This window comes from Sebastes fasciatus, chromosome 3, assembly GCF_043250625.1.
Source record: "Sebastes fasciatus isolate fSebFas1 chromosome 3, fSebFas1.pri, whole genome shotgun sequence".
Classification (NCBI taxonomy): domain Eukaryota; kingdom Metazoa; phylum Chordata; class Actinopteri; order Perciformes; family Sebastidae; genus Sebastes; species Sebastes fasciatus.
Genome location: NC_133797.1, coordinates 15856522 through 15928610, shown reverse-complemented (window position 1 = coordinate 15928610; position 72089 = coordinate 15856522). Strand labels below are relative to the sequence as shown.

Sequence of the window (72089 nt, the reverse complement as noted above, 5' to 3'; positions counted from 1 at the left end):
AGTTTTCTTCACATAAATGAATGAAATGCTGAGATATAGGCCAAATGTATAAAGGTTGCCTTAAAATCAAGAAGGCCTTGCGACCCCCGACAAGGTTTTGCAAACCCTTGTTTGGAGTGGGGACCCCCAGGTTGGGAACCAGTGGCATACTCTATAGCTTGTTTTGTACGTCCAACAGCCCAAAACCAAAAGATATTCAGTTAAAGGTTCCATATTGTAAAAAAATAGATTTTCTTTTATATTATAAAGCAGGTTTAAGTGCTATATAAATACTGTTAAACTATCAATATACGGAGAAATACACACAGCCCGTATTCAGAAATTGCGCGTTTGAAACAAGCCGTTAGGATTTCTGTCCATTTGTGATATCACAAATATACAATATTTAGACCATTACACGGTTTTAAACGTAAACATTCTAAATATGTCCCAGTTTATTTCCTGCTGCAGTGTATGTGAATGACATCAGCTGACAGGAAGTAAACATGGACCCAAGCTGTTGCCTAGCAACATAATTCCGTTGCAATTCCATTGAAATGCACTAAAACGGAGCATTTCGGACAGAGGGTAAATACAGGTTATTCAGGCCGACAGTATGAGGAAAATCAAGTGTATTTCGAACATTAAAGCATGTAAACATGTTCTAGTAGAAACACAAAATACAAGTATGAAACTGAAAATGAGCACGATATGGGACCTTTAACATAAGACCAGTGTTTGAATGTAACTACTGATAAGTACATTTACTCAAGTCCTGTACTTAAGTACAAATTTGTCAGTACTTTACTTGAGTATTTCCATTTCATGCTGCTTTATACTTCCACTTCACTACATCTCAGGGACAAATATTGTAGTTTTTACTCCACTGCATTTATCTGACAGCTTTAGTTACTTTTCAGATTACAGTTTTTCATCCTCTTCCTGTCCAGTGTAAACCACGTACCTCCAGATGTTTTGATGTTGAATGTTTGTAATAAACTGAAGGATGACGTGTTCTTTTATGTGTTGAGAAAATCCTCCTACTTCTTAAGCTAAATAAACTCTTTAAAAAGCCTCTTGGTTCAGCTGGAAAATGCATCGACACAAAGCTGAAAACAGGGCTGTTTTTCTGACACCATGAAAAGTTGACTTTTTAGAGATAAATGGTTCTCACAGGAGAGCGACGCTACAAACATATGATGATCTTATAGACCATGATGCATTGCTGTAGATCAAAGTAGCCAACTGTATATAAAGGAGTTAAAAAGCATCTACAGAAGTAAAATACAACATACACATGAATGCAGCAGTTATATTAATCCAGAAACATCAGATATAATAGTAAAACACTGACAGGGAACATTTTACTGCACAATGACTACTTTTACTTTTCGTACTTTAAATACATTTTGCTGATACATGTTTACATCATTTTACTTAAGTCATGTTTTGAATGCAGGACTTGAAGTGGAGTATTTTCACAGTGTTGAAGTAGTACTTTTACTTTAGTAAAGGATCTGAATTCTTCTTGCATAACTGCATAAGACAAAGAAAAGCAGCACATCCTTACAACTGAGAAGCTGAAAATAAAGGATTAATTTGTTATTTTTTTCTTAAAAAATGACTAATCAAAGTCTAATCAAATAATTGATTAATCGTTAAGTTCTTCTGTGTGTCAAATACGAGTCCCTGCGGTCATTTCTACATCACTGAGATTGAGTTTGAGTCACTCAGGGCTGGGGCTAGGTGATGTGGCAAAACATTATATCATATGAACATATCACAATAAAAATCAATTTAATATTTCTGTTTAGCTTAAATATTCTCAGGTACAGTGTGTAGGATTAGGAGTACCCCTCCGCTCACTCCTACATTTCCAAGACTGTGGCAATGTGAGCTGCTGAGTGCAAAACTGTGGTAACGCCGTTCGCCTCGCTCAGAGGCCATCCTTACCATACTAACACTACTTTAGGAGCAACGGAAGTGAGACGGCAGCTGGCGGTGCAACGGTTTTGCACTCTGCTCACGTTACAGGCTCAATTTGATTTATTTTTATATAGCATCAAATCATAACAGAAGTTATCTCGAGATGCTTTTCATATAGAGCAGGTCTAGACCGAACTCTATAATTTAGAGACCCAACAAGAGATCCCCCATGAGCTTGCATTATTATGCAACAGTGGCAAGAAAAAACTCCCCTTTTAACGGATAGAAACCTTGGGCAGGACCCTGCTCTGGATGTGCGGCCACAGTTTTACAACCATGTTGGAGAACTACGGTGGCCTTCAGATAACGTAAAAGACGTGAAAGGCTCTCTCTAGAGCCAGTGTTTGGTTTGTATGGTCTGAGCTACTTTAGAAACATGGCGGAGCAACATGGCAGACTCCGTGAAGAGGACCCGCTGTAGATATGAAGGGCTCATTCTAAACTAATGAAAACATAACGATTCTTAGTTTCAGGTGATTATACACTAATGAAAACATAGTTATGAATATTATATTACATTTCTGCTAATAGATCCCTCGAAATGTTACACACTGTTCCTTTAAGCCAAGTAGTGGATTCTGAGTATAGAGTGCTGCAGGGATGACCTATTTTGTAGGCCAACCAGGAAGTTAGCATCGCCCTGGTTCCTTCGACAAAAAGCCAATGGGATTTTTCCATTGCGTTTTGGATTATTGCAGAAAATAAGCTCTGTGGCAAACAAACGTTTATGATACTTACACGTTTTATCCAACAAGATAATCTTCACAAATGAACACAACTTTTATGATTTTTGAAGTGTGAATGCAATCGCCAGAATTAAAATGCTAACGTTAGGCTATAAACAAACTACACCACGGTCGCATAAGTGTGAGTATACACAACGAGGCTGTAAAGGTGAATGAGTCAGTGTGATGACGTTTAGTAGTCTCATTTAGCCACTTGTTAGCAACCGCCTTTTTTAAGACACATAAAGGCTATAAAATTCATAAGTGGGATATTTACTGACATATTTTATGTCGTAGAACAAAACATTAAAATCTCTTCAGCTTGTGTTAACCACAGACCTTATTTCAGGCATCTAACTAAAAACCTATTAAAAAAACCTATTGAATTCCAGACGAGGGAACGGGAAGTGCTAAAATGCTAACTCATTTCTGGGTTTTAGGACTCATTCCTGTAGCACTCTATTAGAAAGGACTATATGTTTTGGGCTGTAAACAGAAAATAAATCATATCTTTTGTAATAAAAAAGTAACAAAGCACCTAGAAATGTAAAAGTACCAGATGAATGTAGCAGTAAGTCATCTGTAAAAGTACCTCTGCTTTCTATCAAAGTACCTTTACATCAACACTAATGCATAATTAAATGTGCTCACATCAGCAGTAGCTGTGCCTATTAACTGTGTTTACACAGTGCTGTGTGTTGATCCGTGGTCGTGTGTTTATTTTGTTATTACTGGCCAGCAGAATCATGAACAGAGTCCTGGAGGACATGAAAATACAGGCAGGATGCTGGATGAGGGGACCCGCTGCTATCAGGAGCGTTCTGTGAAATCTACATGGATGAATGAGTCACGGCGCCAAACGGCTGATACAGTCAGAGGTGACGGGTCCATGCAGGCTTCAGAGTCAGTCATGGATGAGGTGAACAAACAAAACATCCACCTGTTTATTTAATATCTCACCGAGATGGTACATACATTTTATTTATTTTTGTGATCAGACATTTTTATTCATGTTTTTTTTTGTCGAGAAACAGGTTTATTTACAAGTTACTGAAAATATTGTATATTTTCTCAAACGAAAAGAAAACTAGATTCTGCAGCCTGAAGAGGTAAAAGAGAAACACAAAAAGAAAGTCGTCAGTTATTCATGTGTGCATTTGACCTTTGCCCCCTTTTTAAAAATGAAGATTATTTCTGCACTAAAATAAAACCAAAGAAATATATATGAGCTTGTAAAAAATCTTATATGCAGTCGTATAATTCCAGTGATGGAGGAAGTACTGAGATCTTTTACTCAAGTAAAAGTACCAATACTTCACTGCAAAAGTACTAGATTACAAGCAAAAGTCTGCATTTAAAATCCTTCTTAAGTAAACTTACAAAACTATTATCATAAACTGTACTTAAAGTATTAAAAGTAAAAATACTCATTTTGCAATAAATCGGCCCCTGTGACTGACGTTGTTAATACTGAAGAATCAATGTTAGAGCAGCAAGTTGCAGCTGCTCCAGGTGGAGCTGGTTTTAACTACTGTATATACAGTTAGCTAGTTTCATCCAGTGGTTCCCAACCCAGGGGTTGGGGCCCTCCAAAGGGTCACCAGATAAAGGGGGGTGAGATAAATGAAGACGAAAGAAGAAGAAACTAAGTTATGATACACAAATCTGTTTTCAATTTTTAAATGTTTTCTAATTCATGTTTTTTGTGAAATATAGGAGACTTTCACCTCTTTGGGCCTCAAATGAATTGTTTAAAGGCCCTGACTCACCAACAAGCTCCGGTTCCAATTCAACATGGAACTCGTTGGTGAGAGAAATCACTCTGATGGCTGTTCTTAAGTGAATCAGTGTATGAGAAGAGAAACAGACGTGAGGAAAGCAAGCAAACAAGTAAAATCAAAAGGGCACAGAAGGCTCTTCTCAGTTTTCATCTTCATCTCATCTGATCATTCCAATACACGGCTATTTTCACAACGACATGGCCATCTGGAATGAAGCGAAGTGGTGGGTGAGAGTGGTGTGAAGAGTGCAACTTGATGTTTTTTTATCTGAGAAGTTTAGAGGGTAAATTTCTCTTTAGTGGAACTGACAACAACTCAGACATCTGAAACATGACGAGAAGCCTCAACAAGACAGTTTTTTTGTAAGAGGTCACAGGCCAAAAAGATTTGAAACCAGTGGCTTAATCTTTAATAATGTGTTGTATAAATAAATAAATATAGAAATTAATAAATAAATAAATAAATAGCAGAGAGGCATTTTACCGGGGTTCATCTGCAGGCCACTTTAAAGTACCTCGTAAACTGATGTGACTATGTGCACTTCAAGGATAATGTTGCTCCAGCCCAATTTGTTTTATTATTTTAATTATATATAAATATATTCTTGTCTTTGCCTCTGTTATATATACTTTTGATGTAAGGTTGTGTAAGGTATGTCTTGTCTTATAACTATGTTGCTTAAAGAGAATAAACACACTGTTTAAGAAAATAAAAATGTGTTGTATTTTATATAATATGTATATTTTCTACTTGTAAAGTTCCAATCTCAAAAACTAACAAATAATTAAAGCTGTCAGATAAATGTAGTGAAGTAAAAAGTAAAGTACAAATAAAGTAAAGTACAAATACCTCAAAATTGTACTTTCCATGACTGTATAATTGTCTGAGTAAACCGCTTTGGTTGTTTTTGACTGCTGACACACCTGGACATGTTGGTCCTACCTGCTGCCAGCAGAGGACGCTGCATGCACGAGGAATTGGTTTCATAAATGAGGCTGCTCTCTGGATGTTCAGGGTTTGTGTCGGCCAAAAGTTTACAAAAGGGCAATGTAGTCAGTTCTCAGGTTGATTCCCACAGCTTAATGACATTCTTCCTGATGTAGAACTGGTTTTAGCTTTAGACACAATCACCCTTTAATTAACAACAGAAAGGCTGAGCAGTTTTGAATAAGAGAAGATAGGACGTTATTAATCCAGAGGGAAATTGTTGTGCAGCAGTTGCAGTACAAAGAAGGAGAAGTAGAGTGCAAATATGTAAAATGAAAATAAAAACAATTGTCTCGGTAAAGATGAACATTACTTATTTAGAATACTCAGAATCACAGCACTGAAGCAAATAACAAAAGGGTGGAAAAAAACTAAAACCCCAGATTTTATAAAATGAAAAAGTGTAATTCAAGAAGTAAAAGTTACGGAAAAGGGAACTCACAAAATAAAGAATATGGAGGATGTTTTTGAGAAGAGATGGAGTCTAACAGAAGGAAAAATATAGCTACATGGGTTAACACGCATGCACATATACGTATGCTTGGATGTGACCTGACGTGAAGGAGGATGCATATGTGTGCCCATGTAAATGATATTACTATATGTTTGTGCTCCCCCCCTTTTTATTTTCTATTAACTTCTTTGTTTATTTAATTTATTATTACTCTCTTATTTTTGTATTATTATTAGTTTTTTTTGTTTTGTGTGTTTTTTGTTTTGTTTTTTTAATTCTATTTTTCTTTTTATCATTATTATTATTATTATTATTATTATTATTATTATTATTATTATTATTATTATTATTATTTCTTTTCTTAATTGTATTTCAATTTTGAATGTTGAAGTTGTTTTCTCTAGTATACTTAATGAGTTCGTCTATAAGCTTTGTCTTTTGTAACAATTTATTCCATCATTGAAACTGTATGTGTTGTTTTATAAGTCCATGTGTGATGTAGTAAGTGCCACTGGGCATAATGTTTTAGGTGTCATAAAATAAAATTAATTATCAATACACAACATGAAATGTACAGCAAAGTTACTGACAAAATACTGCTTATGTCCGCTACAGTATGTTATATTTATCTTTATAACATCTTGCTTGTTAGGTCAGAGGTCACCGTAAAGCCACTAGTGCGCTCGGCATGCACAGATTAGCAATGGAAGCTAGTGCTAGTTAGTTGCCTTATTTTTTCACATAACTAACCTCTTTTTTTATATTATTTTTTGGGCATTTTTGTCTTTATTTGACAGAGACAGAGACTGGAAATGTGGGGAAGAGAGAGGAGTATGACATACAACAACGGCCCCAAGTCTGGAATCGAACCCGGGATGTTGCGGTAATGTGTCATGTGCTGTAGTCACCGGCTACGAAGATGCTCTGATAACCTTGTAAATTAACATAAATATATATGGTGGTTGTGCACTTTTCCTCACCTGCAAATACAGTCTTACATGAGTTTGCAACCTGTTCTCATCCCAACTCGTCACATACTGACTCTTTGTTAAGACCCCTTAGCGTCACTTTCTAACCACTGGGTGCCCACCACGTCAAACTATGACGCTCCACTACGGTCGCAGTAAACACGTGAATATTGTTGTGACTTCAAACAAACACTTTAGACAACAAAACCACTTAGTTAGGTCTAGGAAAAAACATTATGGTTTGGGTTAAAATTACTACGTTTGTAAAGTGAAAGTGAAACTTAAAGGTGTGACTCTTTGTTGGTTTCACACGGGACACAAACACTGGTTTCCTGGGTGAAAGTCCTGTGTTTGTTGGACCCATCCATAATATTGAAGTAGATAGGTTTACATTGTAGTTACTTGAAAGCCTGTTGCGTCTGATAGTCATCGGTATCAGATGCCGAGGGGCTTGACACAGCATCAGTATTTGACGACCTGGGAATGAGAATGGGCTGGAGTTTTCCACTGTTGTCCACAAGTGACACAAAGCGCTTTAAATAATAATAACCAGAAAAATAATGGTGGGGGGACCAATACAAACTAACTAATACAATAATAATTCTGGACTGGACTACAATCATAATGTCGCTTTATAGAGCAAAGTAGAGCGACACAGGAAGAGCCATGACTTTAAATCAAATCTGGTGGCTGGACAGAAATGCAGGACGTCATGGTTAGATGGAACCTGCAGGATTTCTCCAACATGGGTGGTCTCAGCGGGGAATCAAACCAGTAACCCTGCCATGTGACAGTGCCTGGCTCCACCACTTTAACTCCTCAGCACATTGATGATTTAGTCAAGCATCATGTAAACAGACGTGAGTTAAAAAAGCAACAACAATGTTAGTGATGACAGAGACGAGGTGCAGGGGAAGTGCGACTCATGTAGTCCTGACCCTGACCGGGGCGGCCTGTCCCTGCTTGAATCCACGAGGCCCGACGGTGACTCCCCTGACCGCGAGGTGAAGTTTGGCATTCCTTCACGCAGCCATCACTGGCACAGACAATGCATGATTAGGCAGCCTTGAGTGATTTGCACAGCAGGTCCTAACCCGCCAAATAACAGCCAGTCAGTCAGTCGGTCAATTAGAGTACGCATCCTGCACTGTGGAAATCAAACACACACACACACAAACACACGTTGATTTAGCAGACTGTAGATGTAGTAGTAGCTGGGGGCAGAAATCAAAGAACCAGTTTTTCATGTTGTTGCTGTAGTTAAAGTGACTCCACCCAAAATATATCCCATCTGTATCAAAAAAATCTCCACCTGTAGACTTGACTGTCTTTATGTTGGTTGGTAAAAGTTTGTAATGTGTAGTCATGTCAGTTACAGTGGATGGAGGGGGCATCCCTATGTTCCCAGGGTCCTCATTGTAAGAGATGTGTAAGGGCTAGCTTCACAGTTCAAATGGCAAAAGAATGAAGGGAGATAGGCGTTTCAAATGCAGTTTGAATGGTTAAAAAATCATTCAGGCACTGTGGAGATATCAATGTCTAAAGTCAAGAAAACAGTCTCGCCCGCAAATCTGAGGGCAAAGGTACATTGAACATTTGACCTAGAGGGAAAATCATTGCTGAGAACATACGATCTTTAAAAGGTCTCCTTAAAGGAACAGTCTGTAACATTTAGGGGGATCTATTGGCAGAAATGGAATATAATATTTATAAGTATGTTTTCTTTAGTGTATAATCACCTGAAACTAAGAATTGTTGTGTTTTCGTTAGCTTAGAATGAGCCGTTTATATCCGACACACGGGGCACCCCTCTTGCGTTACTTTTACGGACCAGGGACGGCATGTCAATATACCCTCTGGTGGACAGGTGGGTCTATTACATGCTTTGGCGTGATATCGGGTTGCCCACTGTGGTTCATTTTTTCTGCTTCCGGAGCAACTTTGCTGCAAGAAAACGTTCGTAGAAACAAACACTTGTCACCTTTCACACCTTGTCTCATGAATCACTCAGCTGCATGTTGGAAATATTAATTATCAGTTGGCATAATGAGAGCCTCTTTCCACTTCAGCTCTCTCTCCAGGTTTGACAGGTGACGCGTAAACAAAGCGCTGCAGCGTGGAGCTGACATGTCAAGTTAGTTGCACGGCGGCGCTGACGGAGGCATGGCCGAGCCTGTTTACCACATCTCTCCTTACTCTGTATTGTCTGTCCTCCCTGCCCTCCGCTTTAGCTGTCACTCACTGACAAATGCCTGAGGAAGGGAATGACTGCTGCACTCACCTGCCCACGCTGGCAAATCTCACACACACACACACACACGCACGCACAACTGACACATACAGTACATGTACAGCACACACACCCATGTAGAGGAGTTTATGATTACTTCCTCCTCTGACAGGAGGCTCTCTCTAATGAAGAGGATTAGAAACACTTTTCATAGGAAAATATCAGCATGACCGAACTCAACCTGTGTGCCAAATTATGAGGGAATTCAGAATTATTTTTGCAATTGTTATTTGTGGTTACAGAATAAAAAATAATAAAAAAAAAACTAACAAACGCCAGCTGCAGTATTTGGAAATCACAAAATTCTTTCAGTGTGTATCTCTCCCTGTCAGACGATTTAATACATATCGACATACCAACACGTTCTTGTATACTAACGCCTTGTCTGACCCCTCGGCGTCACTTTACAGTCACAGTAAACACATGCTTAATGTTGTGAATTAAACAAAAACACTTGCTTAGGTTTAGGCAACAAAACCACTTAGTTAGGTTTCGGAAAAAACAACATGGTTGAGCTTAAAATTACTATGTTTTTACACTGAAAATGTGACTCGATGTTGTGAACACAGGACACGAACGAGCAGTTGATTGTAAAGTGAAAGTGAAACTTAACGCACGAGATACAAACAGTGGTCCCCTGGATTAAAGCCTCGTGTTCTCACCTCCCTTCCCGTCCACCCTGTGTGTCTCTTTCGCTCTTTAAACTACGTAACCACAGCACTTTCTCTGTGCGTTTACTGTTGACATGGAGGGGTTTACATTGTAGTTAATGGAAAGTCTGGTGCATCGTATATTGAATGCCGACGGCCGTGACAAAGCGGCACAAAAACGTTTTTCCTCATCCGATGAGAAGCTCATACTGTAAACGTGATTGGTTGATGCCTTTATTCGCAGTGTGAAAGCTCAGAAAAATTTACCTCATTCCAAAAAAAAGAAAAAGATTTTTTTTTTTCCCGCTTAATATCTCTGCTCTGTGTGAAAGAACTCATGACAAAAATAACATTTTGAAAAAATATATTGACATGCAAATTAATTGCACGAAAACAAACGCCGCTGGTGGGCAACAGCCTTTACATTAATAACTTTCTAGTCAGTCAATAAAGATTATACACTTTTCACCTACATGCTTCTGACTTTTTATTGTTTCCCACAATTCCTGGGTCTTTGTCATCCTTTTGAATTTGGTATTTTCAATAACGCTGTATAACGCTGTATGGACAGTAACCTGGTTAATATTATTGAAAATACTAGGGGCCAGTCTGAAGTAGTGTTTGCTGCTAATGTAAGCATTAACTTGCGAGAATTATTTTGCGATTGTAGACAGAAATCAGAAAAAAAAATCCCTTAAAATCAGTCAACATGCTGCGGTTAGGAAATCACAAAACTCAGTAGCTGTATTTATGAGTCCACAAGACTTTTAGTGTGAAAGATAACTTCCAAATCATGTTTAGTTAACCAGCATTTAGATCAATGCTAAAAGCAGGATATGCATGAAATAATTTAGACAATTGTCATCTAGCTTTTACGGAAAAAATAAACAAATTTAAATGCAAAAATAACCCTATAGTAGCAGTCAAAAGAAATGCATATGAAAACTATGAAATTCAGTAGCCATTCTTACAATCCAGCGAGAAGAGCACATAAAGTACAAAAAAAGACAGAAATATCTTGTGAAATAAAGAAAACATTTTTGCAGATGTTTTGCAGAAAATGTGTTTATGTTGGACCTCACCGCTCAGAGTAAGAGGGTTAGGTTAAATAGGTTTAAATATTATATATATGGGGTTTGAATCCCTTTGCTACATGTCATCCACTCTCTCTCCCTTTTTCATAACTATCACTGTCACTATAAAGTACAAAAATCTTGAAAACATTATATATATATATATAATATTTAAATAAATAGGTTTTACAACAAGCTGTAAAAGAAAGAAACACTGTTGGGTAATCCCAAACGTTGGTGGCCAGCTTTACTTTTCTAACAGCTCACATCAAAATGGAGCAAGGACATGGGATATATGATATGTCAAACAGATCATATATCCCAAATCACACTCATACATGCATTCAGATATGCGTCACACACACACTTGACAGAGAAAAGTTTGATGCTAATATTTCCCATGAGTGTGCATCGGCAGTAATTACAGCCGTCAGTGAAGCCGTCTTTCAGCAGCTCAGGTTGTTGACGGAGGAGGAATGTGGGGAATGCAGTTTTCTGACCTCTGAGCTGGATATGAGCTGCAGCTTTCATCGCTCCTCCGCTCAACTTATAGGGACAAACAGTTCCATTCGCTCGTCTGAGCCAACTGTGACCGTTTTCGGGCTCGGCTGGCGTCGGCGCCGCAGCTCGTCGCTTGTATGTTATGACTGGCGAACCAACAATGTGGGGATTATGAATATTTCCGTTGCCTTGTCGCGCCACAACAACAACACAGACAGCACAGAGGGAATGCGATTACATCGAAACGTCGGTTTTCTCGGTGGCGTGGTCAATAGTGGTGTGTTCTGTGGAAACAAGGGGCATTGTGGGAGCTTCTCCTGACCTCCAGTTGAACCCGGTGTTGGTGATCTCACCTGTGATGACCGGTTATCTCCTCCTCCTTGCGTGACTCAGATAGCAGAGGGGAGGGACGGGCGCCCTGGTGGCACCGTGCCGCCGCTCTCTTCCTCTTCGCCCCTATGAACCTAACACCCATCCGCCATTTTGGTGCCTCTCCAGGTAGTTATGCTGCACCTGGGTATCTTGACCTGGAGGCGGGTTGGGGGCTTTGTTCATGTGCTCCGCGAGGCCGCTCTGCAGGCCGCATTAGTCGATCCGTATCTCAGTGAAGGCGACATGCGCACGGCCGCATTCCAGCGGGGATTTGCAGAGTGGATCGGGGAAACTCATCTAAACCAAGGATTAAAACTCAGAGCCTGTTCAGATGCTCTGATAGCAACCGCTGGCTACTTCCCTTTGCTGTTGTTTTGTGTTTCGTGGGAACAACTGTCAGAACTGCTGATAGCAACAAACACAAGCTAGCTGTTTGCAGAAACACATTAGTCACTTACATTCTGAATTCAGAACCAAAACAAAACTAACGTACAGGCTCCTCAGTAGAGTTGGAAACCCGTCACTCGGCCCTGAAACCTTGTCAGAGCGCCAACATTTGGCAACCCTTTGGGATAATTAAGACTGGTCACGCCCCACAACCCCCACCGCACCCTCTTATCCCACCCCCCCCCAACACTCCCTGGCAACAGTATCCACTCCGTCGCTGCTTCTTCCACTTCTCCTGCCAATCACACTTACTCCACCATCTGCCTGGAATGGCACCGATAGAAAACGCCCTAAAGTGCTGGTGCGGGGCCAGAGCCGGCTGTCTATACGCTGATTAATGGTTAATGGTGAAAACGGAGGAGTGAAAGTGTCGAGTCCTCCTCTGTCTGGAGGCCGGAGAGGTGCTTCCTCTCCTCAGAGACATGAAAGCTGTTTGATGAACACAACAATGTGAGGAATTCTCAGACTGTCACCCCAGATCACATCGCTGCGTCAGTCTGGGTCACAGCGCTGCAGCTCAACGCCTGTACTCCAATCTGATTGATTAGAATAAAAATGGTTTCTTGGATAATAAAAACAGAATTTGACTTTTTGCTTGCTCCTGTACTTTATGGGCTCTCTAAGGTAATCCTAATAACCCTGCTTTTAGACTCATCGTTTCTGGTAATGGCAATTTAACAGAGCAACTATCCAAATGTGTGGACTATCATTTCCTGGGGACCATCCATAGACTGTATATATGTGGACGTAGTCACCGTGACGTCACCCATTGGTTTGTGGACTGCCGTTTTGAAACCTCAAGTTCGCCATCTTGGTTATTTGCAACCAGAATTGACAAAAGAGGAGGGAGGTAAGTACAACCAAACGCTGAATAAGACATTTTCAGGTGACTAAAAAGGTTATAATTAACTTTCATGAATTGAAAACACACTGTGAAAGGCTTAAAGTTTTAAGACGAAAACATGGACAACGCTGTCGTAGCGACCTGTCAATCACAAGGTAGCCACAGCCTGAAGCATCCCCTGCTTTATGGTCTATTAGACTCTTAATGGGACCATAATTTACTAAATGAACATCATGCTGTATTGAAGAAGACTTGAAACTAGTGATTGAGACCATAAACTCATGTTTACAATGTTTACTGAGGTAATAAATCAAGTGAGAAGTAGGCTCATTTTCTCATAGACTTCTATACAATCAGACTTCTTTTTGCAACCAGAGGAGTCGCCCCCTGCTGGCTATTAGAAAGAATGCAAGTTTAAGGTATTTCAGCATTGGCTTCACTTTTCATTGGCTTCGCCTGGGACCATCGTGTTCAAAACATCTCTTTGGTAAAGATATTTCACCTCCTCTAATGAGACTTACCTTTCCAAGGCGAATAAACTGATGAGAGGATGGTGGGCCATATTTTGCCTCTGTTAGTCTAGCTTTCCTCGTCTGATGGCTGTTTTGTGCTCAGAAATACTGACTTTGACGTGTTGGCAGGCTAGAGGCTCGAGGTTACATTAGCTTTCCAGCAAAAGCATAACACGCCTAAATCTTTGCCCAAACTGTGAGCGATCGTGTTGCATTGTGGGTAATGTAGGCGTTAGGTTTTGTGGGGAAAAAAAGATATCATCAATTTTTAAAGTTGTTTTAATTGTTTATGATTGTCCATCGTGAGTTTGACAAAGAAGTGCTATAATAAACATGTGGAGTACTCTTTTAAGGACATGCAGACATATGAAATTATTATTTTTCAGATTTTATTTGTCATATTTTCTGATATTTTGCAGCAGACAAGTGCACCTTAAAGCTTTGTAACTTGTCTACATGTTTAACAGCATTTTGGTGAAGAACTCCACCGACCACGACTGACATAATGAGAAGATTTTGGTGCACAATATTTCTAAAGTCACCAAACTCCTCAAAAGTTGTTGTAGTGCTTTAAGAACGTAGAAAACTCAGCAGCTGGAAACGATTACTCAAGGAAACATAAACCGTCTCAATTTACGCTGTAAAACACTCACTGCTGTTCCACCTATTATTTGTACTCTGTCACCTTAGCCCGGGCTAATCCTGCCCCCGCCTCCCGTCCTGTCCTCATGTCAGATTTTTGCATGACTGCCTCGCCCACCTTTCTTCTCCCCTGCAGATGAACTTTTCAACCCTTCAACTCTGCCCTCGTCCTCGGGGACCGGAGGCTGAGTCCCAAAGGGCTTCACGTCTTTTTTGTCTGCGTGTGACCTTTTAAAGTCTGTCGTCTCACATACGTACCGACACGCCCACGCCGTCGTGTCACCTCTTGCCCGGCTGCGAGTCCTGCGGCCATGTTGGATGTACCTAGACGCGAGGAGAGGCGGCCTGACGAGGACACGACAGATGTGCTCTCTTCCTCCGTCATCGACGAGTCTGCACTCACAGAAGAAGCAGAGAGAGTTCAACCATCTGTCGATTGAGGATACACATTCCAGGCACGTGCACTGACACGACATCTGTCATCCAAAACACCAGTATGGATTATTATCACCAGTATGGACTGTACTGGTGTATTTGAATATGGGGAATCTGGGAAAACTAGTTGTGTTTACCTGAAGCCAATCAGGAGAGAGGATCTCTGACTGTCTCCATCACAGATGATGAACAAAGGCATTAAAACGTGGGTCTTACAGGTGAAACATGAGACTTGACATGAAGAGTCAGCTGTTTTAGGAGTTCAGTGGGGCGACTGGACTGCTGGACTGTAACTGGGTGGAGGCCATAAATAGTAAATGTCTCACAGAACCAATGGCACGTGACAAATTAAAATAGTGAAGTTGATTTGAAACATTCTGATTCAGTTACAGCCCGACGTCTTCAGGATGAAGTACAATGTTCCTGGTTTGCGTCCAGTCAGGGATGTTTGAAGCAAGTTATTCTTCATCTTTTATTTCCTAGCCTTGCTACTGTTGCTGTCTAATAAAAGCATAAAATGTTCAAAAAACTGTTCAAGGAAACTTGTTCTCCATTCACGTTTCCACCAGCTTCACCTCCAAATTCTGGTTTGGTTTGACTGCCAGTTTGTTCAAGGACAAACACTTTCAACATGTGTTGTTGACATAGACTGTATATAAAGATGGACGATATGATAGCTCCCCAAAAGTGAAGCCAAAACATCTGAATCGCCCCCTGGTGGCTGGCTGCAGTATAGGTCATAAATCCAGCCCCTTCATGTAAGCGGATGGGACATGGGCCAAAAAGTCAAAGTACACGTCAAATAAATATTTCCCCAAAGATGGTTTCTGTTATTTTAGGTAGTTCTTATCATGCTAATGTATGTTCAAGAGTTCATTTTCTAATAAGTTTGGTTTTAATTAGTCATTTGGTGCTATAAAAAGGGGGTGAGACATCATGATTGACAGCTGTGAGTCTCTGCGGCTGTGCTCGACTCGTGATTGGCTCGGGCAGGTGTGTGGGTGAGACTTGGAAACCCCCCGATTCCCGATCACTCCTGTGTAGACTTTGGCTCCAAATGATGTCAAATTCTCAATATATTTTCAGATATTTTCGCTTCACTTTTGTACAGTGGGAGGAAGTTGAGACGCGTCATCCATTTATATATACAGTCTATGGTTGCTGATGTTCCAAAACAAAACAAAACAGACAAAAGTTGCACCTTTTCCTGTTTATATATTATTAATAATAATAATAATAATAATAATAATAATAATAATAATCATAATCATAATCATAATAATAATATCAATAAGAGATCCACAAATGTAAGTCGCTTTCTTCGCCTTGTATTGGGGTCACCTCTGGTTTGAAGTTACTCTCTAGAAAGACGGATCATAATACAGTAAGTGTCGTGTGTAAACATTGGCAACAAGAGAGGTTTTTTTTTAAAAGGCTAAGTTCACCCAAATTAGAAAAATAGATGAACATATTGTCCTACTAACACCTCCTGGTATAAAGCCATGCAGATAGTTTTATGTAGTTTGAAACAGACATAGATCCGCTCACCTTCGAAATCTCAGAGCGTCACCTATCAAAACCTCGGCACAAAAAATCTAAATGGTCCACATGGCTGGAAACTGCCGGGACTATTCCAGTGGAAAAATTAAAAAAATTAAAACAGAAGAAAGAAAGAATGAAAGAATTAACCACACGATACGAAGAATAGTGCAAAAACAAAGTTAAACACAAGTACTAAAGTTAAAAAGTTGCATTGCACTGTGCCAGAAGTTACAGAACATGTAATTAAAAGTCTAGTTAGCGAGTCCCTGTAAATAGTTCAATAATACATTTGTTATTATTTTTCTCCAAGTATTCTTAAACACTGACAAGACGGACATTAAGGAGAAAATAATGAATGATTGCAACATTTCAATCGAGTGTCGGCCATGACACTTGACGTGGGTCAAACCGCGGTTACTTTCACCCGACATGTCACATGTCTCACTCTGCTCTCGGGGAATCTGAGGAAGTCTTCTGGATTGTGGCGGTGTGTGTCGGCGGTTGAGGCCTGGCGCCGCTCTGTCCGCCAAACGAAACGTCGCCTCCTCAGGCTCCTCGCTCCTTTATGTCGCTTTTATTTTCCACCAAGAATTGAGCCAAAGCCCCGAGGGGCTAAAACACAGTGAGAAAAAGGACTGACAAGGAGAAATAGGAGATAATAAGCGAGAGGGAGAGAGAGAGAAAGAGAGAAAGAGAGAGCAAGAGAAAGAGAGAGAGAGAGACAGAGAGAGAAAGAGATGTAATTCAAAACTTGGAATTAATGTGACGCAAATTGGGGTTAGATGTCAGGAGGGCAACAACATGGCCGCCAGCGAGAGCATTTATAGTCCTACTGTTTACAGAGATTTCCTGTCAGCTCTCTTTGTACAAACTGTGTAAGACATGCAATGGTAGAAAGGTGCGCTTGTGCACACACACACACACACACACACAGTATGTTGGCTCTGATGGCACGTTTCCACCAAGCAGTTCAGTTCAGTTTGTTACACATTAGAACGGTTAGTTTTGCGTTTTCATTAGCAAAAGTTGTGCATGGTACCAACAGAACCACTCCATCCTTGGTACCACCTCGGTCGAGGTTCCAAGTGAGCCGATACAAGAAGGTGGAGTTAAAACACTGCAGAGCACTGATAAGTCAGAGAGAATCATTACTAGGACGACACGGGACATCCTGCACAAACCCGCCGTTTTTAAATAGCCAAGCTGCCATCAATATCGATCGCAATTTTTAATTCATTAAAAAAAAATGGCAACTACACAGTACACCACTGTACGCTGTACAATTGACGAAGTGCAGATGTTTCTCCATTTGGTTGCCGTTGAAATTATTCAGTGGGTATCCTGTTAAAGATGATGTCATGGCAGTTTAATGCGTCACCACTATGGTGTTCAGCTGAGAATCCCGCCAACACTGAGGGGGTATTACCTGCAGTGGAAACAATACTAGAGAAAAGGTCCTGGTACCAAAAGTGAGCCGAGTCGAGTCGAGCAGAGCAGTATATGCAGTGGAAACATGGCTTTAGTGGCCAAAAAACACTAAAACTGTAAAATTTCCATGACAAAAACAAATAGAAAATTCACTGTGTTGTAGATTAGTGTGTGTGTGTGTGTGCGTGTGTGTGTGTGTGTGTGTGTGTGTGTGTGTGTGTGTGTGTGTGTGTGTGTGTGTGGATCACTTATTTTCTGCATCTCCGTTGCCTTCAATTGAAGCTCTACATAGGTCAAATTCAAGCATGTGTGTCAAGTGTTTTGTGTGAGCTCCTGGCTGAGCGTCACACAACACTGTTGTGATGTTAGAGTGACGTTAGTGGTTTGGTGCCTTGCTCAAGGGCACCTCGGCAGTGCCCAGGAGGTGGACAGGCACATCATTTCAAGAAACGTGGAGGTGATGGGGAACACAATAGACATAGGCATACAGACATAGGCCTATATTACTGATGTATGAGTATTGAGTAACGTTACAGAACATATTTTTAGTTCGAAACCCAGGCCAGGCGCCGGGATAAAGTGACTGAAGGGGCTGTTAAAAATTGCCTTGAATTGATTGAAATCCTGATTAAACACTGACGATGTGAGCAAATAAAATCAAGTGATTTAATTAGCAATGCCTCAGAAAGGCTAAAAAACAACAACACAAGGCTACCGTTTGAAAATCAAAGAATACGTTTATTAATCAGAGCACTCACATAAGAATGTAGCACTCTCAGAGCGCTAAATATATTTTGAACTTATGAATGATTCTCTGTCAAAACAGCTGTTTGTGGCTCTCTCTCTCTTTCTCTCTCTTATCGATCACGAAAAGCAAGCAGGCTAAGAAACCGCCTTCTGTGTGTCGATCTCCTCCGCTCTGTTTCAGTACTACGGACAGCGCCGCATCTACACAACAAACAGCACTCTCCATAGTTCGAAGTGATAGGTAAAGTCAAATCGCATGCAGCAGTCAGTGGGAGTGACGGTGATCAATAACGTCAAATACCAACGCTTTGTCATGCCCCTCGGCGTGTGATACCGACGCACAAGGCACCGTTTAGTGTCTGTATGAGACGCACCGAACTTTCAAGTAACTACAACGTGTTTACTACGACCATAAAGTGACGACGAGGGGTCCTGACAAAGCGTCAGTACGAGTTGGGATGAGAAAACATTGACCGTTACTGTCGCATATTTTGAATATGAAAATATAAATGTTTGACAGTCTGGTTTTGTCAGTATGTGTGTATGATCTCAGACATAATATCAAATACTTTAAACCTAAAGCTCAGTTCTCTGGGGCGTAACACAGATAGTTGGATAGATCTGATGTAGTGAAGTGTAGCCGGCGTATCAACAACAGAGCAGGTGTGAATATGACAAGAAATACATTTTAACAGGAACATAATGCCGCCTGAATTATGCTTTTGTTCATCAACAAGGAAAAGTTATCACAGAGACAATCATCTCTCATGCAGTTTTCCTTCTGCTAATATGCACTATTGAGGAAGTACAGATACAGAATAAAGATGAGACAATGGGCTGCTGTAGTAAAGTACATTCACAAAGTGTTCATTGTCACATCAATCATCAGTTTTGAATTTAAGCAGCTCTGTTGCTGAGACAACTCAAGACCTTCGATAGTCATCACATCAGTTTCACGAGTTATGATCGGAAAAACAATGCTTGTCCTTTATTGGCATTTTTGTTTTCTCTTGCTGCAGATTTTTTAAACGTAAACACACACCAATCTTATCAACCACATCAGGAAATGTGTCTTTGTGCAAACAAAGATGATTTCCAACAATGATACCCAAACAAACATGTGATATCTCTGGAGAAAAACCTCCATATCTGAAGCCAGTTGTCTTTATTTAAAAAAACATTACTTTTTTTTACCAAGGTTTGCTCAACATATAACGCAAATAGAGTGTAAGGATGCAGGCAGCAAGTCATACTACAACACACACACAAACGGTGTCACACACACTCCATGTATCTATATACGTACCCTCACAACCCACACAATCAGAGAGAACAGGTTACGAGTAAGAAATTAACCCCGTTTAATGGAGGCCAGATTGATGGATGAAAAGAAGAGAAGAAGAAAGGATGGAGGAAGGGGGAGGTGGAGGCATGTATGATCTCACTGCTCATCCTAATGAATACATGAAGGCGTCTTTCCGAGCCCTCGGTGTCCCACCAGAGCCGGGGCATTATGGCGGCGGCAGTGCGTCTTTGTTCTTCCCCCGCAGACTGGCGACAGTGAAAGCAATCTGTCCTGTAGCGGAGCTGCATCCAGCAGTCGAGCCCTGATAAGGAGACCCCCTGGCCTCCCCGCTAGTGTCTGGTCCAGCGGGCTAAGCTTCGCCTTTCTAATCCCCTCCAGAGGAGGAAAAAAAAGTGCTTTGATTATTTGCTGACCAATAAAGCCCAAACTGAGCGCAGAGGTGGCGTTTGGTTCTGGGGTTGTAGAGAAAGGTTGAGGCCTTGATTGGCACGTTTATTGGACGGCGTTTATCAGTTCTGGTGATCTGGACGGCCGCTTAATAACGTCAAGTGAAAGGGGTTTGTGCTTTTTGTTCAGCTGTTTTTCATTCCCTTTCTCTTTCTTCTATTCTATCAGCGTAAAAACAACTACTTACAGGGTGGAGGCTCTCTGAAAGGAGCTAATCTCGCAGTGTGGAGAGGCTCGGGTTCAAAGGCCTACAAGGTGTCACTCAGGCTGTGGCGCTACAGCAGCTACACGCCAGGACGGCAGGTACACGGTCCGGTCCAAATCTCAACCACATAGGTCTAATTATGGCACACACGTCCCCCCTTTAGACCCCGTAACGTCCCGTGCAAACCCTCCACAATGCAAATGAACCACGTAGGTTTGAGCGAGATAGCCCCCGGGCTTTAAGCTATGCAAAAATATTCACAATTCCAAGCTCGAGAATGAAGAGAAAAATAATAAGATATGAAAAGTAGGAGAGAAAATTATTATATTTTGCTTTGCTGGCTGTATATTTAGGCTGTCTGGAGTGTGCTGGGGATTTGTTACCGTCTATCACCTTTTCCTCCCTCCCCTTCCCTGCATCATCTTCCTCTAATTAAAGTGTTTGTTGTCACCCTCAGATCCGGGGTGTGAAATCAAGTTAGCAGTTTATGTAAGAGCCGTGGTGGAAATCAAACACTTTGTTATTCAGAAAGACAGCGACTTCAATCACTCCGAGCTGGGATATATGTTCCCATTGTTGACTTTGCTATCTGCATGCTAAGCCAATTTTCTACTTAAGTCTCCCAGCTTTTAAAAAATGTTATTTGGTTCCCTATGTGGTCTTAATTCTTACCCCTCGCTGATAAGCACAGCAGCGGCAGGCCGGGAAAATATAGGCCCAATTATAGAGGACTTTAAATTCCAAATCATTCTTGGGAGAATGGAAATAATAATTTTAATGGAAAAGTAGAGGAGGAGATGTATTTTGAGGTCCGATGGTCCGTTTCACAAGCCAACCCCCCCGACAACCCTCGGTTCCCCACAGGGACTCGTCTAATACTTTTACTAAAACAGCTGAGAGACGCTCAGGGAGTGAAAATGAAAAATTACAATCATTGATTCTCCCCCAAGAGTCAGCTGATTTCTGCAAATCTTTCAATGTTTACAGCATTTAAATATATATACACCCTGCAGCTCTGTCATTAGCAAAGTAAAAGTCAGTAGCAGCAAACCAAATGGGCTTTTAGTGTGTATTGTACTCTCTACTGGTGGCCATACTGGGGATCTCAGATCTTTGGTAACAGTAGCTGTACACCGATTCATTCATTCATATTAACAGACTGTATTTAGACACAGTGGTGTTTTGAGCTAAATGCTAACATGCACACAATGATAATGCTAACATGTTGATGTTTCACAGATATAATGTTTACAACATAACATTTGCTAATTGGCACTAAACACAAAGTATAGCTGGGGCTGATGGGAATGTCATTAGTTTTGCAAGTAGGTCATAAAGTTTGACCTGATGATGGCGCTAGAGGAAAAGTGAGAGGATCACCAAAGTTATTACTCTTCATCCTCTGGGGATCATAAAAGCCTGAACCAACTTTCAGAAAAATCCATCCAACAGTTGTTGAAACATTTTACTCAAATGACAGAGTCAACTGCACTAAAAGAAAAGTTTCACCCAAGTCATTAAGCTACATTGTCTGGGAACCATGAATGTCTCAACCAAATTGTGTGCCAATCCATCCAATAGATATTGAGATACTTCACAGGATGAGTGGAAACTTTCAGGAATCCCCATAATCATGGGGATTCGTCCTTTTGGCACCATGAATATCTGCACCAAATTTCATTCCAATCCAATGAATTGTCAAGATATTTCACAAAAAGCCAAAAATGTCAAGCTGGTGATGGCACCAGAGAAAAAGTCAAGTGATCACCAAAGTCGGTAGGATTCATCTTCTGGGGTCGTATCTAGAAGGGAGCCCGCAAACTGTGAAATCTGATCTGAGAGCTGCAAAAACACTCACGAGACTCGCTGCCCGACGACCTATCCTAACTTTAACTATTCAAGATCAATGCCTAACCTTAACAATCTCGCAAGAGTTGCTAGCCAATACCCTCCTCTGGGGATCATGAATGTCTGAATCAAATTTTGTGCCAATCCATCCAATATTATATTGAGATACTTCACAGGATGAGTGACGACTTTGACCTGCTGGTGGTGCTCCAGGAAAAGTCAGGGAACCACCAAAATCATTGAGATTCATCCTTTGAACACCATACATATCTGTACCAAATTACATTCCAATCCATGAAATTGTTGTCAAGATATTTCACAAAAAGGCAAAAATGTCAAGCTGCTGATGGCACCAGAGGAAAGGTCAAGTGATCACCACAGTCAGTAAGATTCATCCTCTGGGGATCATGAATGTCAAAACCAACACTGATGTTAAGATATTTCAGTCTGACGTTAGCAAGTGCATATCAGCTACATTACCATCTTCCTCAGATCCCAGTTGCTGGGCAATCTCAAGCCATATATTGTCCTTTATTTGTTTTTTGAGGTAGTCGTCGCTGTGTTTCTCATACAATTTTGGGTGTTGAGGAACCAAATTGAAAAGACCCAGACCCCATTTTGGCAGCAAGCTAGCTGGAGCTACACCTGGTGGTATGACATCACTTGGAACAAGGTCATACATATATTTCCGCAGGCGGAAATCCGCTGAAATCGAGGTCCGTCCGAATATTTTTCCCCCTGCACAAATGTTCTGCAGGCGTGTGCAAGCATTCATAAGAACCCACAAAATACATAAATTTCCGTGCAAATTTTTCAGATGAAAATCCGTGCTTGGTGTTAAACGGCTTAACCCATGGATGGATCTCTAAACAGGCCTTGGGGCTTTCGAATGGTCCCTAAGCCAGAGCCTCTGTGTCATATGGTTGTTAGCATTTCTTTTTCGAGAGTCAAAGGGAAATTCATTTTCACTTTGAAGACGTGACAATATCATAAACAGTCTCAATGCTGAAGCCCAGAAATGACCAACAGCCAATGGCTTTGGTTAGCAGGTAGCATTCATGACAGTCAGTCAAATCATTATTCGTTTAGCACTAACTCAGACATTTCTGAGCCAAACACTGACTGCACAACATAACACTTATGTAGCACTATCTCTGATTTCCTTCACCCAGGATGCCTTGCACACTGCATATTATTTCCACACAGCGAGTTCCTCCATGATGGCGCCAGCCGCGGTTGCTAGGAGATCTATGATGAAACTCCAAAGCCTCTATTGATATCAGTCAGCAGTGTCATTGTCCAGCTGGGTGGAGGCCCAGCCAGGTGTTGCATCCTGTGAAGATAAATAAGCCGGCGTGGCGTGGAGAAGACCTCGGCCCGGTCCGGAGACTCAGACCCCCGGCCGGCTGCAGCTGCTGCCCAGACACGCAGCCTGGTTTTTGGGAGGAGGACAGGTGTGGCGTGATGTCGGCGCACTGAGGTGCTCCAGTGACAGCGACCTGGCAGAGATCTAACCCCCCACCCACCCCCCCAATCCATCACCACTAACCCCCACCCTCTCCCCCACACCCCTTGGGGGGGAAACAGGATCTGGTCCAGAGGGATAACAGAAGAGGAAGAGAATCCAATTCCTTATCCAGCCTGGCAACTGACTTAATTCCATTTTTGGCAGCCAGTGACCAGACGACTGCTGCTGCTGCTGCTGCCGCTGCTCCACAGCCTGCAGCCTCCCCGAGCTGAGCAAAACATATAACCGTCTGGAGAGAAGGAAGGAAGAAAGGGAATAAGGAAATAAGAAAAGAAGGAAGGAAGAAACGTAAAAAAAATAATTTCTCTCACAGGATTTTTTTGTTTACAACTTTTTAGAATAAGAGAAAATTAAGAAAGAAAAGAAAACAGACTGATTTTGCATAGAAAGAAACATCTGAAAAGCACCCCTTATAACGTATTTCTAAGTTGTGACACTTTATTAAATAAATCATGTACCAATGCTTTATAGATCAGTTATGTCGGGTACACACTACACGGGAATCAAGCTGTTTGGGGCCCGATCGTCCCGACAATCGTCAGCAAAGCCCAGATTTTTTGATGGTTGTAAAGATTATCTTTCCAGATATTCCTGTGGTGTGACGTATGTTAAGGGTGTTTTTTACATCCCCGATCTGCTCCGAAGTCCATCCTGGCCGCACCAATCTCAAATCGTAAATATGAAACATGTTCAATATTTGCGATGGGATACCCTGTTGTGTGTGGGGACCCCCGAGGACAGCTGATCACGCAGCCATGTGGGAAAGAACGATAGCCAATTGAGAACCGAGCTGATTGAAGAAGGAAGGACAACAACCACCATCATGGCGGTCGCGGCTAATTCAAGAGCTAATGCAAAACAGAAAGCATAAAGTAAGATGGACCTTAGAAATGGAGGACCAACTTGTTGATTTGTGGCAACAACACAGGTGTTTATTTAACGTGTCTCCATAACTTCATCCATCCATCCTTTGTGGATTTTCTGTACAAAGTAGTGCAAAAAAACCTCGCTAATTCTAATTCTTCCTGCCCGTCGTCCGCCATGTTTGTTTACACTAAAGTCACGTTTGATCGCGAGAGATTCTGCGAGATTTACTTTCTATTTGGTAATAATGCACTTATTAGTGTTAGTATGTTGTAGTAGTGTTATAAATGCTCATGTACTGAGTCGTCAATGTTGAAAAGTTGCTGAGGGTCAAACGAACTTCCTGATGAACTTAGTAGTTTTTCATATCACGTGTTTAGAACTGATCTATAAAGCTTTAGTACATTATATTGTTTACCATTAATAAAGCCATTAGTTTAGTAACCACCTTGTGTACACATGTGCACACACTCTCACTACATTACTTTGTATGTTTTTTTCTTGATTTATGTTGCTTACTTTATGTTTGCTTTTTGATTCTATGTTTGCTTGTTTGTTTATTTTGTTGATCATATGACTTATGTGTTTGCTCATGTTGCTTATTGAGGTGAGATTCCTTCTATAAGCCTCTAGGGTTATTTTACCTGCACAACTTGCTTCTTTTCTTTTGTTGTTGTGTTTCTGCAGTTTTGTTTTTATTATAGAATAAATAAAAAAAATTAAAAACGAAAATCTGTGAGGAAGGAATGAAGAAAGAAGGGAAGGACATCTGGATAAAAGGAATGTGTTCAAGAAAAAATGGCAAAAGGAAGAGAGGAATTTAAAAATAAAAACGTTTGACAAAGTAATACCAAAAAAACTTCAACATCCACTTAAGCTACAACTTTCATTCAAAGATTCAAATGTATTTCCAGTTGAGATGCAGCAGCACCAGAAAAACAAGAGGATCTTGAATTTTTTTTTACTGTTGACATCAAGAATGAACTTTCAGTCACATTTGACAAAGTAGCATGAAAGTTACATTTATTATGAAGGAGAGACGAATATGAAGAGAAGCAGAACTGGAGGAACCAGGAAAGTAGAAAATGGAAATTAGGAAGGAGAGAGACAAAACCAGTGGTGGAATCTAACCCAAGTTCCATTTAATGCAACTTTATACTTCTACTCCACTACATCTCAGAGGTAAATATTGTACTTTTGACTCCACTAATCTGACAGCTTTAGTTACTTTATAGATCAAGATTTTACAAACAGAACATGTGATCAGTTTGTAAAACGTGATGCTGTGCTATAGATTTAAGTACCCAAAACTATATAAAGCATTTAAAATGAGCTCCACCTCAACCAGCTGTAACATTAAAGTATTGTTTACATGTTTATGCATCACTAATAACAGTTATAATAATAGTAACATAATGATATCACACTGACAAAACGAATAATTTTACTCTTGATACATTAAGTACATTTTGCTCAGACAAATGTAGGACTTTTTTTCTTGTAATTGAGTATTTCTACAGTGTGGTATCACTACTTTTACTTAAATAAAGGATCTGAATACTTCTTCTACCACTGAAAGAAATTAAATACTACAGAGGAATACTCATCACAGCACAAAGTTTGCACGCTGTGAGAAGAGCAAGAAAAAATGAAAGCACAGGAAATGGAAGAAGCTGCATAAAAGTAAGAAACTTTTATTGTTTACAGGATTGCAGTTTGCTTGTGCTGATGGTATTGCTACAATATTACTGGGGTCAATAAAGATCTAGACGTTGAGAGTTATAAAATAAAAAGTAAAATAAAATGAATATATAATATGAAAAGAAAAGGAAAAAGACAAACAATCAGTTTAAAATAAGACTGACCTGGTCCATAACCCAGAAAGACTTAATGATAACAGAGATAGATGTTTACATTATTAACTCAAATATATTTCACTTGCAGTTTGAAGCTTTTTGGATCACTAAACATAATTGTGGTTTACAGTAATAGACGTTAGAATCTTTATTACACATATTATTTATATTGTTTATACTGTGAACATTTGCACACTCCCTGGTCAATACTTTATACATTTCATCCTCTTTGTTTTAGACACTGTAGGCTACAGCTCTTTTCATTCTTTAGCACATATATTTGACATATTTTCTATTGTAAATGTCTTGTAAAGTAAATGTACTTTTGCAGTACTATATTTTTCCTTTCCCTCTCTATGTGCAACGTATCCTCATACAACGGTTCATATGATTTCTTACGAAAAGTTATTCTTTTCATGACGCAGGTGTTAATTTCTGCTCCAGTCTTTTCAAAATAAAAGCTTTAGGAAAAAATCAACTTGGTTAATTTATGCAACAAAACTACTTAGTTATGTTTAGGAACAGATCGTGGTTTGGGTCAAAATAACACTGGAAGTGCCGTAACTTAAGAACGTAAGTTACGTGACGAATAAATCTTCCTGGTTCATGATTACCTTGATTACATACAAATTAATGTCATGGGATGTATACGAATTACAGTGCATTACTTTTTATAGGTATAGCTATGGAGGGTGTATGAGAACAGCTTGTTTATTGTGACCGCTATGCACCAAACTACGGAGGCAAATTCCTCGTGCAGCATGTGAAAACCCCAGTTAACAATAAACCTGATTCTGATTAACTCACTCCAATAGGACGTCCTGCAATGAGACTTTTACCCGGTTAAATAAAGGATATATATAATGACAGGTGTAGCATAAGAGAAAGGTGGAGGGGAAATAAGATGCAAAGATGGAACAAAAATGGACAGAAAGATGAAAGAATCTAAATGGATGTTAGGAGGGAAGAAAGAGGTGGAAAGGAAGGAAGGAAGGAAAGAAGGAGACACCTCTTAACTTCTCTCCCATGTCACCCCCCTCACCCACGCTCTCACCCACACACACATCAGAGGGAGTAGCAACAGTTCCAGTCGGTTCGCCCTGTAAGAGCCGACCAGATTGAAAAGGAGGAGCCGAGGCCGCGGAGCATGAAAGAGGATAGAAGAAGAAGAAGAAGACAACAGAAGAAGAGAGAATAAGAAGAAAGGGGAGAGGAGAAGTGGGGGGGAGGGATACAAGAAACAAGAGGGGAGGGTCAGTCTTCAAACGAGCCCCCCCTCCCCATCACTTAAGAGACATTTGAGGGGGGGGTCAAATTATTAACACTCCTACGGCCACTTTAAAGATGACAAAAGAGAGAGAGGGGGTGCTGACGTTTCACCCAGTCGGTCACCCTCTACTTTAATTAGTCACTAAATTAACCCCCCCCCCCCACACACACACACACACACACACACACACACACACGCACGCACACACAGACACACACACACACACACACACACACACACACACACACACACACACACACACACACACACTGGGGTTTCTGAAAGCTGACACTATATTTTTTATATCTCCCCCTAAATTCTGTTTCATGTCCGTATTAAACTATTACAAAATGAACCAATGAGTCACATGGTCCGTCAGGTAACTCATTTATTGGACGGATTTGGTGATGTCATTGCGCAATCAGGAAAATTTACTTAAATTATCAAAACTATAAAAATGCCCCCTGTGACTGTTCTATTATATATTCTATCATTAGATTATTATTACTCATGCATTAATGTAAAAGCAGGATTTTATTGTAGTTGGTTGAAGTGGAGCTCATTTTGAAATATTAATGATTATTTTCATTATGAATTAATCTGCTGATTATTTTTTTCATTAACCCTCCGAGACCCACAATAGACCTGTTTTTGTCTTTTTTAGGTGGGTAGAGGGGGTGTTTAGGGGGAGATAGCAGGTCAACAGTAGATGACACATAGAAGTGGGAACCTGAAGATTAATTTGAGATGCAGGTCAGTACTGTGTGTCAAGTTGTTCTAGTCATAAATCAGAAATAAACATGAATGAATGAATGAATTAAAATATATTGTAAAAGTGTGTCAGGGCTTTAAACATGATCGAAGTAAATGATGGTTATTCTCGTGCTCTATTTTGTCTCATAAGTTGCAGCAGCAATTTTGGGGTTGATTTGTTACACAGATTTGGTGCTAAATTTAACCAATATTTTTACCACTTGAGAATTGATAAAAATGATAAATAATCCATCCAAAATACCACATTAAGACACCAAGACCTTCAGGAACATCATAGAAAAAGCCATGCTGTGATTTGGTATCAAAAACTTTTGACATTTGGAGATTTCTGCAAGAATTGCATTTTCAGCGATTAGATGGCGAGCACTTCTGTTCTGGAAACGGCTCAGAAACCCCCTTATTGTCAATCTAGCTAGGGCAGCCATCCATCCTCTGAATGCTCTAGGTCTGTAGTTTCTGGCTGTAAAGTTTCATGAGGCTGTGATTATCTTAGAGGTCACCACAGGTCATTTTATACAGTAAGGTCAACTTTCAAAAAATTAAATGGCTACTATGGGGACTAACTCTCAGCTTTACAGTGATACCCAATTTATGTAATTCAAGACTGTTTAGGGACCCCAGTGTGCAGGAAAATTCAAATACATCATTTTAGAATAGGCAAAAATAACACATTTATCCTAAAGTGGGCATGTCTGTAAAGGGGAGACTCGTGGGTACCCATAGAACCTATTTTCATCCACATATCTTGAGGTCAGAGGTCAAGGGACCCCTTTGAAAATGGCCATGCCAGTTTTTCCTCGCTAAAATTTAGCCCAACTTTGGAGTGTTATTTTGCGTTCTTCCCGACAAGCTAGCATGACCTGGTTGGTACCAATAGATGTCTTAGGTTTTTCAGGTTGAACCTGCTACAGCCTCTGAAAGACAGTAAAGTCAGCCGGGATTGCTCGCGGGTCTCAAGTGAGTTAATCGATTGATTGTTTGGTCTGGGTTCTGTCTGCTGAAACGTCGGAAAAAAGAGGCGCCGGCTTATATGGACATGCAGGTGGCTAGGAAGACGTGGACAGTACGACGTGCACATTTAGCAGTGAGAATTGGAGGTAAGCAAGTTATTTTTTACTATATCTTTTGTACATTGTTATCTTGATAACTACACTCTGATTACTGTAAGAAAAGTAGAAAAAAGGCACTGACGCTGGGGAATCGGCTCACGGCTCTGCTTCAACTGTGCGAAAGCCTGTAGTCGGCCGACCGTGACATGTCAGAAATCATCCGACTGTCGACGGCCGGTCGGGAGGAGTTAATCAATCCTCTGTCCCCCCTGTACACTGCACAGCAAGCAACGCTGACGAAGCTGAAATTCGTTCCGACTCTAAAATGAGTTGTGCGGCTCAAAATTTGGGCCAGAAACGGGTTAAATCGTACAGTATGTCCAACTTTAGACATTTTACATTTCTGTTTTAAAGTCACCCTTTTCTTGGGATTCTCCCATGTATGGTGTTCAAAATGCTTCCAAACATTCTCAGATGGTTCAGTGTCGTGATTGTCCATTCTGCAAAGCTCACCTTCATTTTTCCGTTAACGGAGAGAGCAATAATAACCTTGTGTGCTGAGGACAACAGGTCACGGAGTACGAGACATGATCTGTTGTGTTTATACACTACATGAGTATGGAAGTTCTTGACTGTGAGAAGTTACAAATTAACTTTTAAATTGAGATTATTTTGTCGCACATGCTTTGAATTTTGTATGACAGATATTACAAATTAGGAATGTTTTATTTCTTCCCACGTTGGAACAATGGTTTATATTCTGAATAAAAAGTGACCTGGTGTTATGAGGATGGAAGGAATTAAGAAAGAGAAGGTGTATTTGTGTGTTTTCTCTCTTTTCTCTCAGCATTGACATTCCCCTGTTGTGAGGTTTCCACTTTTCCAAATTGATTCAGTTTAACGGAGATCTCATCTAGATTGGCTCTCAGAACTTAATTCTTTGTTTTATAATTTGCTCTTAATCGCCTTCCCTCTCTGCTAATGATAAGGCTGCAGCTCTGCTTAGACTAAAGCCCCTCATTGTGAGCCCCTAAAGCTCTTAAATAAATAAGATTAGAACACATCCCGTGTTACATTTGTGAATAAGACGAGCGCTATCAGATCTGGTGGCGAGCCGCATTATCCAAATCATCCCTGTCTGCTCTTCTTCTGCTCTCCATCCATCCGTCCTCCTTCAGCTTCTGGGTGACATTAACTTGACCATGACAAACATTTCAGGCGTAACTGTTTCCTGTTGCATTAACCAAAAACAGAAATCATCAGATTAATTTGTGGGTTTTTTGGCGCTCACAGGCAACGCAACGCAAACAACCCACTCAATGACTCATCGTCTTTCCAAACCAGCTGATGATGCTTTCCAACAACCAGCTTGGATGTTTTCACCAGGCAGTTGTCGGCCGCCCAAAAGGCATCTGTGGTCAATTTCAGGACTTCAATACCCAGAAATCCTCTTTAATAGAGACAGATTTGAGGGTTGAGTGTTGAATCTTTATAGTTTTGACAAATTGCAGTGCTTGTGGTCAAAGTGGATTCCCAAGCAATTAATTAATCTTTGAAACTTTTTTGATAAGTGTTCCTGCGGCACCTTAAAGGGTCTTAAAATCAAATCCAGGAAATCAAAGTGATAAATTGTCTTGAATTTACCGTAAATTTGCATTTAGGTACTAAATTTACAGATGGTGCGTTTAAAGGCATTTACACGACGGGGGCGTTTTTTTTTTTTCATCCGATTTAGTTTACAAATCAATTTTTTTTTTTTAACTGTTGTTTTTTTTTTTTTGAGGGCTTTTATTGCCTTTATTAGAGCAGCTGGAGAAAAACAGGAAAAGTTGAGAGAGAGGAGATGACAAGCAGCTACTAAGGACTCAACCTACATGGGATGCACACGCTGCAGGGTGAGCCAGAGGTCGGCCCAATTATTCTGGGTCTTAAATTATATTTGTTGAGATCTTAAAAAGAATTAGACTTCACAAATAGTGCAAGAACCCTGAATCTATATCTACATTCAGTTTGTTGGTTGTTTTTAAATACTTTGGTGGTTTAAAGAGCTTTATTTTCAATAGCTAACATTTTGAAGGGCATCTAATGATATATAAATAGACTAAACACGTAACTTTGATAAATTATTTTCCCAAACACATGCTGCTTTCTGAGGGAAGTCGTGAGATCTTACTTTTAACTTGGGAAGTCGAGTGCATGATATGTGAAGTGGTTGAAGACTTGAGAACACAGTCGAAGGTGATTGAGGATAGAAACATATTCCGCCATGAGGATTAAAGTTATTCTTCACACATGAGCTAAGTGCATCCTCTGATGAAGACCATGAGAGTTTAAAGCTCCACCATAAGCTGGCAAGTGAACTTTTGTGTTAACATTATTTTGTCAAATACGTCGCCTTGTTCTCCTTTAAAAAATGATTAATAATTAAGTGTTTTTTGCATTTCAATGTCATGCAAGGAACATGAAAAGTTGTTGTCCTAACTCATGAACTTTGACCTTCCAAGAATTGGAAAGTGGAAATTTTTGAAAGTGCTTTCACAAAATGTTCAATTACAAATGCAGGAATATCATGTCAGTGGGTTGTTAATTGGACTCTTCACAGAAACACATGAAGGCGTCGACAATTTTGCTGTTATATAACTGAATGTTTCTGTCAGGTGATAAAGGTTTATGTGTTTGTTAGACTTCCCAGCAGTCACCATACACACAAAGGAATGTATGTGCTGAGTGTCACATATTGTTGATTTGACCCCTTTTCTCTGTTAAAGCTACTCTTTGAGATTTAAGGTGAGTTCAGCAGTTTTTTGACCTAAAAATCTGGCTGAGTGCAGCAGTGAAACAACATCCCTGGAGTCTGAAGTCGGTCAGAAGTCTCTCTGCCTCTTAAAACGTCAGTGTTTGTTTACGCTCGGCTAACTTTAATCCTGGGTTTCTTGTGTTGCACAGGCCTGTCAGTCAAAGCGGTGACAGCAGCACCGAAGGGCACCTAAAACAGCCAGCACCTAAACACATGCAGCGACTCGTTACTGCAGCTCCAGAAATAAAGTCCACCACAAACAAACAGTGGAAATGCTCACAGAGTGAAGCTCAAATTAGCAAAACACCTTCAGAGTGATCGGATAACGACATAAACATTTGTGAAAAAAAAAAACAGGTCATTGAACCTTCATGTTCGAACGATGTCATTTATAATGTGAGGTCAGCGCACACACAAAGTGATTGGAAAATAGATCCGTGTAAAGATACACAGCACATCTGATGCTGGAATATAGTAATAATACAACAAAAACTTTCAGATTAATCCTTTTATTTTCATTTTATTATGCAACAGCATGTTTTTTGACTTCTGGTTGTGCATTGAATAGTGCAGTAAGTCCATCAACTTCTTCTTCTTCATTGTTCCACTAAACAATATTATTGATTTTCAGTGCTGCAGTTAGAGTCCAAAGAGTTTCATCAGCATCTACTGCTGCATATAATTAATACTTGCAGCTGCTCAATTAAGAATATTAAAGCTGCAGTGGGTAGAAATGGAGCAAATATGATTAAAAAAAAGTTTAGGGGAACTTGTCGTCATGATTGTAATAATAACCATGAGGTTAAAGTTAGTGAACAATCATGGTCATGGCAAAAAAAAACATCATAGACTGTCGGTAGGAAAACGGAAACAAACACTGGTCTCCCGTGTATACTCGATTGCGTATAGCGGTGGAGGACGTTCAGAAAAGTGACAGAAATAGTTAAAAGAAGAATGAAAAAGCAGCTGAGAGAGAAATTCAACTTCCTTGAATTCCTTTCTCAACTCCACACAGTTGACCAATCACAGCGTGAAGTTTGAATGTTGGTTCGTCCATTTCAGAAAGTTACAGAAACCCAAAGTCAGAAATGTGTGGTAGGAAGGGGTATCCAGAGCTATTCGACCTTCCGACAAACAGTTTTAACGGAGTACACTGGTGCCTTAGAAGTCTTTTGTTTTGTCGACCCATCCATCCACCCCAACCTCGTCACTACGCAGAGTTTGTCACTCTATGATAACAAGCCGTTCTCACTCCCAACTCGTCAAATACCGCTGCTTGGTAAGTGGCCCTCGTAAATATTAAACATGTTCAATATTTACGATGGGATATCCTGTTGTGAAGTGGAAGAACAACCGCTGTCATGGCGGCCGAGGCTAATGCATGACCTAATATAAAATGCGAAGCATAAAGTAGTAGTAAGAAATGGAGGACCAACTTGTCAATTTGCGGCAACAACACGAGTGTTTATTAAACGTGTCTCCATCCTTCCTTTTCAGTACAAAGTAGTGCAAAAAACTAACGTCGCTGATTCTTCCTGCCCGTCGTCCGCTATGTTTGTTTACACTCAAGTCACATTTGATGGTGAGAAATTTTGCGATATTTCCGTTTTTTTTAGTCGTGACTCTTGTTGTTGATGAATGAATCTGTTAGTGTGTGATGTGCTGTTTTGTCCAAATCGTTGCTCTCCACACACTATAGGAACAAAAGTGTTAAAGTTAACATAACATATCGTTATGTGTGGGGTCTCACACATTTTCAAAATCTGTTAAGATTTGAAAAAATCTTTTAGTGTGATTCAGCCTTTACTTAACTTCTTGGAAAATTCCTACACTCCTGTCTTAACTTCCAGTTTGGGCGTTTTTCCAGTCAGCAAAATGTCCCAAACTTTGTGAGTAATTGATGCTTTCTGATTTCTATAAATAACTTTTGACTCATGATGTCAAACCAAAATGGTGCCGTCATAGTTTTAATTTCGACTCATTCCTCCTTCTTAAATTGACACCACCATGCTGAAATGACGTCTGCCATCAACGTTTCAGTAGGTTATGATTGTGTCACAGAAACATCGGCCTGTGTCGAGTCTACAGTCAGCCAGATTCCACCAGAGAGGGAATTAAATCACCACCATGTTTCTATTGTTTTGTAAGAAGTCACAGATCAAACGTTGGAGGCCAGTTTTTCCATTAGTGCTGAAATAGACCTGGATCACAGCTCAGCAGAAACACATTCCTCTCTGGCACTCCAAGACTCGACTTAATGGGGATTCCCTGGAAGGCACCGGCTCTCTTTTTTCTCTCTTTTTGCCCCTTCTGCTGCTTCTTTAAGTGTTAATCCTTGGGAAACTTCCACCCGTAGCGGCTTGTTTGAAGCGAGCCAGTGGCCATCCGACTAAGTACGGCCCCCAGTCATCTGAATCATTAGATTAGGCTTAGGCATCGCCCCGACAAAGAGATTCCCTATCGCCGTTTGTTTCAAGGAGAGGCCCCGCTTCAGCCAGCACGGCCTCAGAAGTGAGAGGCACTTGGAAAGCAAATACATCAAACGTAGGAACTCGAAAACAAGATGCACTCCAGTTCAGCAGGGTCTGATTTATGGTACGCACACCGGGTTATAGAAGAGTGCAGGCATCTGCTGTTTACATGGTACCAAAGTACTGATTATTGTCCTGAGGGCAGATTAGTTTGAAAGAGCAGAGAAACAGGAAATAGAGAATGACACAATCGTATTTATTGGTTTGGTCATATTGATCTCTTATTGACATCAGATATCAGCTGATCAGAGTCGTCCACCTCTCATATGATGAATATAATTAAACACAATTAAAAGTAATACAATATGTCTACATAAATAGCAGGAGGTTTTTCTGATATCAACCTTTAACAAATAAGTTATAGAGGATGGATGAAGCATATAGACAATCAATATTGTTGTATAAGTATATACTCATAGATACAGTTGTGGAAGAAGTACTCAGATCCTTTACTTGAGTAAAAGTAGCAATACAAATACTACAATTACAATTAAAAGTCCTACATTCAAACTTTTACTAAAATAAATGTACAGTTACAGTATGCAAGTGTTAATGGTAAGTTAAAGTACATGTAGTGGAGTGAAAAGTATCATATATTACTCTGAAATGTAGTGGAGTATAAGTATAATATAAAATATAAATACTAAAGTAAAGTACAAATTCAAGTACAGTACTTGAGTGCATGTATTTAGTTACTCTCTACCGCTGCTCTGTTTACAAAAATGAACTAAGAAAACTTGAGTAACTCAAGATTTGGTTGATGTTTATTTTTATTTGATTAAAACACCTGAAACAATACGTTTAGTGGGAGGCAATTAGCGGCTCGTGGACCAAATCCGGCCCTCCAGAAACAATATTTGTACACCTGTCATTTACATCAAAACTTTTACACTATTTTTCACAAATCAACTGTAGATAAAAATGTAAATAAACAGCTCATGTAAACCTCAAAAATATCTAATACTGCATCTTATAGTCCAACGCGGGAAACAATTACGCATATATCACTTTAATAGTAATATTAACATGAGCTGCTGTTACACCTGAAGTATTGATGGTACAAATCACATCTGCTGATACAATATGAAATACATCAGATTTAGGAATCCTTGTGACTCTTGAAAGAGCAGTGTGTAGGATTTGGCGGCATCTAGTGGTGAGGTTGCAGATTGCAGCCACCTGAAGCTTCTCCTGTGTAGGAGAACTACGGTGGCCGATGCGAAAATGTAAACACGTGAAAGGCTCTCTCTAGAACCAGTGTTTGGTTTGTCCGTTCTGGGCTACTGTTGGCGGAGCAACATGGCGGACTCTGTGAAGAGGACCTGCTCCCTATGATATGAAGGGCTCAGTCTACACTAATGAAAACACACTTATTAATATTATATTCAATTTCTGCCAATAGGGCCCAAAAATGCTGCACAGTGGTCCTTTAAGTGAATTAAAAGAAATAAACAAAGTGAAAAATGAAATGAATTGAAACATACACGCCTGTAAAAACCATTTGAATAGATGGTCCAGATCCTCTGCTGTCTTTTCTAGGAGGTATGTTGTCGTATGGTTGTTGTTCATATTAATGCCTGAAAAATGATCTATAAATCATTAGTAAATGATTTATTAACCATTAATAAAGCCATTATAAACTGTCTATAAAGGGTGCCTTTTTATGCAACAACAATGTTGCCACATTATTTATTTATTTAGAATATTTATAGGAAGATGAATGCCATTAGTTAACATTTAGTAATGCTTATTGCTGTTATTTAAGTAGTGTTATTTCATGTCGGCTCTGTGTGTATAACAACATGTTACAAGGAAAGCAACATTAATAGTTCAGGACCCTTTATATTATCTGTTTAATGAATTTAAAAACTCCCTTCGGGATGACGATACAGGGTACCCACAGCAACCAGAAACACCTTTAAGAGATCTTTTATTTCATCCTCTGTCATCTTACTGAACAAATTATTTTTATTAGATTTTAGTGACTGCTGCTGTTTTTTTTATGATGTCTATTTAAGATATGTATTCATTGTTAATATTTTAGCACTTCCATCCCAACTGTTTGGCCCACTTAGGCTATTACTTACTTAGTTTTTTGTTTTGCTTTACCTCATGTAAATTAACCCATGGTAAAGGAGGTGTATGTATGTCTGTGAAGCCAAAGACACATTTCCATGCAAGTGGAAAGCTGTCTATTCTATTCTACTCTATTGTATTAGATAAAAACACCCTTTCACATACGTCATAAAATAAAAACTTCCATTTCATTTCACTGCTTGCAGACATTCAAGCCAATTTAATCAGTCTGGTTTCAGTTTTATTGTCCCGTGATTTAATGATTTCAGAAGATTTTCTACATTGATTCTGAAGGAAACACTGAAAACTGCTTTAACACCATAAAAAACAAAACACCAAATACAAACACAAGACACCAGAAAATATCAGCACTGGTGTCAACTTTCACTTTGGTCAAAACCAAAACTCATGGGTTAGCATGCGAATTACAGATACTAGACGACCAAGCGAACGTACCAAAGAGAAGTTGAAAGTGACTCATGCCCTCGAACTGCTCAGGCGATCACATGCTTTGTAAACTGAAAGTCTGACAGAAGTTTTCGGAAAATGCAAACTTTTTTTCCCGTACGGCCAAAAAAGTTGCTGGAATGTGAACCAAAATCACTTCAAAGAGTCTCGTTTTGTCTCGTGCAGCATCTAATCTCCCTCCTTTGAAGACGAACGTCATTGTCTTTCCCGTCGCTGACAGCCCTGATAGGAATATTCATGTTGGAGGAGGAGGTGGTGGTGGTGGTGGTGGGTGTGTGTGTCTCTAGATTGGCTTCTTAAACAGCCGAGGAGCCATTTTGTGCAGAAGGAGTCCCGGACATGTCAGGGCTGTTGACAGTCTGTGCTCGGGATTAGTGGGCCAGCGGCGAGGCAGTCCCTAATCCCTCACTGTATCGTAATCTATTTACCCGCCGTGCTAAAGGGATTTCCATATGAAACTATACACACAGAGATGCTGGAAGTGTTCAAAATCATAAATCATCATTTGGCTTTTTACCCACTTTTCAAGCCTGTTTGTTAGTTTTTTCTTTTAACTTCTACTGATGCACCACCGCTGTGCTAGTTTGACTCACAGGAGTGGGGACAGATAAAAAAAACATGTGGACATCTAGTCCAACATCTGGTAACAAAAATAAAACAAAAAACATAGTCATTTACGTTTTATGCCATGTTAAAACTCTACATTTTGGATTGTGTCTGAGACCAAAGAAGAAAAGAAGAGAAGGGAATTTTCTTTATTGTTTCTTTTTTTAAATTGAACATTATATTTAATTTTGGCAGAGCTTCATTGTGACTCGTATCTGCTGCTGGTTCATGCAGGATAAAGTAAGTGAAAAGTACTCGGAGGATCTTTTAGCAGTTCATTAAACTGAGTCTGATGGTGTCTCTTAATTCAAAGCTAAACTATGTAATTTATTTTAGTTAAAATATGTATTTTGTATGTCATCTGTAGGGTTGAGGTATTGCGTTGCATGCCTGTCACTCAGCAGGTCGCAGCCGTTGTTCTGTAAATTAATATCGGCAATTAATTGTTACTTTAATGCAACACACACCAGTGACATCATGATGCAGGTCAGGATATACCACTGTTCTATTTCCCAGCATTGAAACATGTCATCCACCTTGACTTCTTCCTGTATGAATGATGCAACCTGCCTAGTCAACACGTTCTCATCCCAACTCTTCACATATCGCCGCTTTGTCACGCCCCTTGGCGTCACTTAAGGATCAGGCAACAAAACCACTATAGTTAGGTTTAGGAAAGAATACAGGGTTGGGCCTAAAACTACGTTTGTACCGTATGAAAATGACACTGCACTTTGTGAACATGGCACATGAACGAACAGCTGATTGTGACGTGAAAGTGAAACGTAACGCACGGGACGCGAACAGCGGCCTCCTGGATGAAAGCCTGTCTCTTTTCGCTCTTTCAAATACGTCACCGCACTCTCAGCGCACTTTCTCAGAGTGTTTACTGTTGCCGCGGATACACTGTAGTTAATGGAACGCCTGGTGCATTCCATACCGGCACTAAAGGGTGCGCCAAATGATACCGAACACCGATGGACGTAACAAAGCCTCGAGAATGAGAACGGGCTGTCCCAGTTGTGTTGCACCTGCCAGACATTGTTTGATTGTATTTTCAACTCTGATAAGGTGACTGAGCTAACAGACATTACACAGTCATTTATGTTAATGACTAAAGGTGCAGTTAGCGATTCTAAACCAATACACTTTGTCAGATTCAGCGAATATCTCCTCCCGGTCCAGCCAGTCAGCAACAGGGGGCGTTCATGCTTGTACAAAGGACAGGGGAAAGGCCATGGATGTATACGGAGAAAGGCAGTAGGAGCAAGAGGAACGGTCTTTCTCCAGAATCGCTGACTCCACCTTCGAAGTGAGATATTATCAGAAAAGTGACGTTAATGTATTTGCTTATCATAAAATCTGCACATAAACTCACTAACATACCTGGCTGCCAACTAGGGCTGGGTATAGGTACTTGTTACCGTTAAGGTATCCACTGAAATAACCCAGTACCAAGTAGTATAGAAACTTCACCAGTCAAACGATTCCTGCAATCAATCTTTTTGTGCCCAGATCTGGAAAAAATTGACTATTTGTCAGAGGATGTGAGTGGAGGGGAGCAGTGAGTGGAAGGATTTTGGAGCATCACCTTATCTCCCACTCCATCCCGCTCCAATTTCACTCCAGTACTGCTCACACCATGAGTTTGAATAACACAGTCTCACAGCAGTTAGTGAAATAGTCACGAAATTGAATCTATTTGATTTGTGTACATAGACACAAATGTCCCTTTTTTTGGGACTCTCAGTACGACTTTCAACAACGTATTTTTATGCATTAGGTGTAGTTACGTTTAGTAATAGATCCACATGGTCAGGCTTAGGCAAAGGAAAAGATTGACTTGGTTAGATTTAGGCAACAAAACTACTTAGTTAGGTTTCGGGAAAAAATTGTGCTTTGGGTTTAAATAACATTGGAAGTGCTGTTACTTAAAGGCAGGGTTGACGATGTTATCCAGTATACACTATTTATTATATTGGTTGAAATGGTCTCTACACCCCGACAGCGATCCATTACTTGTGAGCTCTGAAAATGTTTTTGCTCACTTATATCCCAAAACACATCTCTTCCTGTCTCTCTCCATATTGCTCTGTTAGCTACTTCGATCAAAGAACGTATATTCAGTCGAGCAACAAACAATTGGCTAGCTAGTCGCCTGAAGTCTCATTTTATTGGATGAATTTTTGTAAACGCCACCGAGAGCAGGATGAGTCATCAAACATTTGAAACTGTTTACAGGAAGAGAAATGACAGATCAGATTTTTGATGTAAAAATACTCTGATTCTGCTTTTTTGACATATATTTGGCATATAACAAGAAGTAAATGAACAACACAGGGACACGGGATTAAACTGGGAAAATGTATTCTTCATTTCATGGGGACTTTAAAAAGCAACCTTTTCTTTCATAAAGTGCTAATGGGACATTGGTCTTGCCCTCGTTCCACCTCCAGCCCAACAGACAAATTTGACACAAACTTCCAGACTCCTGTCATGGTTCGGATCCATCAGCAGGTCCACATGCAGTCCAGGAAGCTGCTTTGTTCCCTTCTGCCACATCCTGTGTGAATCATTTATTCTGAGGACAGGAGAGGCCACTGCGCTGCTTCTTCAGGAGCACTCGAAAGGACACTTTGATGTCCTCTGAGGCGCGGCCTCGTCACGAAAAGTGAGGTGATCCCCTGAGAAGTGTTTCTGTCAGTGGCCTCCTGGAAAAGTAAGAAGCCAAAAAGCAGAGTCACTTTGTCACTACAAAGACGGAGAATAAAGGGTCAGGCCCCCGGGGAGAGGCTGGTGGGATAATAAGACATCCAGAACAGCTGTTCAGAGAGGGGCGTCCTTTCTCTACAATAAGCAGTGAGATTGCCTGAACATGGCCTAAAGATTAGTTCGCCCTAATGTGGTAAACCTCAGCTCGTGTTTGCATGAGGCAGCGGGGCATGCTGGTAAAGCCCAGCAGGACGCAGAGCGGGCAAACACACGTCCTGGACGCCATGTTTACCGAAAAGCTGTTTGTCCAGCTGCTGGAGGGACGTCGCGAGGAAGCCGGACTGCTGTTAATTAAAATCGTGATTCGTCCCTTTTTTCCTTGGATCAAATGAGTTGTACATTACTGTCGACACGGCCAGACAAACAGCGGGGGATGCCAGTGTACATGTTTGCTAACCTGCCCGGCTGTGAGTCCACCTCAGCGGGGAGGAGGGGTTTGATTATTGACACGCTGTTTGGATGTTCCTCCGGGTGCCCGAGATAACATTTATACTGCCTTCACGCTCTGGGAGCCGCCGCATGCTTTTTACAGCTAATAGTTTTTTTTTAAATACTGGGAGTTTAAATCCCAAGCAGTGATTTTTCATTCATATTTTCAAAGTGTAATCACATACACAGCTGAGGGAAATTGACATTTTGCCAGTTTTTTTTAACCATAATTTAAAATATAGCTCTGTTCTTCAATATTTTTATATTTTTTTGTGACAATTTTGGTGCAGGTAGTGTTTAATGCTTTAAAAACACCACTAAAGGTTTTTCTCAGGCGAACATAAAAATGGGTTGTTTTAGAACAAACAACCAATTTTGTTACTTTTTTTTGTCTCTCCCCACATTAAACAGCATTTCATTTGTTTAAGTAGTTATTTTAAACCAAACCATGTTTACTTAAACTGAAGCAATGTCTTTTGTGACAAAACCTAACCAAAGAAAGAAGATGAACGCTGCACTCTACTTTGAAAGAAACCTTCATTTATGTTGATGGATGTTACGAGACACTCACCTGATATTTATAGTGACGAAGACAGGTGTTTCAAATCAGATGGCAATCAACCTGAAGATCATCTAGAGAGGCCAAACCACAATCATGGCAAATCAGAGAAGGCTCACATGGGTCGGTTTGGAAAACACTGACTCAACGATCCACGCATTATGTGACTTAGTTTGGAGGATTTGTTGCAAAAAGGTGTGAAACAGAGAGAAAAACTGCAAATCCTCACGTCTTGGAAGCTGCAACCAACAAATGTTTGATTGTTTTTACTTGATAAATTATTTATATTCTAAGTAATCAAGGTTTTAAAAGTTTATTTTCACCGAATAATCGATTAGATAACTCATTTCAGCTGTAGTATGCTTATTGTGATCTTGATTTTAACAGTTTTAAACTGCTTTGCACTGGGGCAGTGGTGGCCTAAATTGTTTGAGAAGAAACAACATTGACAACATATGAGGTTGCTTAGTGATATATTGGCTACTTGTAGGACTAGCTGGTAAGCTAACGGCAAACACTAGCAAGCCGGTAACATGCTAGCACTAGACAGTCTCTCACAAAATCACTCTGAGATCCTTTCTACTTTCTCTGTACTCCCCCGGGCCATTCTGTTCGTCATGTAAAAGATTTGTTGTTGTTCATCAATGAATTAATAAAGAGGGGAAAAATCACTTTCTCTCTGTCGTGTCTAGGAGGTAAGACACAAATTGAGGTTAGGATAGGCACTGACCTGGAATAGTTGGTGAGGATGGGTCGTCGGGCAGCAAGTCTCAAGTTTTTTCAAGTTTTTAACGGCGGGCATCCTCTGGGTCTGAAAGTGAAGCCAATGCTGAAGTTTCTTAACCTTGCATTCTTTCTAATAGCCAGCAGGGGGCGACTCCTCTGGTTGCACAAAGAAGTCTGATTGTATAGAAGTCTATGAGAAAATGACCCTACTTCTCACTTGATTTATCACTTTGTGATTGACAGGCAGCTACTGCAACGTTGTCCGGTCTGGGAGTTGTCCGTGTTTTCGTCTTACAACTTTAACTCTTTCACAGTGTGTTTCCAGTTTCATCAAAGTTAATTATAAACTTTTTGGTTGCCTGAAAATATCTTATTCAGCGTTTGGTTGTACTTAGCTCCACCCTCACGTCTTACCTCTGGTTGCAAAAAAACGACATGGCCATGGCCAAAAACTAAGATGGCGACGGCCTAAATGCCAAACTCGAGGCTTCAAAACCGTAGCCCACAAACCAATGGGTGACATCACAGTCTCTTCGTCCACTTGTTTTTACAGTCTATGGTTTTTGCAAGTTTCACAATTTGCAGGTTATCTTCTAGACACACCCCTTTCACTTAGCTAACTCTCAGTGAGGAAGTTCATTAGCTTGGTTGCTAACAGGACTATAAGTCCACACAGTTTATTCCAAAGATGTAATCTTGTCTCATAACTGTCTCTGTTGTGGAGCAGTTTATACTGACTGAAGAGGTTAAATAAAATGTGACATGCAGCTAATAAACTACGATAGCTTCTTCCATTTTGGACTCTCCCTTCCTTCAGAAGTTGGCACTGTAAAGACGGTTTGCTGTTGGTCTACGATGACCAGACTTCTCGGTTTGTCCGGGATTGTCCCGGTTTCATGATCGGTGTCCCGAGTTCCACCAAATATCTGTAAAAAACTAAAATGTCCTGGTTTTCACCACAATTAAAATAATAATGCTAATATTTACTATTTAATACTTGTTTTCAGCGCTTACATGGATGTTTTTCATGTTCTGTCCCACTCATTATTACCTAACCTAATATGAAAACAATGCACCACGCGTCTGATTTCAACACTGATTTGTCTCTAGGTGTGTCAATCAGTCACCTTTCAAAAATTCTACAATGAGCGTTCTACATGTGGTGCGTGCATATTAGCGCATGCATGTGCATCCATGAACATGCGGTATACTTAAGGGTCGCGGTTTGGAAAATATAGTCACCCTATGTCGGTTCACCAAAGTTAAACTTGATGCAAAAAAGGCACCAAGATTTACTTGTGATTGTGGCGATGCCATTGAAATGAACTGATTTTGCTACAAAATGTCATTGTGACTTCCTCGACTGCTGCAGTGGAACTGCTCAACACATCAGACTGTGTTTATTCTGGGAGGCTTCCAGGTGTGAATGTGTGTGAGCGTGCGTGTGAACACAGCGTAAATGACAAAGAGAGCTCTAAGTGAAACTTTCCTGAATAAATTATCGTTAAAAACAACAATCATTTATTTCTAAATAGAAGTGGAGCTAATCACACAGGAGGAATGCTGTCTTTTGTCGTTCACTGCCAACCCTCAAGCTCAAACCAGGTCAGAGCTACTCTTGATAATCAATGATGATCAAACAGTTGTTAATGTGCCACTGTTCACACTTTTAAACCAGTTAAACCAGCTCAGTATGATGCGTTTAAAGCCGATGTGATTATGAAACTGCTCTGTTGACGAGACAAACTTGAATCGATCGCTGTAGAAATAAACTTTTCTTCGGACTGCTCATGTTTTAACAAGACTTTATTATAAAGACACGAATGTACATCTTTCAAATTTCAATGGAATACTGACATTGCGTGTCTAATTTCACATTTTTATTTTCTTTCCTCTGCAAAGAACAAATAGCAAAATCTTTCACCTTATAAACAAGTGCTGCAATTCAATCTCCAAAATACAACACCCCACAGGCTGGACAACGACTTTCTGAACAAGATTAAAGTTGGAAATCAGATAGAAATGAACATCAGCAACCTGAAAATCATAGCAGCATCATGTTTTTGAAAATAAAAGTATTTTTAGGAAAAGCCCACTCAAGAGTCTAATTTATGTTTTTTTTCACGTTATGTCTTTGAAGAATAATCCCAATCAAGTTGAAGTTAACTGATTGATCACTGAGACGATCCCAGACTGCACAATCTTGCAGGTTCCACTGAAATTTGACTATTAAAGGCCTTCAAAAGTTGTAAATGGGTCAGTTTCTCTCGAGTTCTGGAGTAGAAAAATAATCCTGGACGAGTTGATCAGCTGATGACGACAGAGTTGAAGGCTTCAGATATCTGTGCATCGTTTCAGTTCGTTCACAAATAAACTTTCTTAAAATGTCTCTACTATTAGTTTAAAGGATCTTCAAAAATAAACCACCAACAACAAAAAGAATACTTCTTTGTAAGCAGAGAAGAAGAGAAACACAGGAGGTCACAGCACTTGGAAACGCCATGAGGCCTGGTCTTTGTAGTCCAAACAGTCGGAGGTGTTGAAGTTGAGTTTCCAGGCCGAAGCCGCCGTCTGCTCTTTGTAATCCAGACAATCTGTGGAGTTGAAGGTGAGGCCAGGCGCGCTGTACGCCTGATGGTGGTGCGACGGGTGGTGGTGATGGTGGTGGTGCCCTGACGTCTGGGCGATGTGGTGGTGCGGGTGTCCCGACATGGAGCTGCCAGTCATGGGGCTGAGCTGGTGCGGGTGATGCGGGTGGTGGTGGGAGTGCATGGGCGCCAGGTACGAGCCGCACTCCACGCCGCCAAAGTAAGAGCCTGAAGCCGAGGCCGGGTAACCCTGGCTGTACGCTGCCGCCGTCTGGCTGTAAGACACCGGGTAGGAGGGCGTTCCCCCGGTGCCGGAGGACGACACGGAGCGTTGCATGCAGGAGGCGCTGGTGGGGGCGGCGGGGTCAGGCAGCGTGGCTGGCGCCGGGGCCGGGGAGATGGGCGCCGGGCTCCAGATGGACGACACCGGGGCAGTGACGGAGGTAGAGGTACTGATCAGACCGGGATTGCCGAGGCCGGAGGAGGAGGAAGAAGAAGATGTAGAGGAGGAGGTGGAAGAGGAGGAGCTGGACACCGCCGGCGGGGTGAACTGGCCGCTGCTCTCTGAACCGGTGCTCTCTCTCATCGGAGACGACTTCTTCTTCATTGGTTTCACCTTGGCGCTGTTGCTGCTCTGCTGCTGCTGCCGACATTTGGCTCGTCTGTTCTTAAACCAGACCTGAGGAAGGAGGAGAGGTCAAAAGGTCAACGTCACACGTCGAACACGGCTAAATTAGAAACCCCAAAAAAACAGCAAAACCTGACGGAGTTGGCAGGAACTAAACACCTTTCCTCTAACATGATCCTACTGAGGTGCTGTGGCTCTGACCTTTACTGCTGGCTGCAGTTCATCCAGAGACTCTTTTCTGTGGATGAAGAGTCGGCTAAATGACTACAGTACCACATCAAACTAGTAAATGTGCAGAGCTTGTGAACCCGTGTTTCTTTGAGACAAATCACATTATCTCACATTTTTCAGCACAATAGAAACTTTAAAGGGTCAGTTCACCCAAATGAAAAAAACTAAACACAGTATTTACTCACTTAGTGGCATTTAGGCATGCAGATCATTTTGATTTGATTTGTCCAGATTTTGAGATTTCTGCCTCCATCTCAGTGTAATAGATATGAATTTAATTTTGATTGTGTGTGACTGAAAAATTACATTTTAAAAATGTAAAATTGTTCATGAAACAAGTGCCCTGTTACAGATAAGATAATACACGGTGTACACACAGCTTTCATAGGGACTATTTCTTCAGTAAAAAGTAGTTCCAAATAGGGACACCTTCTGGAAAGAGACACCTCCACTGTGCTGAGTTGGAGGCAGAAACCGCTGAGACATATTTAAAAATCTAGACAAAATTTAATCCATCTGCATCTGAAGACACCACTAGCAAAAAAGACAAAATATTTGTTTTTGGTGAACTGACCCTTTAAATCCTGTTGTATGCCGGCCTACAAAAGTACTAAAACAAACTCTGTGTCACAACCTGTTCAGTAACTTTTTTACATGATAAGAATTGCATGATGAAATATTTTTCGAACTAAATGATTAATATTAGTAGTAAGCGTGCAGCATGATCTCAGAGGAAACTGCTCATTCTTGTTAAATGAAATGTTTAAACAAAACGATGCAACTTCTGTAGACTCAACCAGGGTGGTTTTTCAAAATAAAGCAAGCAGAAATATCAACAATAACTTAACGACAAAATAATGTTAACATACAAAAACCGTGTCTGAATATACCATGTCTGCTTTTTAAAACAAATATTATTAATAATAAATAATATTAATAATTAATAACAATACAATAAGCAAAGATAAATAACTATAAATACATTGAGAGAGCTTCATAAAACCGGAATCTAAATCCATGAATGTATGTACTCGGCAAAAATAAACCTGATTGTGATATTTATTTAGTTTCAGCAGTATTTTTTTATCAGACGTGCGATGTTTGTTGCCATCTTTATACATTTTGGATGACAGGGAACACATCAGGGACGATGATGGAAATAAGTTCAGGGCTTTGTGGTTGTCTTGATATTGTACTTATATATATATTATTAAATATAAAATATATTGTTGAATATATTTATAAAAATCAAACCAAAAACTAAAGCAATACACATTAAAAAAAAAACTGTGTGGCTAATTTTCATACCAACAAGACAAAAACACACATTTGAAGTAAACTTGTTAATGTTTTTTTAGTATTTAAAAGTACACAAACTGGAGTTTATGGTTTCTGTATGTTGAGAAGTGCACATAACATTTAAAAAAATTGGAAAATATTTTCCAATTATATAACACTAAGTAAGTTAGGAGCAGTATTTGCAGTGGCCTAGCAATATTTTAAAAGATAATGTGCTTCCAGAAAAATAACAACAGCCACTACTACTATACTGATAATACTGCTAACTGGGCCTGTCAGAGGTGAATTAGTAAATGCTGTGGTGGTAAAAGCGGCCTGTCAGCAGCAGCAGAAAGCAGAGAGGCAGCAGCCATAATTGCAGCTTTAAGCCCAGCAGAGGGCCGCTAAAGCAGGGGGAAAGAAAACCTCTCACAGCCTTTTCTAAAGAAAGCTCACCGCATCAAAAGCCGGTCCTTCACTCTGCTAGAGCCCAGCCAAATTCTCCCCTTTGATTAAAGACTTGTCTCTACTTGATCAATAATAGCTGAACTTTTCTTCTTCTTCTTTTTTTTTTTTTTAACACTGGAGCTAATCAGCCTGAGGTGAAACACAGAGAATCCATCAGAAAGTGGCACCAGAACATTAAAACCTGAGCTCAGATGCATGAAACTGTTCGAGGACAAACACAGTGACTGTGTTGTTTAGTAACGTAAATGGGATGTAACAGTAGAGCATGAAACTATCAGCTTCAAGGAAACTTGAGCTCTATGCTTTCTGCTGTGACCTCCAAATTTCTGCACTTTCTGCACTTCTTCTGCTCGACATGCTCCTGGATCCATCTCTTCATATATGTTCACATTATATCACTCAATTTTTTGCCATATGGATTGTCTATGTTTTATTTTTCATGATGTTGTTACTTTGTACACACAACATCTATTGCGTGGCTGTCTGTCATGGAAGAGGGATCTCTCCTCTGTTGCTCTTCCTGATAATAATAATAATAATAATACATTTTATTTGGTGGTGCCTTTCAGGACACCTTACAAAGATAAAATTATACATAAACAGTTAAAAACAGACCGACATGACAGAGACACATATAAGGCAGACACATATGATGAACTGATGGACACTACACAGAATATTCCTGAGGTTTTTCCCTATTAAAAGGGGTTACGTTTTTCCTCATCCGATGAGAAGGTCATACTGTAAAGAGCAGAGGGTGTCATATCCTCTACAAATTGTAAAGCCCCCTGAGGCAAATTTGTGTTAGGGCAATTTAAATCAAATTGAGTTCTTTGCTAATTTTTATGCTAAACTTTTTTTGAAAAGTTTTACACTTATAACTTAAATATACTCAATGCACGTCCAATGTTATTTGATAAACGTCAGCAGATTAAAGTTAGAAGAAACAGTACTGAATTCTCCCAAATTAGATATAGATGGGGTTTTTTAAGTTTTTTTAAAGTAAAAATTGTAAAGCCCCCTGAGGCAAATTTGTGTTAGGGCAATTTAAATAAAATTGACTTGTCTGCTAATTTTTATGCGAAACTTTTTAGAAAAGTTTTACACTTATAACTTAAATATACTCAATGCAAACCTCAGCAGATTAAAGTTGGATGAAACTACTGAATTATCCCAAATTAGATATAGATGTTTTTTTTTTTTAAGTTTCCCCTTTCCTTCTAAATGAAGTTAAAACTTCCACATGTGATGTCCCTGACACACATAATAAACCATCCTGGTGAGTGTCCTACCTGCACTCGTGACTCCGGCAGGTTGATCTTCAGTGCCACTTCCTCCCTCATGAAGATGTCCGGGTAGCGGGTCTTGGCGAACAGAGATTCCAGAATGTCCAGCTGCGTTCGGGTGAAGGTGGTGCGCTCGCGGCGCTGCTTCCGCGGGTTGCCTGCAAGAAGAAGAAGAATACAAAAATCAGAATCAGAATCAGAATCAGAATCAGAATCAGAATCAGAGTGGTGTTTATTGCCAGGTGTAAGAGGTATACACTAGAAATTTGCTTTGGTTTTGTTGGTGCAAGTAAGCAGTATAATAACAAAATAATAGATAAAAACGTTAGAATAAAATAAGAATAAAAAAATTGAAATTCTACCAATATACAATACAAAATAAGCTATAAACAAAAATAAACATGATATAAACAGATAGAGCAAATATTGCACTATGTGTCATTAGTAACTCAGTCCAAGAGTGTGAAGCACAACTTTAATACCCGTCCAACCCCCCAAAAAAAGTTAGAGACTGAATCATGTTGTGAGCTTGGAGATCTGTCGTGTGTAAAAGCAGTTTTTTTTAAATATAATTAACTTTTTAATACGTGTCGTGTCTTCATTATGTTTCATTAATTGTGATTATTATTTAGCGTAGTTCGATGTTTTTCTAGCTTATAAAACATTTTGGACTTCCAAAAAAAATATAATTTGATATAGAAGCGTTTTATCATCAAGACAAAAGTGATAGACTTAACGACAAAATTAAAGAATAATTGCGGCCCCAAATTCACCAGAAGCACAGATCAAAGTTTAATATCACACACATTCACAACATGCATGAACCCAGTTTCCACATCGCGATCATCGCACACTTCCCCCCACCACCATCTTATAGAAGTTTTAAATCACTTTAAGACTTCCAAAATAATATATTTCATTTGGTTTTATTCGTTTTTACCAACCGGACAACAGTAGGTAGTAAACTGAGTGATACACTTTAAAGCAGCGTTCAATTTTTATGCACCAAATATTTGTAAGCTCCCAGAAACCTGCAGGACCAACTCCAACTCTGAGTTCTTTTAAATCAAAGCTTAAAACTTTCCTGTTTGCTGCTGCTGCCTTTTATTAAACCAGATAATGATCTTATACTGCACTAGAGCTTTTACTCTTGTGTGTTATTCTCTATTTTAGCTTCTATCCTAGCTTTTATTTTTTAGCTTGTTTTTATTTTCTAATATTTACAGTTTTTATGTTTTTATAACTGTTTTAATTATGTCTTAATGTTCTTTTGCACTTTTGTCGCAATGTTCTTGAATGTTTATGTAAAGCACTTTGAATTGCCCTGTTGCTAAAATGTGCTATACAAATAAAGCTGCCTTGCCTTGCCTTAAAGTCTGTGTAGAATAGTATAGGAATAAAGGAGAACTGAAAATAATCACTAAACTCGAGCAGCACAGAAAAATAAAAAGCAGAATTAGAAATATTATAGTAACACCACATACTGTATACCAGTATAATTGAAATAGTTTTTTAAGTTTACAGGGATAACATATATAAATATGATCCGAAACCCCGCATACGTGTTGTTAAAACCAAAGTGAGTTATTTCCGTTGAAGTTGTGTATTTAAGTTGTTTAGTTGCTATATGAGTTCTGGTTGTGATGAGTCTGTGTGTGGTGTTTTACACCGTACCTGGGTATCCTACAGACGGGTGCAGCAGGTCCATGGCCGCTCCGCTCAGACCCAGTCCGTTCATCCCGTACGGGGCCTGTTTCAGATAAGACATCATGCTAGAAGACCGGAGGGGAGACCGGAGTCTGGACGGTATCCGGCGGGACGGTGCAGATCTCCCGGTGTGAAGGTGGTCAGATGTTCAGGTGATCAGGTCTCCGGTGATCAGGTCGACTCCTGAGACATAAAGAGGCACCGTGAGTCTCTATATGATATTACTCATTAATGTGTTCATGCATTATACAACCCAATATGTCACTTGAAACAATAAAACGTTTAATTAATGGCTTATAATCAAATCTGCATTAACAATAAACTTTAATTTAAACTAAACACGAAAAACTCTTAACTAAACGCAGATTTAAAGTCACGCTCTTTCATTATATAATAGCCGAGAGGCCTGTTACTTAATTTTTTCTCTTCTTCTCTTACTTTTTTTTTTTTTTTTAACAATTAAAGCAGTAAAACAACGTAGAAAACTCTCACGCTGTTATGCAATAATAGCCGAGAGGCCTGTTAATTAATTTATGTGAGGTTTCACAAAATCTGCAGTTTGTTTTTTGTTTTTTACAATTAAAGCAGTAAAACACTCTCACACTGTTATGCAACCAAAACCTGTAAATGATCCTGCTGATTGTAGGTTAAAAGAAATGTTTGTAGAGAATAAAGTTTAAATTCCTAAAATCACGTATTTCACAACCTAATGAATGCAGATAGATGGCCTCGGTAAAAATAATCCTTTGACTGAATTAAGGAGGTGAGAGAGGAAACTAAATCTGATCTCCTGGAAAATAACTTCTGGAATTAAACTGGACGAATTAGAGGAAGAACATGTTAAACAAAATGTTGTTTTATGGAGAATTGATCTGCAGCTTAACGTGTATTGGATAAATAAATAAAAAGGCCCAGAAGAAGCTTCATGGACTAAATGTTTGCTTAAGTGGAAATGTACACGAACATGTGAACATTGTGAGGAAAGAAACTCCCAGCAGTTGAATTAATGTGAAATAAAAAAGTGACACCAGGCTTGAACTTTGTGGTGTTTATTATAGAGAAAACATCAGTCTGCTGTCAGTCTCAGTATAGTAAAGAAATATTTTTAAAAAATGTCACCAAGCTCAGTATGATCTCACAAGATCAACTCTTATTATCATATAATAATAATAATAATCATAATAATAATCATAACGATGGCCAAACTTCTGTTAAACTCGACCTCATCATTACATGAGACTCCTGCTGCCTTAAACAGGCCTGTTATCACTCAGATCTTCATTACGTTTTAATTAATTCAATAGCTCACAATTAAATCGACCTGTGGAGACACACGTTTAAATTACAGGCCACTTGAGACTTTTCTCACCTCCTCTCACCAATATCTCTGCAGGAATGTCAAAGTCTTATATTAATTCACTCAGACTGAGACTTTTACATAATGAATTCATGGTGCGAGTTTATTTTTTTACTTCTGGATTTTATATCCACCCATATTTTTTTTCAGTAAGGCTGCTTATGTGTTAGACTTTGAATGTTAATTATTTGTTTTTATTTAATTTTTTAGACTTAAAATTATTTGCTTAACATTCATGTGCTGACTTTTAAGCTACTTTTGCCATGTCCTTAATGTAATATATTTATTTAGGCCTATTTACTGCATAGTTCTGTTTGCTATATGGGAAGAAGACTTGTAAAATGCATAAACTAAATATTATAATTCACTTTTTTAACACGATAAAAAACACGCAGTCACATAAAAATGAACACAACAGTAGGCATATGGAATTAAATAAAAGTATATAAATGTGGATAAAGGCAAAGACTGATCATAAAATGCATAAAAAGAGTATAATATATCAAGAGAAAATCTTTTTAAGCATTTATCTCCGAATTAATAAATATTCTGCAACTTTGATTTACTCTTTTTTTCCTGCAGCACTTCACACATTATAGCTGCAGCTTTAATAAACGGCCTTAATGATTCACTGTTAGTATTAGTGTAAGACAATGTATTTAGATAAGAATTTCCATAATCCACTGGGGTCCTTTTAGCAGGTAAATGCTCACATTTAGGACTAATAGCAGCTTTTTGTGCTGTGAAAGGAGCCGCAGGCCTCCTGATGGATCTGAACTGACTGAGGCGTTAACACTCCACAGAAAGCTTCAACTTATTTCCATAACCGCAGGAAGGAGCCGAATCACGCAATGGAAATGACTGGAAATGCGGCAAAACTGTGTGCAAATGAAGTCCATTAGAATTTAGATTAGATCTACAGGGCGACAATTAGCAGAGTAGCTCTTATCAGTCACCGGACAGGAGGCCCAGGAGGAGGAAACACACCGAAATAAAGAGAAAAGTCCATCTAATTAAAAAGTTTTATATTAGGAAAATAATAATAATGTGCTTTTAATGTTGCGTTTCATTCGTAAAGGTTAACCTTTGTTTTTGTAATTGTTATTATTTCAGAGACAAAACAAATTAACATCTATTTAATATGTTTTATTTACATTTTTTAAACGTTTTTTTTATTTAAACATTAGTATTTATTTTTTTCGTTTTAGAAAAACGACATAACAGCCTCGTTACTTCAAATGAAAACCAGCCGGTACAAAGTTAAAATATCTTTAAAATTGTAGCCCTAAATATAATATAATATAACTCCAGTATTGTTAGTTGTAGGTGAAATCAGCTTCTCATTAATCAGGATAAATAAACAGCAGATACAAATTAAATAACTCGCAGGTATGAGTCTCACCTTCTTCCGGCTCCTTGTTTCAAAAAGAATCCTGTTAAATGTCAAACCAATGAGATCCAGAGGTCGAGAAATATCCACATGGAGGAAAGTTTGTTGTTTTCTGATTTCTGCAACTCGCGCCTGTTTCGGAACTACAAAATTAACATTTCAACGCAGTAAAAATTAAAAAAAGTAACCACCGTGTTGTTGTGTGTCTTGATGCCGCGCTGCGTCTCTCTCCTCTCTGCCGCTGTTGACGGATGGAGATTGATGCTCGCTCTCCGAGGCCCGCGCCTCTATGAGTCAAGGAAGCACGCGGTTCTGCGTCCTCTGAGCCAATCACAGCGCTCTGCGGCCTCATGGGCGACGCGGACGGCCAATCAGAACACGAGTTTGGCGCCAAAACACCCTCCCCCTTTCGAATGGAACGCGCAACGACGTGACGCGAGTGGAACGTTCTGTGTCAGAAAGTTGAAGGAGAATCAGCCGACTGACATTAATAACAACAACTAGTCATATTATTAAAGAGTCATTATGGAAGCTTTGCATTAAAATTGTGTGTGTTTTTTTTTTTATTCTATTAACACATAAATTGAACCACGCGTCTTTGTATTTGGATTGAAGAAATTAAAATGGAAAATTAAATTTTTTTTCGTCGTCAATAAATCGTGAAATTAGCTTTAACAGTTACCATAAAATGTGGCAAACAAAGTGACCAATTCGGCTATTCTTTGAGTTTATAGCAAGTTAAGGCCCACAACACCAAGATTAGAGTATTTTCGTTGCAACTGAACACTTTACAACTTGCTGTAAGGCTACAGATATATATTTTTTATTTTCACTGCAAATATCACTGCTTTCCTGGATTAAAATAATAGGCTACATGAGGTATTTTCGTCCCTGAACGACACTGACAACCTCAACCAGCTGATTTAGTTCATAAAAATACCAAAATATTGTTGGAAAAAGAAACCTGGCAGCAAAAAAAAACTGCAATAAACTCAAAGCTGCTGCTGTCATGAATTATTTGACTTAAATGACCTTCCATAAACACACTGCACTTAGACGATCATAGGCTCTTTATTTTTTTAAGTGTTTACAGATATAAGACACAACTCAGGTTATTTTATCATATAATATAATTGAACAAATGCATACATAATGTTATCAATACTTTCAGCAAATATAAAATATAACAACTACATTAACAGGTGTAATTTATAGGCCTTAATGAACAAATAGCATCAATTCCACTCCTAATCGTGAATTCAAATAACATGCAGGAAATTACCTGCTGAGAAATGTATAACCTTGTGGTGGCCCTCTGAGGCAGGGAAATATGAATGAAATCAAAAGAAAACAATAGTCTAGTTGTGTTGAAATTAATATAAATATGTTGTCTAATTTCCTCTGTGTGTCCTCAGAAATGGTTTGTGGCCGACAGCAACACAGCCAGTGATTGATCACAAGTATCAAGATATCAAATGGACGCAGTCATTGTTGTTGTGAGGGGGTTTTGGGGTCTAATCCCAAATTGCAGCAGTATTTTCTTAATGCTAAACCCGTAAATCCATGGATCAAGCAGCCTAAAGAGGTGTGTGTGTGTGTGTGTGTGTGTGTGTGTGTGTGTGTGTGTGTGTCGTGGGGGTTAAATTTGGAGAGGCTTCTGGTTTGTGTTGTCGGTGCTTATTAAAAAGCATGATGCATAAAATCCCGGGTTGTCAGAAAGCATGCAGGAGGCTCCGGCCAGGCTGCTGAAACACTTTATAAAAACACAAAACACAAAACCTGCCCTGCAGACACAGAACAGGGCGGAAAAGCCCTTTAAATCAGCTGACAACTGTGAGTTTGGTTGCAGGCTGAAGGGAAAGAAGTGCAGCTCAGCAGGCAGGTGAGGATGTGAGGATGGGACAGAAGAAAACACATAGACCAGGAGAACCAAAATACACTTCTTCTACTGATGTGACTCCAGTTTGGATCCACCAGGAAAAGATTCATCTCTGCTGAGACTCTCAGGTAAGAACACGTGATCTTTCGTCTGTTAATTATTAAGTGTTTGTGGTCCAAAAAAAAATTAGGGGCAATAAAATCGCACAGTCAATATGTGTTTTAATAAGGTTCATAGAATTGTAATATCATTTATCAAGATCATTCTGGCAAAGACAATCAAACTATTACATATTCCCTTACTTATAAAGAGGAAACATTTATTTCAAGAAATTTGACAGCCAAAACTTTTAACTTTTAACTAACTTTAAACTAACAATGCTTCACGAGCTGTATAAACAAGCATGAACTTTAACTTAAAACTGTCTCCATTAGGTTTAAAAATGTATAGCTGTCATGTTTCAGTTGATGTAATTTCAGGCTGAAATATCAAATGCTGTAACTATTTCTTCCTGGAGGCTGTGTTGTGATAATCTGTAGAGAAATTGTTGCTGTGAGTGTTTGAAATTGTTCTGATTGTCTCAATAAGTTTAGATCTTTGAGGTGATTTCTCGCAGATGATCATTTGATAAACTGGGTTTAAGTGTGTTGGTGGATGTGCAGCTCTGTTTTTAAAAGGCATTTAAAAATAAAAGATATTGTTGAGCTACAAATAGTTGGGAGGACATACATGTTGATAGAACAGACTAAAGCTCTTTAATGTGATTTATGTAAATTTATTTTTAAAAAATAAATAAAAAAACAGGTTTTCAAAGGCCAAACAGTCTAAGTAACTTTTGAAGTGTATAAGAAGTTAAAAAAAAATAGTTGCTGATTTTAATTCAGATATTGTCAGTGTGCGTGGAGGTAAAAACCCTTCATTGTGACATTATGAGGTGACAGGACGGTGACGTAGAGATGAGAATGAGCCTGCATGTGGTTATGTAACATCCTCTACAACATAACTGTTCAATGCACTGCAGAGACATCTTACAGTTTACAGCAGAAATTACATAACTGTAGTTAAGTTTCACTTAAAGTAGTGCAGTTTTTGCAGTGCTAAGAACAACCATGAGGCGTAGTCATTCAAGATTCAAGATTAAATAATTTATTGCCACATTAACCGCAGTTGATTAGGAATTGGTTTTGGTGTGCTCAACAACAAAACATATAATCACATAACACACAAAACAAAACATGCTGCCAAAATAATAATAATACAGTATACAATAAATACAAAAGTGCAACCAGATGGCTCATGCTCTTAAAATGATAAGTTAAAGTGCATGCTTGTTTATTCAGCTCGTGAAGTATTGTTAGTTTAAAGTTAAAAGTTTTGGCTGTCAAATTTCTTGAAATAAATGTTTCCTCTTTACAAGCAAGGGAATATGTAATAATTTGATTTTCTTTGCCAGAGGGATCTTGGTAAATGATATTAAAATTCTATGAACCGTATTAAAACACATATTGAATGTGTGATTTTATGACCCTATAAATCTGAACATTTCTTCCCAGCCCACTGATGGAGAGAACTGTGTTGAGTTTCAAAAGATTAACAGTGAGCAGGGCCGGCTCTGGCCCTTTCGGTGCTCTAGGCCAAATTCAGATTTGGAGTCCCCCCTGCCGCCGGCGCCGCTCTTGGGTTCGGGTTCAGCCCCCGGGAACACTATCCCTATAGCCCCGTAAAGAACTGTATTTATTATAATATTAATAAACATTAGTCCCTGATATTGTTGTCTTAAAAGTGTTTAGTCAGTTTCAGGGGTGACATGTGTATTTCTTTATTTCTTTACTTATTTGTACATTTGTTACCTCAATTTTACCTACCTAAATTTTAATTAAAATATTTTTTTTTAGAGGGCGACCAGCGCCCCTGTGAAGGTGGCACCCTAGGGCGACCACCTATATGGCCTATGCCCTGATTCTAAGTGCCATTTCAATGAAAACACGGTTAAATGTAAAAGAAAAGAAAAATATCCTCTATGGTCTCTAATTCAGTGTCCAGCATTATGAATGTGTATTTCCCAGAATGCCTCTGTGTTCAGTGAGTGTTTTTGTTATAATACCTCAAACTGTAAGCCAGTACATTTTGCCCCTCACAATTTTACGTCCAGTGACAAATTTCAGTGCAGGAAGGTGTGTGTATTTTATGTTGCAAAGCAGAAACTAAACTGTACTGTATACTGTAGTTGCCGCTGCGGATATTGTAGAACGAACACATTTTTAAAACTTTGGCACTGAATCGTCCAATATGCATGTGAATCTATGCAAAGACTTTAACTTTAGCCTATAATTATACTGAGTGGCTTCTCATCATACATCTTTATTTTGTACGTTTGTGCCAACATTGGAAATCCAACCCCTCAGGGAGTGCAGGGAGTTATGGGTAATGCCACCTGCATGTGTCATAGTGTCACCAGAATGGAGCCATGAAGGCACAGATGGAAGATTTACTTTATAAACTACTCTATATGTTTATATTACATCACATTTATTAGAAGTTTGTTGTCCACACTGAAACATACAAGCAGTAGAAAATAAACTAAGCAGGACAATACAAGACCTACATTTGAAATGTATCCAGCATTTATTTCAAAAACACCTCTTTAAGGTTGTATAACATAAAAGATGTGGAAGGATGCACAAAACTGAGAGAAAAATATATGTTGGCACAATCATCCACATACTGTTTAAAACATCAGAGCTGCAGTTGCATCTCTACAGACTATGTAAAATGATGTTTCCTTAAATTAAAATCTAATGTTCATGTGGAAAAATCAAAAATTTGAAACGGAGAGTTGAGTCCTCTGCCCACCAAAGTTTGATATTAGTGATTTTGCTGTTGTTGATTGCTCGTTTCCAGTAGAGACAGGTTTACAAACAACCCAGTCACACAACAGTTCATGAAATAGTCAAAACGACGTAAATTACTGCTCAGTGCATCCGAAAAGATACATACTACTGTTTATTATTCACGCGAAAGTATGTTGAACGATAGTACACATATTGAGTATGTAGTGCATAGTATGTGATTTCAAACGAAGCCAGTGTATGTGAATGACATCAGCTGACAGGAAGTAAACATGGACCAAAGCTTTTGCCTAGCAACACAATTACATTGCAATTCTGCTGAAATTAGCTAAAACGGACCTATACAGGCAGACAGTATGAGGAAAATACATTTGTTGTTGTTTTTTTTTAGCATTACAGCATGTAAACATGTTCTAGTAGAAACAGAAAATACAAGTATAAACTTGGAAATGAGCATGATATGGGACATTTAACATTTAACCATAGATCTATCATTGGGCCTGGTGTATTTTTACAGTGCTATTATGAAACCCACTCAGTCTGCTGTAACAGCTACTCTGACTGACGGACTGACAGACACCTGAGGAGCCACAGCAGAAACAGGAAATGAGAAAGGACTTGTCATTCAGTGTCAAGTACAGTACAGACAGCAGCGAGTCCTTACAGAGACACAGTGAGGAGTGCTGAGAGAGGAGCATGTAGCTGTCAATCACAGGCCCTGTGGCACCGCCCCCCTCATTAAGAAGGCAAACAATGAAGAAGGGGGAGGGTGGGGTGGGGGGGCGAGTAGGAGGGAGAAATCAGACACCAGAGCCACGAAACCAACTGACCCCATCCAGTACCCATCACCCCCTGAAACACAGAGGTGTGTGTGTGTGGAGGAAATTACTTGGATGTGTGTGTGTTTGTGTGTGTGTGGTGGTGGTGGTGGTGTGTGTTGGGGGGTGGGGGGGTTAACTTCCAATCCTTTTAGGATTATGCCCCCCTCTCTTCTCTTCTCTCTGGCTCTGTTCTTCGCTCTTTCACTCTGCTGCCCCTCGGGCAATCACGTTAAAACTTGCATGGCCAGCGCTCATTCAGATATCTCTAACAATGCGTAGCAGTGGTAACCATGTGAGCGCTGGCAAGGCACGCAGGAATGCACAGATTTGGTTCCCCGTCACCCTCCCTGGACTAACAAAAAAAAAAAAAGAGGAAAATATTGAAGGCAATAAAGCATTTCCCAGATGTCTTGGAGCAAAATGGCTGCTTTTTAAAGGACAATTAGCAAAGCAGTCCTTTGTAAAGAAAAAGTCACATGAATTCAAAAGACATGTGATCATTCAACACGTGTTTTTATGTGTACAATTTTAAGTTTGTCATATGAAAGTTACATTTTTACCTTTTCAATGTGAGATGAAGTTTTCACACATGAAACAAATACACTAAGACGCAGAGGTGTGGACTCGAGTCACATGACTTGGAGTCACAAATTTCACGACTTTAGACTGGACTTGACAAAATTAAAAAACACTCGACTTGGACTTTAACACCAGTGACTCACAACTTCACTTTGACTTGATACCTTCCCCCAAGCCCAAAGATTAAAAAGTGTGTTATTTAAAAAGTGTGCCACGAATCAATTAATTTCCTGAATCAACTACGTTAACGCTTTTCATTCCCACAAGTTGACACTTAATTCCCCAGATCCACCTTGTTTGAACTAATCCGACAGCATCCAATCAAGTTACAGGAGAGAACCACGAAGAACTTACGTTACATTACTGAGCGCCAGTTGGAAAACATTTATACCAAAGATAATTTTGTTTACATACAAAAACTATGCGGTTGTCACCAAAAAACGAATTGCAGTATAGAACGTGCCGGTCGGAAATTACAGACAAAGACACAAATGCTACTACATTTGGTGAAGAGGGCTTTATTACTCATTTGGGACTCGAAACTCAAAATTTTGGACTCTGGACTTGTCAGTCTTGACTTGGTACTTGACTTGGGATTTGTCAGTCTTGACTTAAGACTTGTCTTGGAACTTGCTTGCCTTGACTTGGGACTTGCCTGCCTTGACTTGGGACTTGTCAGTCTTGACTTGGGACTTGTCAGTCTTGATTTAGGACTTGTCTCGGAACCTGCCTGCCTTGATTTGGGACTTGTCTGCCTTGACTTGGGACTTGACTTGGGACTTGTCAGTCTTGACGCGGGACTTGACGCGGGATTTGTCAGTCTTGTCTTAGGACTTGTCTCGGAACTTGCCTGCCTATTTAGTTAGGTTTAGGAAAAGATCAACTTGGTTAGTCTTAGGCAACAAAACGACTTAGTTATGTTTAGGAAAAGATCATGGTTTGAGTTAAAATAACACAGGAAGTGCTGACTTCTGGTTTCACACAGGACACGAACAGCGGTCTACTGGTTGAAAGCCTGTGATTTTTGACCAACCCCCACACTAAAGGGTGCCTTAAGCGTCGGTATTTAACGCCCTAGGAATGACAACGGGCTGGCTCACGTTACTGCAGTCTTGGAAAGGGAGGAGTGAGCGGAGGGGTACTCAATTGGTTGCAATCTGCAACCACACTGCTAAATGCCACTAAATCCTACACACTGGTCTGTTAAAGTTCTGGCTATTACTAACATAAAAAAAGATTATTTAAACACAGCTCCTGATGTTGTAATAAGTGTATCTTTCTCTCACTGTGCGTCACTTTGGATAAGTCTCAGCTAAATGTCCAAAAATGTGAACGAACACCATCCTGATCCTGTTCTGAGCCACAGAGGAGCAGAGGGCAGAAACGAGCGCTCCCTCGGTGTGCAGGAGGGAGGGAATTGCCATCCGGCCTTATCTCCAGGTCCAGTCAACTAGAGGCGCTGAGAGAGTTTGCTCCATCATCAGAGCCGGCCATTTGATAGGATTCTGGCACTGCAGCTAATCAATCTGCAGCACAGAGCTGCCAGAAGACCTGTAACAAAGCTCAAAGAGCCCCACAAATGGCCCAGTCCCGGGGATAAGCCCCTGCACAGGATTACATATTGATTTTGAACGTCTAAAAAAGCTTATCATATAAAACCGCCACAGACTACAAAAGTAGCGGAGTCTATGCATGAATCCGTCTTTTAGAGAGGAGCATCAACTTTCAAATACAGAGACCCCGAGCATGAACCAAAACAGAAATAAATGGTGGAGGAATCAATGGCGGGGGTGAGGTGTGCTGGCACATTGTTAACTGGGGAATCACAACTGGACCTCGAGTCTCCGTGGTGGGGGGATGGGGGAGGCTGCATGTTTGCTTCTTCGTATTGTGTTGATTTATTTATTTTTATCCTTAAAATTCTTCTCACAGAGCTTTCATTGTTATGCAAATGAGGTGTTTAACATATTTTAAATATATTTTTCCCCAATCTTTGTTTTATATGCAGTTAAATGACAGTTTTGTTCTTTTATTTATTTAATTTTCGTTTCGTGTCTGTGTTGGTTTAAGTGTCATAACTGCGCTGCCATTTGGACAGGACTGTCTCAAAAATTAGATCTTAAGAGACTGTCCTGCTTAAATAATTAAAAAAAATACAGCAAACATTAGTAAAACTTAAGTTGTGTCTGAAATCATTCACTCATTCACTCCTCCTTACTCACCATCCATTGAGTTCTATGTTGAGGACTATATACTGACCTCATCGGCAAAATGAAAAAACACATTCGGACACTACTCAGGTCATTTTCTCAGCGCTGTTAATTGCTTCATTGCTGTCGCATAATTAAAACGTGCCAGATGAACGTCTGCTGCTGCTGGTGGACCATCCATAATAAATACTGACATGTATTTTTGTGTGTGATGAATAAATTTTTTACACAGCCTTTTTAAATATTCGATTGTTATTGGTCAATCCCGGCGTTCTACGGTCTGTTATTTCTTTATAGCAGACCGTTGCTATGTATAACAGACCGTTGCTATGGGCGCAATTCTGATGTTGGACTCTGTCGGACCGTTTTTGGGTCAAATTATTGATTTCTTAAAGGGACTGTTTGTAACTTCTTAAATTTGAAAATCACCTGGGTCGGTGTCCCATGCGCGCTCGCATATGCATGCTCGCCTGTGGCTACGCTGTTCAGACAAGACTCCAACACAAACTACACGGAAGCACCAAAACCGCAAAGTCATATCTAGTGAAGCTCATCTTGCAAAACAGTGTTGGCCGCGGTCGTAGTATGCGGGGGAGACCGAAGCTTTGGTCTCCAGGGCCGGAGTCTCTGCTGTACTCTGCTCCTCTGCTCCTCTGCCTGCCTGCTTGCCTTCACTCAGCTCGCTCCACCTCACGTTCATGCGCGCACACTCCACACTGCAGAAGACTTCGTAGCTCTGAGAATATCTAGTGAATGTACAGTGGACGTTTGTGCAGAAATAAATGCTGAAGCTCCTCCAGACCAACAGAGGTTTTCCGTGTCTTGTGAAGTAACGGGGCTCCACAGCGAGAAACGTTATCGTGTCCGAATAGTTCCATATTTAACCGAAACCGGAACCTTCATGATCTTTATCAAGTAGGCTACTTTGAGTAAAAATGTTCCTGTGCAGCAAACAAATGAAATACGCTGACGATAAGACATTTGCAAATACATTCAATATAAATGTTTCCTCATTATATGGGTACATTTGCGTTTCATACAAAGCATATTTGCAAGTTGGCTGTAAATGAATTAAATTTTTAAGCGACAGGGCCGTATATTCAGTTCAAACTGTTCAAACTTTGGTACAAAACTACAGTTAGAATGGTGTAAAACCAGTAATAGTGCAATTCATGTCCGTCCTTTTCAGACCTTTTTCTGTGGTTGAGAGCTAAAGTAGTTTCAGGGAATGTGATGAGTGTAAAACCATTCGTTTTAGTATTAATTAAACTGGACCAAAAAGTGGTCAGCATTCAAAACCCAGAAGTCACGCTTCAGCCCGGTCACCCAAAAAAAGGGGTATGAATGACACGATAATCCACAAGGCATTTAGCGTGCAATAAGAACGCCTTTGTTGCTTTTGCCATGTCATTTGTACAACATGAAGTCTGTACTGAGTCCAACGTAAATGCATCCACTTAAAGCTAATGACGTAGAATAAAAAGTGAGAAAGACGGGAGGTGGATGGGTCCAACAAACACAGGACTTTCAACCAGGAAACGTTGATTCCATACGTATTTTGCTTGGTATACATACTTATTTTAAGCCCTGCTCGCCCACATTTTTCTTAAACCTAACTAAGTGGTTTTGTTGCCTAAACCTAACTGCAGACGTTACCGTAGTTTTGTTGCGTGGCGTACAAATGACACGCAAAAATCCTAAAATGTGTCTCATGACATGGAGAATGTCCTTGTAATGTTGTGCTATTTATACGTTTTCCTGTGAGACCGGGTTGTACGCTTCTATCCACCTGATGTTCAGTTTGTGCATAAGAAAAACCTTGTGGAAATGTCATCATTTTGAAAGTTTTCAACATTTTTCTGAGGTGGAAAAGTTTGCATATAAAAATCAATTCAATAAAAGCTGAGGGAAACCATTTTTCTGAGTAGCTTCCACCAGAAATATTCTCCTTTTATTTTGCTGAAATGTCAGAAATTTCCTTAAAACTTGAGTCACATTTTAATGGAAACATAACTTCTTCTATCTAGATAGATAAAGGAGCTGCGAGGACACAAACTGACTTTTCAGATACAAGACGATGTCTTTAACTTGTCCACCTTGTCTTTTCTGACTGAACGTAAACTGATAAAATGTCCTGCAGACAGCCGCTGGCTCCTGAAAGCGATTCTATCACTGTGACACCTCAGGCTGGCAGGAAACCTTTATCAGGAGAAGTTTGAGGACGTTTGTCACACACACACACACAGAAACACACCCGTTTACTCTCACAAATCACCCTAAAAACAAACAAAACCTGCATGTCCTTGATACAAGAGGCAGCGTCAAATACAGCCGCTTCCCTTCCATCAATAATCCGCACTTAATAATCAGGAGATTAACTGATATCAGGTGTGCAGATGACTGGCGGCTGAAAATAACTAAGGATGATGGGAGGAGGGAGGCTGAACAGCAGAGAGTCCCCTAAGCAAAGCACCGCCCCGCCTCCGTGCTAACATAAAACTAATTAGAATTGATTTATTATGGATCAGGTACCTTATCAGGTGAGAGAGAATTACCATGGTGAGCCAAAGGGCTGCGGCAGGTCGCTGCTGAATGGTAAAATCAATCTGAGTCGACTGCGCCGCATCCCAACGAGAACGACACAAAAAACATGCTCCTGTAACGTTTTGAAATCGTGTAACAATTCAGGTTTTTACATGTAAAATTGAATATTAATTCAAACCAGATGTAGCTGAGGAGTGTGTGTCGTGTCAAGTGAAATTTGCTCTGGCAACGTGTCGTATTTTGATAAACAGAAGAAACTTTGCATCGCTGAGTGGAGCGCCTGATGCCTTCCTCTCAGGAAACCCTCAGCTCTTCTTCTTCTTCTCTTTTTTTTTTCTTCTTCAGCCTCTTGTTTTTCGGCGGCTGGCGTCAGTTCAGCAGCTCGTCAAACCCTCTCCAGCTCCGGCTCCTTTTCTCTCCCTGGGCAACTTTGAAAACTTCATCAATATGTTAATGACTTAATCTTTAAACACTTAAAGAAACCATTAATAAACATTGATTTGAACACTTGCTACCAGTGACTCGCAGTAATCCAGTGCAAATAGCTGATACACAAACTGCAACGGAGGGCAATTTGTGGCGGATTACCAATAGAAAATGGACACGAGAGACATTGATCACGCTTTCAGTGGCGGGGATGAAACGAGGCTGATTCACGCTGTCAGAGGATGAGTCAACCTTTCTTCTGTTGTTGAGGTCAACAAGCGTTTTAAAGGGAAAATGCTCCCTGAAATCATATTATTTAAGAATCCAGTGACACTGCCAAAGTTGAGGCCACCCACAGTCAACATACACACTGGTCTGGGCTTGGCTCTACAAGCTGCATGGAATTAAACAGCAATTAAATGTTATTTTATCCCTGTGATCTACACAAACATGAACACATCTGTCACAGAGGCAGAAAGAAGAGAACGAACGCCGTCAGCTGTGTCACCACTAAACAAGGATGATAAAACTACATGTAAAAATATACAATCTCTTGGCCACACAGAGGCTTTGATGTTTGTTACATCCATCCCGTCTTTTTCAGTCCACACAGAAGCTGTTGTAATTAACTTAACATGTTTCAAGATAATCAAAAAAACATGTAGATTTAAGGGTTGTTATTTCAACGCGTTCTCACTCCCAGCTCATCAAATTCCGGCGCTTGGTCAGTGCCCCTCGGAGTCTGATACTTAGCGTCGCTATGCAAGCTGTTCTCATACACCATTCGTAGCTATACCTACGAAAAGTAATGCACTGTCATTTGTATATATCCCACGTAATCAATTCATATGTAATCCATGTAATCATGAACCAGGACGTATAAAGAGTGACAAACGTTGCATAGGGAGGAGGTCGGGGTGGATGGGTGGGTCAAAGAAACACCAGACTTTCGCCCAGGAGACCGGCGTTGGTACCCCGTGTGAAACCAGAAGTCAACGCTGATTTATTTGTCCCATAACTTCTGGAGTTATTTTAACCCAAACCACGATATTTTCCTAAACCTAATTAAGTAGTTGTGTTGCCTAAACCTAACCAAGTTGTTTCCTGTGAAGACGGAAGTTTATTTTGAAAGACTGCATGTAATGAGCAAAAATTGACACGTGTTTGCTGGACATTCGTAGGAAAACGCACGGAAAATGAGGAATATTTTTTTGTAACATATCATATGAACCGTTGTATGAGGATACGTTGCTGTATGAGACGCACCGGGCTTTCAGCTAACTCCAATGTAAACCGATCTGCGTCATTATTAGACGGTTAAAGAAATTGACGTAGTATAAAGAGCAAGAAAGTCTGCGTAGGGCGGGTGGGAGTAAGTGGAGGTTTGATGGGTCGAACAAACACAAGACCTTCACCCAGGAGACCGCTGTTCGTGTCGCGTGTGAAACCAAATCAACGTTGAGGTTTAAAGTAACTTACCGTACTAACACCAGTTAACACACGTAGTTATTTTACGTAATAGACGTGTTCTTGGGATGAACGTGGATATCTTCAATATACCTCCTTAAATCTTTTGTTATTTACACTTTATGATAATTTTGTGGATTATTGTTCGAAAACTTGTGGGGAATGCGTGCAAGCAGAGGCAGAAATATGAGTCTGAGAGAATTAAGCAGAATTTAGTTTGTGACTCGGTGACTGGCAGCGGCGGGCCTTCAGCCAAATGTCTATTAAACAGAAAACACAAGTGACTGAAGACAATACCCATGGCAATACACAGATGTAGGATTCTCTTTGTTGGACTGCAGATTAGATTACAGACCTCACAAGAGAAGGTGAACCAGAGCAGATGCTGCCTGACACATTTATATACAGACTATAGTTTTCTATGGAGTACTGGCGTAGATCTGATGGCTGAGTTTTTATTAAACACTTAAGAAGTTAAGTTAAGTTTTTCTGTCTAAGACCATCAACTGTAGATCAATTCAATTTGAAACCTGGAGTTCATATTCACTACACAGGTAGGCAGACGTTCAGACCGATAATTAACACTGAGTACGTTTACATGCATAAAATATTAATTTTTTTGCCCTTATTCTGAAATATTCAATATTCCTACTAAGATGTTTACATGGCTAATGAAAATTAATATTCCACTAACATTTCCGTTTACATGCAGCCGTGCATACTCCGATTAACGTAACGAGGCCGTTTGAACACAGCCTCCCTCTTTCATTTCTTCAACCACCTTCTTGAAAAGGTCGGCGTTGCGATATTTGCACATATTTTAAAACCTGTTGACATCCAAATCTTTCATAATGTTTAAAAGTAGGTGTGTTTCACTTTACATCCAGAAATGTGGGCTTTTCTTTTTGGGCATGCATCTCTGCAAACTGTCGGCCAGTTGGTTTGTGTACAACGCACAGAGCTGGCTGTAAACAGGCAAGAGGCCGTGTGTCGCAAACTGCTGTAAAAACCCCAATTGAGACGCATATTTTGAATGTAGTCAGCATGTTGTTAGAAATTCACCTTAAAATCAATGACAGACAATCTCCTCTGTTAACTGTTGGCATGACCCTGAAGCACATGATATATTAGTGCTGAAATAAGGGCTGTCAAAGTTAACACGATAATAACATGTTAACGCAAATTACTTTTAGGTTGTAGCAGACTCAGTTTTAAAACTAGAGTGATGATACTGATATGATGATACATCATATGAAACTAGAAAACCTAAGGAATCCAGTGATACCAATCATGTCATACTAACTTGTCGCGTAGGAGGCCAAATAACGCTCCAAAGTTGTGCTAAATTTTGGCGAGGAAAAACAGGCAAGGCCATTTTCAAAGGGGTCCCTTGACCTCTGACCTCAAGATATGTGAATGAAAATGGGTTCTACGGGTACCCACGAGTCTCCCCTTTACAGACATATCCACATTATGATAATCACATGCAGTTTGGGGCAAGTCATAGTCAAGTCAGCACACTGACACACTGACAGCTGTTGTTGCAAATATGTTTGAGCATATATTTTATGCTAAATGCAGTACCTGTGAGGGTTTCTGGACAATATTTATCATTGTTTTGTGTTGTTAATTGATTTCCAATAATAAATATATACATATATTTGCATAAAGCAGCATATTTGTATATGAGTATTAAATACTTGACGATAAAAACGATTAAATATTTTAATTTATTGACAGCCCTAACTAAAATATTTTCTAACATAATATTTCAACAAAATCATGTTTTTCTTATAATTTATTAAATTGTGGTCCAGCAATGACCCTATGAGACTGTGGTCGGTAGGGAAGTGCAGGGGGGGGAACAAAGACTAAGAACGGGCAACTGGCCAAGAGATTTAGGCGGCTCGGCTCCGAGGCCGGTCAGCTCGGCTCCTTGAACCGCGACCCCCGAGGAACAAACCCAGCAGCCTTCGCAGAAAACAAGGCGCTGATATTTCGCGGAGGCTCTTGGATTTGTTCCCTAAAGGTCTTTGTGCTTGTCGGAGTGAACGAAGCCTCCATAACCAAATAAGATTAAGATCACAATCTGAGCCGGTGCTACATTAAAAAGATAAGACTAATGAGAGTGGCCTGCTCTCTCAACACTCATCATCCGCTGATTAAAAACAGGACATTTTCTAATAAAAGAAGAGGAGTCTATTTGTTTCTTCTCTTTTTTCATGCTCCATTTTTGTTATCAAGATCACAGATATCAAATTATCTTGATTTATTGGACAGCTTTAGCATGTTCTAACAAAATTTACATTCCTTCCATCCGTTTTTTAATGCTTTTTATTAGGAAAAAGCTCAATAATTGCACAGATTTAGTGCAATTATTATATTTATTCACATCCAGATTGTCCTAAAAGGGGTTGCCTTCCCTGCTCAAATAAATATCTGAGGGATAACACCGTTCGTACAAAGCTAAAATCTCCCAGAAGCCCCACAGACATGGATTTAAAGCCCTCGTTGTGTTGTTATAGTACATTTTTCCCTGTTTGCTTTAGATAACAAATCTTTGGTTGACCCCGAGGGTTAGGGGAGCATTACAAATTAATCCCAGTTTTAATAAGTCTGTCTTAAGCCTGGGATCTTTACTCGAAAAGAAAGAAAGAAAAGGGGGAGGGAGAGAAGAAAGGGATCGGAGAGGAAAAGAAATATATTAAACCCTGTGATCACAGGCAGCTTTTCTTGTTTGTTATCCCTCCGTTTTACCTTTAATCCAATACTTGCTAATCCAATTTGTCTTTCGGGCTCCCACCCTAACTTCTCCTCATCTTACGGCTTTCTCTTAAATATGCCTTCAGAGTCGGTGACCGCTCCTCATTTCACAGTCCTGCCGGAGAAAACTATGGATTCTGGGATGTATGTATTTATAAAGAAAAAGTTTATAAAGAAATATAATTGGTGCATGTTGGCTGCTCATGACGCGAGTATAAAAAGTAAGAGACAAGTTGTAGCTTGAGCCTGAATATGCATGAAGAGCCATAATCAGATCTTGGGCAGTCACCCACTGAAGGGGAATATTGGGGAACACAAAGGGATTGATTTAATTACTTGGAGTGGGCCTGTGCTTTGGAGCCGCCTTGTTAGGAGCGAGTGAAAAGGCTGGCAGTATCCTTGTGCTATTTTTGTGAGGGGGGCAAAGGAGAGTGGAGGGGGGGTGCAGTTGCAGATGGTGGGGGTACGGAGGTAGTCTAGCTTCTTAAGTCACCAAAACTAATCCCGAGTATAAAGCTCTCCTGATTGAAAGGACCTGCATTGATTGCAAAAAAATGGACAAAGTGCATTCTCTGTTTAACGTCAATCTGGCCAACATTCATCCTGTTCAGTCACCAAACTGTGGCGATCGTATAACACGCAATCTTGCTTTTATTCAAAACATAAAAAAAGAGCTAATTTAATGCCTTTTCATTGATATTTTTGTGCTGAACCTAACAGAAATTCTTTCGATTGACTGAACGTGTTGCGATTTCTTCAATATGTGAGTGACCGAAGGACGCAGCGAAGTATGTTCACCTTAACGAGTCATTTAGTCTCGTGAGTCCGTCTTAAAAGAAGTGTTATCCACTTGTTCCCTTTCAGTGAGTGTCAGTATCTTGAAACAAGACGAAAGATCACTTCCCTATCCAGAAGATGAGTAGAAAAATAAGTTGATTTGTAGTGAAAGGAGGATCTTTGATCGTTTTAAACCCATTTATGCCCACAACTGAAATTTCTGATTTCCTTTCAAAATCAGTCAAAACGGTTTGGCTGAAAAGTGAGTTTTTCTTATCATACTATATCTAGTATTTGGGCACATAGGACTATACTGTTATTGCAATGGACTCCATTATATTTTAGGAAAAAACAGTAGTGCCCAAATACTAGATATATAATATGATTTTTAAAAATGGCTGTATCTCAGAAACTATAAGGAGCATAATCATGTATTTGGTATCTATAGACTCATAATAAGTTGTATATAAAAGACATAAGCAGTGTACAAAAAAATGTCATAGGGAAAACATTTAATAAACACAATGTTAGTGTTTTCCTCATTTAAAAAAAGAAAAAAAAGACAATTAATAAAAGTGTGATTTCTCATGAGATCTAAAAAATTCAAAGTTGTACCGTTAGATATTTTCCCAAAGTATGTCCGTACCAGGACTGTCAAAGTTAACACGATATTAACACGTTAACGCAAATTTGTTTTAACACCACTAATTTCTTTAACACATTAACGCAACTTGCTTTTTAGGTTGTAGCGGGCTCAGTTTTAAAGCCAAGTGAAGATACTGTTATCATATGTATCTAGAAAAACCTAAGGAATCCATTGGTACCAACCATGTCATACTAGATTGTCGCAAAGGAGGCTAAATAACTCTCCAAATTTACACTAAATGTTGGCAAAAAAACTGGGATGGCGATTTTCAAAGGGGTCCCTTGACCTCTGACCTCAAGATATGTGAATGAAAATGGGTTCTATGGATACTGACGAGTCTCTCCTTTACAGACATGCCCACTTTATGATAATCACATGCAGTTTGGGGCAAGTCATAGTCTAGTCAGCACACTGACACACTGACAGCTGTTGTTGCCTGTTTGGCTTGAGTTTGCCATGTTATGATTTGAGCATATTGTTTTATGCTAAATGCAGTACCTGTGAGGGTTTTGGGACAATATTTGTCATTGTTTTGTGTTGTTAATTTCCAATAATACATTTATAAATACATTTGCATAAAGCAAGCATGTTTGACAAATCTCCCTTTAAGGTACATTTTGAACAGATAAAAAATGTGTGATTAATCGCGATTAAATATTTTAATTGATTGACAGCCCTAGTTTGTACCAAACATACCAAATTTTAAGAATTTTGACTAATCAGAACAGAAATTGTGGCATTTTTCCTTATCATGCTAAATACAGTCTTAGGGCACAAATGGGTTAAATATTTAACAACTCCAATAAGCATGCCGCTTACTGCACAGTTAATACAACAAGGCAAATTAATTACAGATGTGCGTACATATTTTCTTTATTCAAGGACTATTATCAGTAAGTTTCATCTCTCTGCTGCTCCCCTCAGCGGCGTTTGTCTTCGTCCGAACACGATGACGGATTCAAGGGTCTTTAGAGGAAAACAAAGCACTTGAGGTATTTGAAGGGGGCGTAGATGTGAGACTCCAAAGCAGAGCTCACCTGATAGATCCCTGAGAGGTGTTTTCATCAAAAGGGCCCCCTTTCTACCACGTAGACCCAGACAATAAGCCCGACAGAGTGGATTCTAGTGCCTTGTGCTCAACAGGCACCGGTGACAACGAAGCCCTTAATCATCTCATGACAAAAGCCAAAAGGCATCATCCTATTAAGCAGTGTGCTCTGCCGCTAATATGAGCTACTGCCCAGGAACCTTTCATAGGGCGCTGTGCTATTAAAGTGCTTCTGAACCAGCCAGCGGGAACCCGGGCCCATTCACCTTTCATCTGGGAGCCTGTTGTTTGGCGGCTATAGTGGAGGCCGGCTCAAGATGTTAGTGATCTCATTACAGCGGTTGTGAGAAACAGCCTCCAAATTTGAGCATCTCCCTTCTCTTTCTCTTCCCTCCTTTTCAATTTCCTCAACCCGCCGATTCTTCCTGCGTCAAAGGCTTCGCCCTTGCGTGGCCATAAATTGATTATTACTTCAGGTTCGCAAATATGCCATTTTCCTGAAAAGTTTACTCATCCACACCCCCTGCAGTACACTCTTTCTTATCTTTTCTTCTCGGGGGAGGTGCGCTGAATGGGCGGCCAGGTTGAAAAGCGAAGAGGCCCCCGGCGTCACAAAATAACGTTCAGATTTCTCATTTAGTTGTCTTTATGCTGCGAGCGCCATGTGGTCCTT

General features: G+C 39.8%; 1 protein-coding gene and 1 long non-coding RNA gene across 2 annotated transcripts; one reads left to right on the top strand and one right to left on the bottom strand.

Moving 5' to 3' along the window:
* Positions 1–44552: 44552 nt before the first annotated feature.
* Positions 44553–53739, bottom strand: LOC141764215 (homeobox protein OTX1 B-like). The gene is made up of 4 exons (XM_074629241.1): positions 53420–53739; positions 50628–50843; positions 48960–49111; positions 44553–45741 (listed from the first exon to the last, which is right to left on the bottom strand). The coding sequence occupies exons 2-4, from the start codon at positions 50722–50724 to the stop codon at positions 44956–44958; spliced, it is 1035 nt and encodes a 344-aa protein (XP_074485342.1). The 5' UTR covers positions 50725–50843; positions 53420–53739; the 3' UTR covers positions 44553–44955.
* On the top strand, positions 49150–51791 carry LOC141764216 (uncharacterized). The gene is made up of 3 exons (XR_012593229.1): positions 49150–49204; positions 50643–50863; positions 51380–51791. It is a non-coding gene; the product is annotated as an uncharacterized LOC141764216 (long non-coding RNA).
* Positions 53740–72089: the final 18350 nt, after the last annotated feature.

Bases quoted from the DNA above. Each gene is read 5' to 3' on its own strand.
- LOC141764215 (XM_074629241.1), bottom strand. From the start codon at position 50,724: ATGATGTCTTATCTGAAACAGGCCCCGTACGGGATGAACGGACTGGGT. The intron at 49,112-50,627 runs GTACGGTGTAAA...TTCTTCTTGCAG, and splicing joins CCCGTCTGTAGGATACCCAG to GCAACCCGCGGAAGCAGCGC. The intron at 45,742-48,959 runs GTAGGACACTCA...CTCCTTCCTCAG, and splicing joins TGCCGGAGTCACGAGTGCAG to GTCTGGTTTAAGAACAGACG.